At 44.4% G+C, this 70572-nt stretch overlaps 3 protein-coding genes across 8 annotated transcripts; 1 reads left to right on the plus strand and 2 right to left on the minus strand.

Annotated features, from left to right (window-relative positions):
* Positions 1–239: 239 nt before the first annotated feature.
* Positions 240–5554, minus strand: mier1a (mesoderm induction early response 1a, transcriptional regulator). Of its 2 annotated transcripts, none has more exons than XM_029000984.1 (13): positions 5457–5554; positions 4640–4667; positions 3982–4130; positions 3730–3888; positions 3516–3633; positions 3241–3302; positions 3087–3159; positions 2830–2981; positions 2658–2739; positions 2155–2249; positions 1901–1947; positions 1432–1559; positions 240–1346 (listed from the first exon to the last, which is right to left on the minus strand). In XM_029000984.1, the coding sequence occupies exons 1-13, from the start codon at positions 5463–5465 to the stop codon at positions 1126–1128; spliced, it is 1323 nt and encodes a 440-aa protein (XP_028856817.1). In that variant the 5' UTR covers positions 5466–5554; the 3' UTR covers positions 240–1125. The 2 variants fall into 2 exon arrangements, with proteins under 2 accessions (XP_028856817.1, XP_028856816.1); XM_029000983.1 differs by having other exon boundaries at positions 1901–2028.
* A 318-nt stretch (positions 5555–5872) lies between these two features.
* On the minus strand, positions 5873–13483 carry slc35d1a (solute carrier family 35 member D1a). Of its 2 annotated transcripts, XM_029000985.1 has the most exons (13): positions 13271–13483; positions 12931–12964; positions 12427–12513; positions 12084–12151; positions 11885–11956; positions 11702–11770; positions 10915–11017; positions 10484–10552; positions 9503–9595; positions 8662–8729; positions 8380–8458; positions 8209–8291; positions 5873–7385 (listed from the first exon to the last, which is right to left on the minus strand). In XM_029000985.1, the coding sequence occupies exons 1-13, from the start codon at positions 13378–13380 to the stop codon at positions 7268–7270; spliced, it is 1053 nt and encodes a 350-aa protein (XP_028856818.1). In that variant the 5' UTR covers positions 13381–13483; the 3' UTR covers positions 5873–7267. The 2 variants fall into 2 exon arrangements, with proteins under 2 accessions (XP_028856818.1, XP_028856819.1); XM_029000986.1 differs by lacking the exon at positions 10484–10552 and having other exon boundaries at positions 13271–13482.
* Positions 13484–14441: 958 nt separating this feature from the next.
* On the plus strand, positions 14442–47249 carry opa1 (OPA1 mitochondrial dynamin like GTPase). Of its 4 annotated transcripts, XM_029001101.1 has the most exons (31): positions 14442–14632; positions 15541–15859; positions 16689–16785; positions 17154–17261; positions 18222–18275; positions 19764–19852; positions 21669–21803; positions 23319–23372; positions 23456–23560; positions 23741–23827; positions 23936–24049; positions 24630–24710; positions 24787–24861; positions 25022–25093; positions 25300–25399; positions 25504–25634; positions 25875–25947; positions 26037–26109; positions 26226–26341; positions 27422–27486; positions 27581–27657; positions 28319–28484; positions 28594–28746; positions 29098–29206; positions 29507–29586; positions 29695–29835; positions 29937–30053; positions 30134–30227; positions 30411–30521; positions 45467–45539; positions 45633–47249. In XM_029001101.1, the coding sequence occupies exons 1-30, from the start codon at positions 14604–14606 to the stop codon at positions 45529–45531; spliced, it is 3090 nt and encodes a 1029-aa protein (XP_028856934.1). In that variant the 5' UTR covers positions 14442–14603; the 3' UTR covers positions 45532–45539; positions 45633–47249. The 4 variants fall into 4 exon arrangements, with proteins under 4 accessions (XP_028856934.1, XP_028856936.1, XP_028856935.1 ...); XM_029001103.1 differs by lacking the exon at positions 21669–21803; XM_029001102.1 differs by lacking the exon at positions 18222–18275.
* The last annotated feature ends 23323 nt before the right edge of the window (positions 47250–70572 follow it).

Here is a 70572-nt window from a genome sequence, read left to right on the forward strand (position 1 = left end):
AACACCTCGTCTTTTACTACGGCTGCATAGCAAAGTCTATTGGGAAAGAAAAGGGTAATAATTTTAATGCCGAAAATTTAAATTACAGGATATTTACATAACCTTTGCCACATGCAAAATGTATTCTTTTTATTACTTTAATGAATGTTGCCTTTTGGGGTTTTTTCTATCCCTGGACCAATACCGCCACCTACTGGCTGGAAAACGAAATCAACATAATTTCTACACCACACATTTGAGAATAAATCTTTTATAGAAAGAATATTTTAACACAGCAGCGTTCAAGGCTACGTGGAGACATCATAACACCACACACAATAGTGGCTTTTAATGTTTCTTCTTACGTCACTGAAGACGAGTTCAGAAGATGTAGGTATACAGAAGTTAAAGCTACTGACCATTTAAATTCATTTCTTTTGCCATGTACATAAGAACTAGTCCAAGACACCATATTTCTAAATTGCAGGAATGAGGGAAAAACTAAATTTATTTGGCTACACATCACAAACCCAAGAGAAAAACACTGATATCCTGACTATAATTTAAATCCATTTTAGTAAAAAAAAAAAAAAAAAAACTATATAACTATAACCCTTAAAAAAAACATTTGTTGTATACAAACATATGCCAGGAAACATGTTGACTAAATACATATATATTAGAAAGAGAAATACATATTCACTACAAAACTATGAAAAAACAGGACTTAAAATTAACTGCCCGATAGTTGGTTATTTAACAGACATCATTGATGTCAATTCATTTGAACAAACCGCAAGGACAGGCCTTTGGTTCATTTTTTTCAGGAAAAAAAAAAAAACGAGGCTTAAAAGGAGTCTACAGACCAATTACACCCATTCTGAAACCATGATATACAGACAGAGCCTAAAGTGCAATATTTAGTGCCATTTCAGTGTCCCCATAAATCAGGTACAGATGAGAATTTGTTTTTACAAGCACATTCCTAAATCAGTCACAAAATATAAATAACTATCGTATAGAAAAATACAGACATTTTTCATACAAATGACTTTACAATGTGAGAGAGAAGAAAAAAAAAAAAAAAAAGAAAAAGTTGGTGCCGCTGTAGGACCCACAGCAGTGGTCTGAGAAGTTTCAGGGTGTTCAGTCTTCCCTCTGCTCCGCCTCAGCCTCGGGTCCAGATTCGGTCCTCAGCTTCTTCACGGACCTCTCAGAACCAGCCTTCTCCTCTGCATCCTGACTCCTCTTGCCCTGGCTACTTTCTGGGGAGGATCGGCTTGAGTTGCTGACAGAGTTGCTCAGGGCGTGGTGGGAAACCCCTTCACTTGTAACATCATTGGCACCTTCAACAGCTGACTGAGGACCTAGACGTTACCAAAGTTAAGTTCACTTTATGTATTTAGGAGAAAACAATATCATGTTAATACATAAAGGCGAAGAGAAACAGACCGTTGTGAGTGCTGCTGTCGTCCCTCTCTGATTGGCTGGTGCTGCTGTTGGAGGTAGTTGGAGGGGGAGAGTCTGCACGGCTGGATGCTGCACTTTCTGTTTCATCCAGCAATCGGTCCACATAATCACTGGCCAAAACACAAAACACATTGTACACTCATAAATAATGAACAAGATCAAAGTAGTTTTTTTCCCCTCTTTAACAGCATTGAGTGTTTGTTAAAATGCCTGGCCAATGCCTTGGTGCATACATCACTGTATAATACATCACTGTATAAGCAGAAAAAACAACAACAAGATAATCAGCTTATAATGTGTGTTTTATTCTGCCACCTTAGAAAAACAATGACACGGAGCAAAGACAAATCAGTCAATGTTCACTGCTGCCATTACAACAGTTGAACACTTCAGAGCTAAATTATACTTTTATAAGTGTTTGCATTTGGTGTCACTTCTGAAAATGACTTACGTGGTGCCAGGATGGAGGCTGTATTTCCTTTTCCCAAGCCTGGTTTGCTGTGCAAAGAAATCATAACGCTCAGATTTCTTCCACATGTAATAAAAGGCCACACATTCTCCTACAGATCTAGTTCTCACCTGAAAAAATTTAATTCATCACAATAATTATCTACAAAAGAAAACAATGTTAACAGAGTAAAACACAGAACTGACAACATGAAAAAACATCATCACTGAGAGAAATCATTAAAAGTATCTCCTCACCTTGTTGGCTTGTATTAAATGAAAGTCTTTTCCATAAGCCTTAAGTCCTTGTTCAAAACCTCGACGTTCATCCTCAGTCCATGCTGAGATTTCTTCTGTAGGGATAAAGTTAATAGTCAGCCATGTATAATGTGAGAAAAGCATTGTGGGGGGTGGGTGCGCTCCTCAGACCTCAGTCCTACAGCGCTACCAACTTGTTTTTTTTCCCTCACATTGTAAATTATTTAAAGCATTGATCCTAAAGTCCTGTCTGAAGCAGAGAATTCTAAAGTGAGAATAGCTTTCACTCCTTTACAGTGGTAAATCGGGAAAAAAAAAAAAAAAAAAAAAAAAAAAAACTACCTTAAAACCTAAAGGTATATCGGAATCAGAATCTCTGTCATTGTAACAAGCAGAATGAAATTAGGGGCAGTCCCCAAAGTATCTTAAATACTGTGTGAGGAAAAAAAATAAAAAAACACATATACTAATATAATACAAAATATGATACAAGGTATACATACCTCTAGCAGCCTTGACATTGAAATGGAGTCTTCTTAAAGCTTCTTCAGTATTAAAATTGCACTTTACTAGTTCATAAAGAGCCTGAAAGGAAAAGTCATGAACAGTAAGGACCGTATGTTAAGATGGCAACGTATCCTGTTGTCCACTGGGAGTAGGGGGGTGAATGGTGACCTGCTCATTGTCTTTGATATGACACCCCTCAGGGATGCTGTCCACTCCAGTCTCCTCTCCTGTTCGTTTTGAGGCCTCAGTCAGAAACTCCACCACCTCATTTTCAGGGAGAAACTCTGGGTTCCACAAAAGCTGGTCATCGTTTTCATACACTAATGAGAAAAACGATGAGAGAAACGATTACCAAGAGCAGGACTAGTAAAAATCAACACCGATAAAGACTTTTATATATTACAGAATAAACAGTAGAAAATGACCTTTTTCATTTTCTTTATACTTGCAGAGTCCGGACGGGGTTTCAGCTTGATACAGAGAACCAACCATTATCTCCTGCAGGTTTACGTAAATAGAGTCAATATTAAAAAGTATAAAAAAAAAACAATTAAGTCACTTTGTGTAAAATAATTTTACCTTCTTCCAATCCTCTGATGGAATGTAATCATAGTCATCATCTTCAGACTCATCTTCATCATCTGTAATATAATTACATTATCAGCCTCTGAATGTACAATTAAACTGCAAGTTCCACCAGCACAAGAAAATTATTTAATCACTTAATTTGGTAAGATCTTTTTGGATGACATAATTTCTGCCTAAATGACACACATGCTCTCTACTTTTTGTATGTGGCTGTAACAAAACGACGGTTTACTGTGTTGTGTACTCTATTTTCAATTGCAACGCACTTTCAAAGTACTTGCAAGGCCGTGGACGGATCAGATCTGCTCTGGTGTGTGTAGCAGGGTCTTCGGCAGAGGACTGTGTTTCTTCATCTTGACAAAAGGAATCTTTCTTGGTGTCCCCCTAACACAAGAACAATCGCCCCATTAAAACCACATCAAGCCAATACATGAACCACACACAACGATACACAAACCACACACACACACACACACACACCGTAGAGCTTTTGGTTTCATCAATGCCTGTACTGCTCTCATCATTTTCCCCATCTTCTACAAATTCTTCCTCAGCCTGTCCATCCTCCTCTTCTTCAAGGGATCGAGCGTTCCCATAACCATACATACGCAAGAGCTCTTGAATGGGCATTTCACTTTCCTATTAAAAAAAAAAGCCCAAACCAATCAACATTATACGCATTAAATGATCATCTGGTGACTTTATGCAGACCTACCAATGCCGGACACTCACCTTTTCAAGCTCGTCGATCTCTGCGCTGAAATTGGTTTCTCCATCCAGCATCTCCTCCTCCTCCAGAGTTTGTTCATCATCATAGTCATGCACGAGCATCTCAGCAGACGGGTCAAAATCACAGTCATCCGAGGCCGAAGCTCCGCCTTCTAAGTACAGGGTGAACGGAGTAAGAAAATCCCTAAATTATCCTATTGGTAGAATACAGATTGCCATCGCTGTAAAATGAATGAGATGGCGAAGCCTGCTTATTATTTAGTGGCAAAATAATTTGCTCATTAGATTTACAGCATTTATCAGACGCCCTTATCCAGAGCGACTTACAATCAGTAGTTACATGGAAAGTCCCCCCCTGGAGACACTCAGGGACACAATAATAGTTTATAAGTTGTATTTGTACCTGGGTCTTCTGGTTTATATGCGAGTGTCTAACCCACTAGGCTACTACCACCCAAACGCTCATGAGGTTACAAATCAATAATTAAGTGGCGTGCCTTCATTTGAAATGAAACATTAGAAAAACTCAAACTGAGTAAATTCGATCTTTGCCTTGTCTACGTACAGGGTGCTGTACCAAGATCGCCACGCGTGTGGCGTGGCGATCCAACAACTCTGACGGCGGTATGTATTAAAAAGTAGTTTAAAAGGACGTTCTTACCTGGAGAAGCAGCGTTTCCGAGGGACGTCTGGAAATAAAGCAGTAAAACATACTTTACACTTGATCTGGGGTTTTCATTTTATACAAACTCGGAAAATGGCGAGGGCGGCATAAAAGTAGAAGTAAAATTAAGATCACTATATGAAGAGCCATGAAGGCGCCGGCGGAAAAGCCCGCCAAATGTCCCGAGGCGCATTGTTCTCCGTTTCCACGTCGCTTCTGACCCTGTGACTGTTCATTAACACATTCGAAGTTCGTAGAAAATGAATCGGCGTGTTTTGTACATGGGGCTGCAGCGAAGACGCAAAACGGCGATAGACGGTGAATTCCTTGCGATCTACTAGAAATTAAAACATGAATAGAGCGAATCTGCAAAAAAGCAAATAAAACTAAAAATAAATATGATATATACATATATACGTGCATACATATAGACCCATCTGCACACGACGTTCAGATTTAATCCACTAAATCAGATTAAACCCGTCTCGAGTTGCTCGAGTGTTCCGTGTACTTGATCGTAGGTTAAATAAAACGCCTTTAAAGCGCACAGTTTATGAAAGTTGGTAGAGAGTTGGGATCGTGAGAAGTTACCCCGCGTCGCCGGGACGCGGAGCAACAAGTTTCTAAAACTGATATCGCGGCCCAAGAGGCACCAGCGCAGGAACGACGACGACGGAAAACAACGGGGCTTCAAATGTCCGGCGCTCGGGAGAAACAAACAGCAATCTAGCGGCTCTCGAAACCACCGAGCGCAGACTTTCTACCAACTTCAATTTAAAAATCTATATTAATTACGAGTCCTCTCCGCTCTCACCTCAGACATATTTGCTGTGTGGATTTGCTAACAAGCGTCATAACGAAGAACCCGGATGAACTCCCGATTTCTTCTTCTGTTCAGAAAGGTTGAAACTGAGGCGCTGCAGCTCGCTGCTGCCACCACCCGCACACGTCCCGCCATCGCACCAAACGATGACCTGCGAGGTACAGGTCCCCCAGCACATGGAGGTGATTAATTGCCGTATGCGACACACAGCGGCACAGCACCTAGTGAAATGTGGTCTCTGCACTTAACCCATCCCCCGTGGGAGCGGTGGGCAGCCGTGAAATGGCGCCTGGGGGGGTTTGAACTTTTGGATTACAGGTCCGCTTCCTTACTCGCTAGGCCACCCCTGCCCCTATGAATTAGGTGGATTACCAAACATGATTAAGGTCACCAAATTACACAGGCTGTGAAGATGAGGTATTTTAATGCAAGACTGTACACGTTCCAATAAGGAGCTGTTCTGCTGGTTCAACATAGTAATTGGATGTCACATCATTTGTATATTGTGAAAAACACAATGCAGCATCTTTGTTCCAAGTAACAGTTATTATAAAAAGATCTCTGTACAAACATCTCTTAAAAAAGAATAAATAAACCCTCACTTCACATATAAAATCTTGCATTTGCGGAATCAATGCAAACATGACGTCATCAAGCCAACATATCCGCACATGCTCTGCTTGGCTGAAGTCAACCACGGGTCAACATGGAGTCTGATCTGAAACAAATGCATTTCCATGGTGTCGATGGAACAAGTGCACACAATGAGATTACTGCCCATGTACCACACAATGACCGGACCCCTGCTCAATATATCTTTTGCTGCTACTCATTAAGGCAAATCTACATATACATCTGTTAACCCTTTCCCCACACAAACATAAAAAAAAGGGTTAGTTCACCTAAAAAATGGCATTTGTTCACTCTTGTGCATGGAATAAAACTTAGACAAGCTGTATAAGATGGCTCATGGCAGGGTGAAAAGATAACAAAAGTTCCATTAGGTGGCAAATTTTGGGACTAAAACTTTAGAGCGTGCATGAACACCGCCCAACATTCCGGTCCAACATGTCCCCACAACAACCAGCCCAGATGACTTTATTAAAACCCTATACAGCATTCTGGGACATGTACATCTCTACAACAGAACCTTGGGTGCTACTGAACTAAACATAAAACAATGACTACGATCATTTAAAGTATAACTTTATATCCCTCTTACTGCATGTTATTGACCCCTTTGACATTTAAGGAACTGTTGCACTCCGAAAGAGACAGACACACACTCTTAATACTGAGAAATACTTCAGACATCCCAATGTAACATTCTTCGTACAGAAAAGACCAACGTACCCTTAAAACACAGTATTGCATACAAATTCAGGGCTTAACGAAAATTTCAGAAAAGAATTCATTCAAGTCCTGTAGTAAAAGTTCACCATGAGTATAGTGTTAGGACACAGCACAGTTATCCCTTTAAACGCATGTTCAAGTAAAACACACAATAAAAATCACTGCCTGAGACTATTATAAGTAACAGACGACCAAAGCTGTTCTCTGACAACATGCCCCGAGGGAATTTGCTGAGAACAGTGTTCCAATTTTTGTCTTATCAGTAAATAAAAAATAAATAAAAAAAAAGTTCTGAACCGTTGCTCGGCCACTGGCAGTAACAGACCAGGAGGGAGCGTCGTGAATTCTCCCATGCTGCACGCTGCTCTCAGCCCTGGGGGGGGCAGCAGCCACCCCAAGATAAATAGAAGGGGAAATGCAAACACTGAGCCACTGGAGCCCGGCGAGCGTCATACTGCCTGCCGCCCCCTCGCCTCCAGCTTGAGGCCGCCGACGCCGCCGTCGCTCTGCCGGCTGCTCTGCTCCTCTGTGAAGGTAATGTACGAGTACACCAGGCTGCCTGCAACGCTGCAAATACACACAAGGGAAAGTAAACTCGCACCGCATTCAGAGCCTTTCACTACATTAACATTACAGTGCAGTGAAACATTTTAGGAATTAGTCATTCTAAGCAGCTTCTTGCTTGGGGAGTAATCTTTATAGTTAATAATGAACTTAATAATTAATAGCTTACACTTGGTGGTGCTCATGGTGGATTCAGTTTCATTTTTTGGGGAGAATACAACAAGAACTGACTTGAATTGCCCAGCAGGCAGTGAATTCAAACAAAATCCACAAAGAGGTAGGTGATGTGTGCATTTACATCAAGATACTGATGTTCGTAGTACATAGCCATAGCCTTATTAGGCTTGGAATCCAGGTCTTGTACAGTTATTGATAATCAGAAGATCTTCCTAATGATTATACAGGGTGGGCCATTTATATGGATACACCTTAATAAAATGGGAATGGTTGGTGACATTGAATACATTTTATAAGTGGTCAGAAACTTGTAAATAACTAATGAAAGAATAAAGTTACGTTAAAACCAAGCACACCATTGTTTTTCTTGTGAAATAACCAATAAATTTGATGTAAACTGCATAAATCCAGGGATGTTTACAGTCATACAGTCCATATTTTCCATCATATTATAAAATGATTATTAGACAGTGACGCATGATCAAGCTTGTTTGATTCTGAATTGCTGATTGACTGTTTCACTGCCAACTAGTCAAACAGCAAGGTTATTAAGGTGTGTAATACTGAAAATTCCTGAGCCACTCTGAGGGCCAGTTCCTCCACATCTACTAGCATTTTTTTGGTGCTGTGTGTGAGGCAAGTTCAGTACCTGATGTTGAGGCCAATGAAGTTCGCCCATGAGAAAATGTAGTCCCCTCCAAAAACCATCCCGATATAAGTCACTAATATGTTCTGTATTAGTAAGTAGAAAACTGTTAAAAGCATAAAGTATGAACATGATAATGTTGAAAAATAGATCTGGAATATTAATATGGCTTACTTTAATGCAACCAACTATGGTGGTTGTTAGTGCAGAGTTGTACTGTGTGCATAGCACTGTAGAATACATTAGAATAAAGCTGGAAATGAGGAAATGAAAGTAATTACTGGTCTGAAAACAAGTTTGACAAGATTTTTCTGTTGCTGTGAACATGACATTGTGACATACCGTTCTGGTCACAGTGTTGTTAACAAAAGGCTCAAAATACAATGATGTGGGATATGTTCAGTAATGTAGGTAGTATGTACAAATATACATGCAAAAGTGCAGGCACAAACTCACCCCATGACACAAGAAAGAAAGAACTGGCCAACGAAGAACATATCAGACCAGCCCTCGTAGTTCAGAGCCTGGGAAGAGAATGAGAGCCACTTCATATCCAAATAGATTCTTTTATTAAGCAACGAGGCATCAATTGTAAAATTCACAACTGGTACTAATACGAGAACTTAAATTAAAAAAAAAAAAAAAAAATCCTTGATATCCTTTTGTGCAAGGATGACTAAATTTCACTCTGAATATTGATTATGCGTGTCGATAATTATTGGGAAAATTAGTCATCAAAACCACTAGGCTACAAATTAAAGCAGAATTAAGGCCCAAGTAAAACGACTCGAGTTAAATGCAGAAACTCGGAGCCGCTGGGGCTCCAAACTCCCGTTTGCTGGCATAATGGTGTCTTTGTACTAGACTCTGCCTCCTGTACGCTTGCCTTCCTTGCCAAGGAGCTGGGGCCTATCCCTCCACAGCGCCCGTCCCAGTCACCTAACGCGATAAATCAAGAGGGTTCGACGACCCAAGCACAGTCAAGTTATTAATACAGCTGAACAAACAGATCAGCTTTCCTGCCTACAAATGAATCCTTGTTGAGGGACATGTTAGACAGTCGCAGACAGATGAGGAGAGACTCCACGGCGGGGCGGGGCCTGCCCACTACACACTCGGACCTTTATATTGCCAGATACCACAGCAGCAAGCCGGGGAAGGAGTTTCCACAAGCCCGAGTTCTGCCATACGTAATGTCAAACAAATCCCGGGCACCCGCTCCGGAATGGCGCGCTCGGAACGAGCAGCGGACGAGCGAGAGCCTTTGAAGGCGGTGTAAACAACAGCCTTGTCTTACCTTGTCGACGTCTCCCAGGACCTGAGCCAGAAGCAGGGTCGGGACGATCATAAATAAGGCATTGTAAAAAAGCAAGCCGTACTTCCCCAACTCCTGCGGGGAGGGAAGAGGTTGGGAGAGAACAGGAAACAGCAGCGGAGTTATTTATGAGGACGCGGCCTGGTACCATTCCACCCAGACCCTGCACACAGCTGCCGGCGCTTCATACGAGCTGGCTTGGTGATATTTACTTCCTACTGATGAGGGACGGGGTCCTAGTTTCAGTTATAGGATTGTCACAATACTGAAATTGCTAAATCGATACTATTTTTGATACAACGGGAGAAAAAAAAAAAAAAGATTGAAAAATTTTTAGTACTAAAGATTTAGGGACCGATTAGTAAGTGCAGAAAAGCATTTGCTAACGGCACAAGAAGCGCTGACCAAACCTAAGCCCAAGTCGGTCAACGTCCCATCTCCTCCCTTTGCCAGTTATAATAATTCTGCTCAACTAAACATTCCGTTAGATTGTCAGAGGAATCATTACAAATCAGACGTCGTCCGGAAGGTTTCATTCACCGTGACCGTACCTTTCTGTGCTTTAGAAAATGAACTTTTCTTTCTGTTTGTCCAGCACTCAGGCCTAAAGTCCAAGGCATCCACCAAACATTCTGGAACAGCTAAAGAAGCAGACTCATACCTGAAGGGCCGTGGGTTGAAATGCCTGGGTGCCACTGAGCATCACAATGACTTTCACTTTCACTCTAGATCTTCTACTCTAATGGATGGTGGTCAGATGTTGTATCTGTGATCTGCAAACTGTGATTCTTTCTAATACCATGTAATCATGGTCGGTTATAGTAAACTGCAACCAGCATATACCATACTGTAACTACCCAGCCAATTTATAGGAATCATTATCACAAATAAATGGATTGTGTATAAAGAGCGGGTAAAAGTGACGTGTGTTACGACACAGTATGCTTCTACCCGTCTTCCTACCTGTGTTCCTCTCGGTTTTGTGTGTGTCTGTCCAGGTGGGAGAAGCTGCTGAACTACCGGCTCTGCCTCCTGTGCGATGAGATGTGATGCTGGAGATGTTTAAGGAGACCTCAGACTGGGTTCGGGATGTCTGTTGGGTTCTAGTTGTGTTATTTAGTTGTGTTTAGGTTACTTTTGTGTACTCAGGTGTTTGTTAGTTGTTCCCTAAACCCCCCCTCCTTTGTTAGGTCTCTGTATTGTGTGTTTTGTGATGAATGTCTTGTTGGTTACTTGCATGTAGTCTCACTGTAAATAAATGCACTCTTGTATCGTTTGTTGCCCTTCGTGCCTCTCCCAAATCCATCCTGGTCACGTTCATCTACACCACTAGACAAGGATGCGACCAACGCTTTAAAAAATATACGACAAAGCTAAGAATATTACAAACTGACCTTCGAATCAAGCTTCTGTTTCACAAATGCTCCGTTGGCTGCTGTAAAAATGTCATTCATGAGAATGAACACGTATCCTTGCACGTCAAATGACAGATCCGCACTGTAGAGCAAAGACAATCGAGTGAGAGAGAGGAAAGAAAGAAAAGAAAAAAAAAACATGTTATTAGTACCTTAAAAAGGTCCCCTGAACATGAATATTTAGTTTTTGCTTTTTCCCCCTAACACTGTATCTGAAGATTTACAGCCACTTTGTCGTTTTTGGTTAAATGCAAATGAGGAGGAAAGCGGCCTATAGAGGTGGAGGGGGGGGGGGGGGGCTTTCGTGGGAATGACGTCAACACCACTCACCAACCTGAATGTTTGGCACAGACAGGAAGTCGGCCTTTTTTCCCCAGAAAAAAAATAAAATGAGCCCACTGGTTCTTCAGAGTCTCGCGTAAGTAAAGAAATACATTTGTGCTCATTTTTACATCCAATCACCGAGCAACTGCAATTCGTCACTTGTTTGCGAGCCATGATGGTCGGTGGAGTTACTTTTTTAGGGGAGGGATGGGAAATGGGAGGTAACATTTCCCCTTATGACGTCATAAGGGGCAAAATTTCAGGTCTGCCACTCTCTAAACAGCGAAGCAGAAGGCCAAAGAACACTTTACACATATCGCCACTTCTAGGGGAACTAATATTAATGTCCAATGATCTCACAAAGTGACATTTTCACGATAGGCTTAATATTTTTCAGACATTTGTATACAAATGTGTTAAATGGCAAAATGCGAGACCCCACCTTGCAGCCACAAAAGCCCCAAGGATCATTGTAAATACGGTGAGCTGCACTTGGCGTGAAAACGTCTTTCTGCAAAGGAATGGATGAGACTGGTTAGACGGGTTATAAATCAGATACACGTTTTTTGGGAGAAGACGGGAAAAACAAGCCATCACTGTCTGTGCATGTTTGCTGGCAGCTTACTTTAAAAGAAATCCCTCTGCAAGCATCGTGAAAAGAATGGAAAACCTCCTTAGCACTGTAAACATGGGCAGGCTGTGGGGGAGACAGTCAAGGCCAGGCCTTCAGACCATTTGTATACACAAATTCGAAGGATTACATTTCCCAACACACACACACACACACACACACACACACAGCAAAAAAAAATAAAAAATCTTACTTTAGCCTTTTTGTTCCAAACAGTCCAGTTATTTGATTCCCGACATAGAGGAGAGGTAGAGGAAATGTCTGCGAGAACAACAACAAAAAAAAGAAACATTACTGACACGTGGACATTCCAATAAACTCCTTCCCAAGGCTGTGACCCATCGCACACCGGATGAGGAGGGAAGATCCTGGATCAGACACTGTTTGTGCATCACTATGGTGTGGAAGGCACCTGGGAGTTTAGCTGCTAAGCTCGAGCCGGATGCTGCTTGTGATACCAAGACGGGTGGACGTCCCCTCATATCAGAGCTGTTAGTAGGAAAAGACGCGGTCCCATTAGAAGCACTAACGGATACCTTTCGTGGGACGTTTCGGTCGAAATCGGGGAAGCTGATCAGCCGCAGGGCCTTTCCCAGCCACAGCACCAGCACTGTGGCCAGCATCTACAAAGCAAACACACATTTTATTCAGAACACGTGGAGCCTTCGCTGATTTTATTAGAGGCGGTGAGCAACAACCGGGGACTTCTGTTCCAAATGAAACCTACGCAGGGCCGTGGTGGCCTAGCCGGTAAGGAGGCGGACCCGTAATCGGAAGGTTGGCGGTTCGAGTCCCGAGCACCACCGAGCAAAGTGTGTCATCACGACGATCATTTCACTTCACTTGCAAGTGTGCATTTTTAAATAAAAAGCATTTATTTAACCAAACCAGACTATTAAAAATGCAAACACGCAAATGGGCAAAGTCACAACTCACAACTTAGTAGTTTTTGCCCTTGATTACAGTGTAACTTGCTCTGCCATTTCTCTAAATCAACATTTTAATATGAGGCAAAACTTGTTAAGCAATGGTGCACTTACTTGACCGATCCCAACGCATATCGAGGAAGGGAACCTGAGGAGGAAAAAATAAACCAAAAGTGCAGCTTTTGAGTGAAACGACTTCTGGACACAGCGGGATTATTACAGCTCCAGCGCAAATCAAGTTAGATAATAATAAAGAAAATAATATTAAAATTGCAATAAAAAAACAACAACAACGACATTGCCAGCCAAATGGCCGAGCTGCGCTAAACCGGAGACTGAGCGGCACCTCTGACGACCCGAACCTCGCACCGCAGACCCCCGCAGAGTCAGAACCGCGACGAGGAGCGAGTCGTGGGGTCGTGGACGGAGCGACGGGAGCCACGAAACGGCGCACCTGTAATTCGTCAGCACGCTTTTGTTGACGACGACGATGAGGAAGGAGCTGAGGCCGTAGAATCCGGCGGAGGAGAGCTTGAGGAAGACCCGGCGCGCGTCGTCCGCCATCCCGCACGACTCATCTCGCCACTCGGGCCGCTCCGCTCACGGCTTCTTTTTTTTTTCCCTCCGGCCCGCGCTGACGTCCGCGAACTTCCGCCGAACTGGCGCGCGGACTCGGGCGACGCGGCGACCCGCAGTGGCGCAAGGCGCAGTGGCGCCGCCTGGCGGGGATCCTGTGTACGTCAACACGACGTACCGAAGGCTGTTGGATTTTGACAGACGCGTTTGGAGAATTATTATTTTGGCCAGAGATTTACTGAAAATTGTAATTACTTGACTTTTACTACATGTTCTGTAATCCCAGCCCAACTTGTTCTAATCCATTATCATAAATTCAGACAGTCGTTTTGGTCTAGAAGATTAGGTTTTCTTAAGTATTCCACAAACAAGTTTTTGTATTTGCTGATTTGTAAACTTAAAGTGGATTGCATAGGAAGACTTTTAGAAAGAGAAACAATTTCTTCAAACTCTACCTAAATTCTGAATTTACATTTACAGCATTTATCAGACGCCCTTATCCAGAGCGACTTACAATCAGTAGTTACAGGGACAGTCCCCCCCTGGAGCAATTTAGGGTTAAATGTCTTGCTCAGGGACACGATTAAAGTGAAGTGATTGTCACATGTGATACACAGCACACGGTGCACACAGTGAAATTTGTCCTCTGCATTTAACCCATCACCCTGAGTGAGCAGTGGGCAGCCATGACAGGCGCCCGGGGAGCAGTGTGTGGGGACGGTGCTTTGCTCAGTGGCACCTCAGTGGTACCTTGGCGGATCGGGATTCGAACCGGCAACCTTCTGATTACCGCTGATTACCGCCTTAACCGCTAGGCCACTACTGCCCCATGGTAGTAAGTAGGATTTTAACCTGGGTCTTATGGTTCATAGGCGAGGTGTTACCCACTAGGCAACTTCCACTCTGTTTAAATGAGCATTGAATTGATTTGTTTACATACTAACGTTACTAATTCTTGTATTAAAAGTTACTTTTTAATTTCATTTGGACAAACAGCGGAACTCTATGCGCTTTGACGTTGTTTCCGCCCGAGTTTATTTAGTGTTGGATTTACTCACCGGAAGTGGTGCTGTCATTGGCGTCGCTCACCGGCCGTGTCCTTGCTAGCTTGGGAGCGGACTAATGTCCACTCTCTGGAAACATGAACTGACTCGCACCTCATCGGCAACACCAGCACACCGACGCGTTTGCTTTTAGTTGCTCACAGCGCGATGCTACGAGCCGGAGACGCGGTGGCCTGGTAAGTTCGCCTCGCTCGAAGTAGCCTGCGGCCAGTGTAGCTCATGGTCTCCACGGGGAGCGCAGTCCGTGGCCCTCCTGCTCGGCGCGTTCCGAGTTGGTCGTGCTCCGACCACTGGCCGCGCAACACATCATTCCTGTCACGTTGATGCCGGTCATTCGCCATTTAAACCGCGACCGCGCTGTTTACCCGTCACTACATGGCTAGCATGGCTAGCTGCCTCGCTGACAGCATTGCTAATTGTAATTCCTGGCCACTGACAGCTGTCATTTCTAATCAGATTCACGCTCTCGGATTTTTTGGTTCCTGTAGTCCTTCCTGAAAAAAAAAAGTAAACGCTTTGTTGCAGTTTTGTCTGATTCTAAGGGGGGAAAGATCACTCATAGGGAGGACTTCAGTAAATAATATCAGGGCTGGTGTGCTTTTAATGATTCGATTTAAATATACTCTTCTAATCTGTGCTTATTTTATATTGCCATCATGTCACTGTAGCCTCATAGCATTCCAACAATTGTACCATTTTATGGTAGTAGCTTATTGGGTAACACACCTATGAACCAGAAGACCCAGGTTCAAATCCCCAAGTGTCTTCGGGGGGAGGGGCGGTCCCTGTAACTACTGATTGTAAGTCGCTCTGTATAAGGATGTCTGATAAATGCTGTGAATATAAATGTGAAATTTTATTCCAGCATTAAGCAATCAGTGCCTTACAAAAAGGTGAGCTGACCAATTTAGTCAAACTTTCTCTCACAGCGTCAGCAGTGTGTTTGCATGAGCAAAGCATATAAACATTGTTATATATATATATATGCATATGTGTACACACATAGTTTATTATAAACATGTACTTGCTTTTGAACTGAAGATCCATTTACATTTTTATTTTTTTTAATTTTTGCCCTGTGCAGCCTGGCATGCAGGAACCTGCTGTTCACCAGAATGGGGGTGCGGTTTGGCATGCCCATCCAGAAACTGCATCCCTTGTCCCGTGCCATCCACCATAGGTACTCTGGAAATGCCAACAGTCAGCGACCCCCACACTGCACAGCAGCTCGCCATTTCACCTCACTCTCCAGGCTCCCTATGAAACCCCCAAAGTTTCGGGCAGGAGGCCATGGGTACCAGCAGCACCGTACGTTTTGGGTCGTGCGTTTGGCTGCGAGGCTGCTGAAGTTGAGGTATCTGCTGCTGGGAACTGCAGTTGGAGGTGGTTACACAGCTAAAAAGGTAAGGTCAAATGAAGCTGTTGGGTTTGTAAATGAATTTTTTTGTTTTGTATTTAAAAGGTCTGCTGACATGAATATTTCGTTTTTGCTTCTATATCGGTCTTAATGGTCCTCTAACACTGAATTACAGCCACTTTTAGCCAATCCCACAATGACAGTTCCCCAGGATGCACCGTTTCTGTGTGTGTCGCTTTAAATGATAATGAGAGTGGCCAATAGAAGTGAGTGAGCATTTGCAGGAATTATGTCATCAACACCATTCACCAACCACAATGTTTGACGCAACCATGAAATCGTGTAACCTTTCACTTTATGACGACATAAGGGGCCAAATTCCAGATCCAGATCCGACCATCGGAGCTGCCACTCTGTGAACACTGAAACAGAATGGCCAAAGCACTCTTTAGACCTGACCTAATTTCGAGCCACTGCAGGACCATAGACAGGCCGGGGGAACTCGTCTCACAAAGTGAAATTTTCATGATGGGGAAATTCCCAGATTTACTACCATTTACTTCCATTTACTTCACTTACTACCATTGTGTCCCTGAGCAAGATGCTTAACCCTAAATTGCTCCAGGGGGACTGTCCCTGTAACTACTGATTGTAAGTCGCTCTGGATAAGGCGTCTGATAAATGCTGTAAATTTAAATAAACTAATGAACTATGATTGCTTGGTTTGCTGTTTGAGACAGTTTGATCATATTATTAATTGTGATAATTTAGTATTGATCATAACTGGACTGAGCCTATTATTGCCACTCTTTGTGTGCAGATCTAGATAATTATTAAGAAGGTTAACAAATATTTCCTCTTTCTGTTCCTGTCAGACTTATGAGGAGTGGAAGGACATGCTACCTGATCTTAGCGAATACACATGGATAGTGCCTGATTTCATCTGGGAGCTCAATGAGCACATTGACTTAGGTGAGAATGTGTGTTTACTCTGATATGTCTTTTTGGTGAAATTGGGTGCCTTGGGGCAGTGGTGGCCTAAGGAAGTGGCCCCGTAATCAGAAAGTTGCCGGTTCGAATCCCGATCTACCAAGGTGCCACTGAGGTACCACTGAGCAAAGCACCGTCCCCGTTCAGTGGCCATCTGTCATGGCTGCCCACTGCTCTCCAAGGGTGATGGATGCAGAGGACACATTTCACTGTGTGCACCATGTGCTGTGCTGCGCTGCTGTGACAATCCCATAACTTTATAAATTAAACATTTTAAACCAGCCTTGAGGCTATGTGTATAACTGTAGTGCTTTGCTTACTGTCACGTGTTTTGTTGTTGCCTCATTCAGAGAAAATTGCCAATGCTCTACCTGATGCAGAGGAGCTGGCCAAACTACTACCAGATCTGGAGAAGATAGGAGAGAATTTTACATTTCTTAAGGGCCTTCTCTCTAGTGGTAAGTTGTTTGTTTGATTGTTTTATTAAGACCAAATTTGTGTTAATTTTCGCTTAAAAGAACAGGATATTTGCACAAAAGCGACATGGCTCAGTTCGGATGGACATTCATTTCATGTTTATCTCTAAACCATCTCCCATTATATTTTTCAAACTGTCTCAAGACAGGAAATGACAATCATGATAAGAGTTCAGAGCTGTTTTGATACATTAATAATTTTAGTTTAATTTTACTGCATACCAAAAAAAAAAATAAAAATTATAGACCAAACATTGGCACCCTTCTTTCACAATTTTTGCAGACAAAAATATAATCTTTGTCATACACCTCTATTGTGCTATAACTGTTGGATAACTACTGGGTAGTTTGTCCAAATGCAGAGGGTGCTCAAAAATCAAAAATAGTCGTCGGCGTAAACATTAGAGATGTGTATAAAATGATCTGTTAAGATAAATCACTGAGCAAAAGCTTACCATTGTGAACTGCTAATCAATAAAAAAATTCTACAATTTGTAATAGTTTAATGTAAACCAGTGTTGTCAGCTGTGTTCTCACGATGAAACATTGCTTTGATCTGATTCCTCTGCATTATGACATATACACGTTAAGTCACACCCGATGGCATTCCTACCATTGCTGGATAAGATGCCGTCCCCCCCTAAACTCAATTTCTTGCACATAGCAAACTGTGCTGTAATTCAGTTGAATATCCGGTACACCAGTAACAGAATGAATGGGGTTCAGAGTTATGACTGTGGGCTTCCTAACCTTTACGCTAGTGCTTGCCACCTTTGAAAATGTACCCCACTGTGGCTGTCGTACGGTACACTTATTCCATTTTGCTGACTGTAGCACCCTGTTGTAACCTGCCATTATCCTTTGATCATGTGCTGCCATCTTTTGATTTTTTTTATTTTATTTTATTTTATTTCCTGTTTCCCCCCTCCACGTTCTTTACAGGTGTGAGTGTGGTTAGTGAAGTTGCAGGAGCTTCTGGTCTGCGTCTGTTGTTAGGTGTGTAAAACCAGTCCCCTTCCTTTCCCGGTGCTGTATGAAAACTGTGCGTTGTTGTGCAGCACACCCTCGGCATTATCCTGATACCATGCAATTTGCAATAAAAAATAATAATTAAACCCCTCCTTTTAGAACCAGATCCAAGGCAAAACATGGACTAATCTAGTTGTCTCTTGTCTTTATCTTGTAGTGGTAGCATTATTTATTTGCACCTTATTTTTCCTTGGATTCATATAAATGCACATATATGCATTAAAATATGTAAATGAGTGATTTAAGAGTTAAAATTAACCAAAAACTTAATGTATTGCTGGCTGTTGCTCTGGTGAGAACTGCTGACCTCTTACAATGCTGTAAGTGTAAAATGGAATGATAACCTTCAACTGAATGATTTTGCATTTCAGCTACATTATAGTATGTGTTGCTTTCAGTTTAACCCTGTTGAATGTCTGCTTATGTGTTTCCTTTCTTAAAGCTTCATCTACAATAGAATTCCTTAGTCTTCTTTCCATCCATTGTTCCTTTTCCTCTGCTTAATTTCTGCTCTAAATTCAAGTGCATATAGATTAGAGATGCCAGCTCTGTACTCTCTCTCACCTAGTTTCATATAGGAGCAGGAAAACCCCTCAAATGAGACACAACTGTCAGTGATCACCATGTGATGATCTCCTGATTCATCGTGTTATGCCTCATAACTGGAGAAGAAGCCCACTAATTTGGATTAAGTGTAAAATCATAATATGTCTGAGCTGTTTTGAAGAAGTATTTATATGCACCTGAGTGTAGATATGCAGTTTGTAAAATCCTCTGTTTCTTATTTTTGTTTTTCCTCCTTTTCTGTAATGAAGGAATAGTTTGGCAGTTATTGACGAGAGTAAAGGTTGTTCTCAGTACGTTCACACTGACAGCTGCCGTTTGGAGCTACAGTGCTGTCAAAAGAAAGGAGAACAATATATGAATCATGTATATGGTGAAAAATGGCTGAACTATTCCTTTAACACTTCAGCTGTCATTTCAGATGCCCTCTGAGAGGTATGAATGTTTGGAAACAAATTCATTTTTTAAATTGTTACTTTTTTTTCATTCATTATTCCTTTTTAATGCAGTTTAATAGATAAATATACAAAACGATTGAAAATGTTCATTGAATTTTACATTTCAAGTACCGTGTTGTGCTTTAATCTAAATTTGAAAATGCCAGAGAAAACTAGACAGCAACAAAATTTCCAAACGTTTTATCCTCTTCAGGGCGTGTAGTAAATCGGGCAGATTGGTGCTTTTACTGTAGGGCTGTCAAACTCTCCTGGTTTGATTTTGTCCCTCATCTTTTAATTATCACTTGAGCTGAACGTGGTGTGGAAGTGTGGGCGTCCCAAAATCGAGTTTTGACTACCATCAGGTCACTTCTCTCCTTAGGTTATTCAGTAGATTAGCTGTGCCGTGTTATTAATGGAATGAAATAAAACAATTGATTGTTCTGTTTCTCAGAATCATCAGGGGATCCAACGATCAGAGCGCCGGAGACCACGACAACGGCGTCCTCTGCAGCCGAGGGTGGAGATAAGCAGTTCAGGAAGGCGAGTATCTCTGCTGCCTTCTACTAGTTTGGCCGCTTCCTTCCTTGTTGAGTCCCATATGCAGTAGCATGAGTTGCTTTCCTACCACTTAAAACCAGTGGTTAATTTATCTGGATTTACCTTCAGGTAGACTTTGCAGGCCTTTCCTCAATTTGCAGCTTTGATGAAGCATGGATTGCTTTAAGATTGCTGTACTGTAGCCCTGTTCTGGGAGGGAAAACCATACACACAGACTCAGGCTACACACATAGGTCCATTAGTTTGTTTAAATAACCAGTCAACCAATCACAGTTAGCATCAGTGGTAATATACATGACCTGTTAGATTTGGGAGTATGTCAATGGTTTTGAGGTAAAATAAAGTGATATATGACACAACATGTCAAAGTTTAGGCAAAGGGGTATAGCTCTTCTGTTTAGTTGTTGATTTGCTTATTTGCATAGTACACTTGTAGATAACTTCGTCATCTCCAGAACACGCTTTCAAGAAGCTCGATGCGTCCCTGTGAAGGCTCCATGTCTTCTCATTTGTGTGAAGCTGAAAGTCCAATGTGTATGAAAGAGTAGGTATATGTGCTGCATATGTGTTCATTGAACATCTTTACGTGTCATATTTTCAACATTTTCTCATTTCATTCCCGCTTTATATTCCTTTCTTACATTCCATTTTGCTTCCAACGGCCTTTGGCGAAAACATGAACGTTGGGTGACAGACCAGTTATCTTCATGTTTGCCTGCTATAAATGCAGTTTCCTCTTTTACTTAATGATGCTTGGCAAACCTGTCATGGATCCATTGACATGGATCCATTTGACATGGATCTTCAGAATATACTGGTGTTCACCACCACCATCAATTGTGGAATCAAAAAAATTGAGGGTCGGGGGTCAAAGGGTCCTGGCCCTGACCTGGACAAGAGGGTGTAGAAAGTGGTTGGATGAATGACTGTCTCCACCCACCCGCCTATAATAAGGACATGGGTCAAGATATAATTTTGTATTAGAGTAATTAGTAAGGTAAGAAACATTACTGGTTGCATAGACCTTTGGTTGGTGGCAACATGAATGTTCATGAAGTGTATTTATGAATAATGTGTGATTGTTCCCCCTGCACATTTATCAGCCATGCAGCAGCTGCTTTCGCTTGCTTTTTATTTACTCATTGTATGTAGTGACAGCACTAAATTTTTTTTTTTTTTTTTTTTTTTTAACAATTCTTAAAAAAATAAACAAATAAATAATAAAATAAAATGATTACAGTTAAATCATTTTTTTTTTTTTTTACTTTTTGTCCTCTGCCTATTGCTCAGACCCTGATAGACCACTCAGGCTTGATCTGCCATTTGCTCCTCCCAGAACTGTTTAGCAGAATAGTATTTTGCACAAAATAGAAACCATTCAGAAGTTTTTTAGTTGACCTGCGCTGTTGAATTTATTTCTTTGGGTCATGCTTTGTGATCCCTTCTGTTATGTATGTAAATTGCAGATATTTCAAGCAGTAAAACATATGGAAATTATTAAATGTAAAAATTGTGTTTGAATTGTCAGTTTGCCACTAGCTGAGAGACGCTGGTTTTGGTATCAGTTGCCTCATCTGCTTAATGGCCAATGGAAAATAGCTTGGATTGTGAATTTTAGGCTTGGACAAGGCTAGTTTCTGAAGCAGTCTTCATTGGCTCTGGTGGCAATACTCTTCCTTCCCAGCTCAGGACCAGCCAGTCATGGTGGGGGAAGCCCTGGCTGGACCAGGCAGTGAGGCTGGCGTGGTTGTTTTGACGACTGTCTCCCCCTCTCTCTCACTGTGACGTCCCCCAGCAGGGTTTGCTTGGCGAGCTCATTCTCATTCAGCAGCAGATCCAGCAGCATGAGGAAGAAGTCCGGCGGGCGGCAGAGGCCGGTAGCACACGGCCCGCGCCCGAGTCCATCCCCAGCCTCTCACAGCACAAGCGTAAGGTGAAGGCCCACCTCCCATCCTCCCTCAGTACCATAGCCTCAGACTGGCCTGCCAGCTTAACCCCATCCTGTCACAGAAGGCGGCAGCACCCCATCTATCTTCACATCCATGCACTTTTAGGCTTTTTTTTTATTTTAATACCTTAGGTTTTAATTCAGGCATTTCATTTTATAATATCATTAATGACAGTTTGCACACCATTTTACCACTGACTATTGTGGTTTTAAAGAAATACAGATGTATTTGCAGGGACTTATGATGGGAAATGTCATTTTTATGCACATTCCTTTGAGTGCGAGTTAATGTCATGTTTGCTAATTAAATAAAAATGGCATTTAAAATTAATTATAGGTAATTGACAAATTGAAAATTTATGTGGATTATATTCTATTAATTTGTCTTTCAAATTCATTATTGGAATTAAAATTGTTAGTTATAAAATGTATATATCTGAAATAAATTGATTTCTTTCCCAGTCAAAATCAGAATTTCATAAGGAAATACGTTCTGTGAGCCAGCATCACTGATATTCTCCCAATATATGGGTGGTATTAGCCTAGTGGGTAACACACTCGCCTGTGAACCAGAAGACCCAGGTTCAAATCCAAATACTATCATTGTATCCCTGAGCACCCCCCCCCATATATATATATATATATATATATATATATATATATATATAGTCATCTCTTCTACAGCAGATCTCTTCCCCCTTCTTGAATGACTTACATCATCCAAGCAGCATGCTCTTAATTCAGAGAGAATAACCTTCACATGACTTAAAAACCACCTGGCCAGTCCTTTATGTAGTGACGTAACATATTTTGCCATAGCTGGGTGCGGTCACCACATATAAGGATAACGGAAGACACTGCATGGAGTGTGCTCAACAGCATGGAGTTTGTGAAAATCGGCTGTGAGGCCTTTGTACGCTGGTCTGATCCCTCAAAGGAGCTTTGGAAAGGCCTAGAGATGGGTGTAGATGGATGTAGTGTTTCTGAGTTACGAATCAGAAGTCAAACGACCTCACATCCTGTCATTCATGTGTGTGAAGCTCTGTTTTCCCCTCATCCTCAATCATTCTCTGGTGTTCCATAAATCTCTCTCTGTCTGTGATGTGTGTCTACCTCTGCAGCACATTGCAGGTACTATGTGATAAATCTTTATTTTGATCAAATACTGCTAATTATCTTCTTCTTTCTGTAGTGACTGATAATTCAGCCATCTCTTGCAGGGCTTTTGACTTCTCTTTTGTGGGCTGCTTGGTTCCACATTTTATGAAAAGCATGAAAGACTGAATGACAGAACAAATTCCATGCTACAATCTGAGGTTTTCTTTGCTCTCACTTGATTCTACTCTGTGTTAATGCTGTGTTGGTTGGATAGTTTTTGCTTGCTTTTTTTTTTTTTTTTTTTTTTCTTTTTTTTTACACAAAGGTATTGGGATGACCCCTTCATCCACAACAGCATGGTATTGCCCTTCTTCCCAAAACCATGTTTCTGTCTGTCCACAGTCATCAGATAAAGAGAAAGTTGACCAGCTTCAGGAGGAGCTTGTCCGAACTCAAGTCAGTGGGTTTGTTTATCATTAGCGTCATCATACGAATTGCGCACAATTTGCCAATTTGCCATGTGTTAATGGTTCTTTCAGATGAAGTATCAGCGCATGCTGGAACGTCTGGAGAAGGAGAACAAGGAGCTGAGGAAAGTTGTGCTGCAAAGGGATGACAAGGGCATTCATCAGAGGAAGATCAAGGTGAGGAGATTGTCCCTTTTTTCTTTACATTTAAAAAAATAAAGTTTATGACAGCTTATATATATATGTGTGTGTGTATATATATATATATATGTGTGTATACACAGACACACACACACACACACACTTAGTTTGAGCATAATGAAATTATTGCTGTTCTCCATCCTGTTTATTGTTCAGAAGTCACTCATTGACATGTACTCTGAAGTACTGGACATTCTCTCTGACTACGACTCCAACTACAACACCCAAGATCACCTGCCACGAGTCAGTCCCAGCCTAAAAAAATCCAATTTACCTTTTAAAAAAAAAATGTTCTAAGTAATGTTCTACTGCTGTCGAAATCTATAATGTTTGCTCTGAATGATTCTAAAGGTGGTGGTGGTTGGTGACCAGAGTGCTGGGAAGACCAGCGTGCTGGAGATGATTGCCCAGGCCAGGATCTTCCCACGTGGCTCAGGCGAAATGATGACCCGGTCTCCTGTGAAGGTGAGCTTATACAGCCAGAGGCCAGGGACCTACTGAGCTCAGTCATGACAAATGCACTCCATTAGCTACTAGTGTACTACAGGGAACCTTCAGACATGGTCCTTGTGGTCATTCTGATACCTGGAGAGACCCGATTAGTTCTGTTATATTTTGTGGCATATCTACTGGTGGGACATGTTAAACTGCACTGCCCGGCCTGAAAACAGTGGTGGACCCAGAGATCTAAATTGTAGTCGCTTAGTGGTCTTCTGGTTCACACTTGCCTATGAACCAGAAGACCACAAAAACATAGGTTGAAACCCCACTTACAACCCCCACTAATTACCATTGTGTCCCTCTGCAAGACACTTAACCCTGAGTGTCTCCAGAGGCACTGTCCCTGTAAGTACTGATTGTAAGTCGCTCTGAATAAAGGCATCTAATAAAGTTGAACATGTTTACTGCTGATGTAAATGCTCTGTCAGTCATGTATGTGCTTAATAAATATGAGTTTCTAGCCTTTATTCTCCTGTACGCTTATTTAAGCTTTGATTTGCCAGATGTCTTGTATACTGTACATATAGCTACTGTGTTTCCATAGGTCACTCTTAGTGAGGGCCCCCACCATGTGGCCATGTTTAAGGACAGCACCCGTGAGTTTGATCTTGGCAAAGAAGAAGATGTGAGTAACAAATAATAAGTGATAAGTATGAATAAATGTTGATAACTGATAACTCTCTTTTACACATCTGTTCTAGCTGGCGGCCCTCAGGAACGAGATCGAGATCAGGATGAGGAAGAGTGTCAAGGAGGGTCAGACTGTAAGCCCAGAGGTACCAGAGTACACTGCTATTACAGTTACCACTTAGGATCTAGAATTAGATTTTGTACTTTACTGATTTCATCCCTGCCTTCAGACCTCAGTTTGCATGTATATGTGTATATAAACTATTTATCTTGACAATGACTGTGTATTTAACATCTTTTCTGTAGACAATCTCTCTGAGTGTCAAAGGCCCGGGAATCCAGAGGATGGTGCTGGTTGATCTGCCCGGAGTCATCAGTGTGAGTAACACGACCTCCATTTTCTTTTTTTTTTCTTTTTTTTGCTTTTCATAGACTTCTGGGTTGGTCAACTTTACTGTCAGATGTAATCTTAGTCACAAAGCATGTATAAATGGTCAGAACAAACATTGCTGTTCTGTAACTGCACTATTGTGGGAAAAGTATTCTTCTCTAAATCACTAAGTGGTGTGTTGGTTTTTGAACAGACTGTGACCGCTGGCATGGCTGCGGACACTAAGGAGACCATCTTCAGCATCAGTAAAGCCTATATGCAGAACCCTAATGCCATCATCCTGTGCATTCAGGGTAGGTTGTCTTATCACTTCATAATTCTCCTCATATTTATTTATTTATTTAATTTGGCTAGTGTCTTCATTTGTTCACAAAACATTGTTTTTTTTCTTTTCCAGATGGGTCAGTGGATGCTGAACGAAGTATTGTAACTGACCTAGTCAGCCAAATGGATCCTCAAGGCAAGAGGACGATCTTTGTCCTTACCAAAGTAGACCTGGCCGAGAAGAATCTGGCTAGTCCCAGCAGAGTGAGAAACAGATGACTATCTCTATTTAAACCATAGCTGATATAGGAGGCATGCAAGCAGTGGTGGTTTGTCCAGCAGAGGGAGCACTCACTTTATCTATTGGGACTAGTATGCAATACTATTTACCTCTACTGTTTCAAAACTGCGCAATATTTTACTAACAGATTCATGTACTGATCCCCAAACTGCTCTGGATTTGCTCTGTATATTTATTTATTTTATTTTTTTCATCCGCTGTAGATTCAGCAAATTGTAGAAGGCAAGCTTTTTCCTATGAAGGCTTTGGGATACTTTGCTGTTGTGACTGGCAAAGGTAAAATATATCACTGTTGTTTCCACAAGTGAACTGTAATGCTATGGTGAGAAACTTCCGCTGTCAGTAAGCATTTATTTTATTTGCAGGTAGCAGCAACGAAAGCATTGATTCCATTAAGGATTATGAGGAGGATTTTTTCCAGAGCTCACGATTGTTAAGGTGTGATATTTACAATTGAATATCTGAATAATAGGGCTATTTCCTGCTTACCAGAAATGAAGTATTATTATTTTGACACCTGTTTAGTTGAGTTTAGTTTTTTCTTTCATTTTTAGGGATGGTATGCTGAAGGCACATCAGGTGACCACTAAGAACCTGAGTCTTGCTGTGTCTGACTGCTTCTGGAAGATGGTGCGGGAGTCAGTCGAGCAACAAGCTGATGCTTTTAAAGGTGTGTTGCTAAATGCTCTGTGTGAGCAACCACTGGCCTGCAAGGTTTAAAGCTGACCCTATTAATATTTAATTAACATTAAAATCAAGAGAACGTGTTCAAAGTGAATATTAACATGCTTAATATGTGCATTGTCAGGGGATACAAGCTTTTAAACCGCAAGAAACATTGTAGTGTGAAATGTGAAAACAGTCTAAATAAGCTCAGTACATTTTGTACATAAATATATTTTCTTTTTAATCAGTTGTTCTTAAATGAAATACGTGTCTTAGATATTTTATTAGCAAAAATAATATCTAGATCACCCAGATTTTATACTTTGGACAACGTAATCTTAGGTTTTTGCCTGTTTCTTTTCTATCCACTCAATATTCCAAGTTCTCTCCTCTTTTCCCTTGGCCTCCTACCATCTATGCCAGGGATGACTAGTTCTTTTTCATGTGATTTAAGGTACATGCGGTCGAATCCAGAACGAATTCAGTTCATGTGTTCATTCTCATGTTTGTGTGATCAGCTCCGTGTACCTGAGTGATTGAAAGTGGCTTCCCGTATGGAACTCTCCGCTTTAACTATTGATGCACTCATCTCATGCTTAACCCACAACTCTGGACTCGCCGCTGTGAGAGTGCACCTGACGCACGGTGCGCCGTCCCCCACCACCAATTACCCACACTTCCGAGCTTCCGCTCCGTTAACTACATCAGTGCAGATTTATGACCAGGCGGCAAATGCTCCTTATCCCATTGTGTGGGATATTGATCCGCAGCACTGTGCCAAGTCTGGACCAATAACCGGAGCAATTAGCGTCAGTTTGCCTGTGCGAGCGCATGGGGCCAGACTGCAGGCCCCCCCATGTGAGGGGAGTGTCGCAAAGCCCGGAGAGGCGTTCATCAAATCCGCACACTCCACTCTCGCCACATCGATCCAGGCCGTGGCGCCAACTCTGGGGTCTCCCAAGAGGGTTTTTAAAGCCATGGCATGGAGAGAGAGTGAGAGAAACACAGACTGGGAGGGATGGTAGAAAGTTATGAGGCTCTTGAAGTGTCCCTCTTTCTCACCACTTCGCTTCCTTCCCAACAGCTTCTCGTTTTAACTTGGAGACGGAATGGAAGAACAACTACCCACGCTTGCGCGAACTGGATCGGGTAAGACTGGGCTCCTGATTGATTTTTTTACATTTTCATTTTTAGCATGTGCCAGTGTGCGTTTCGCTTACCCGTGTGTGCTTCTCTTCTCCAGAACGAACTCTTTGAAAAGGCGAAGAATGAAATCTTGGATGAAGTGATAAGCATGAGTCAGGTCACTCCAAAACATTGGCAAGTACTGAGCACAGTATAGGAGCACATTCATCACAGTCGTTACCCTGCGTCTTTCAGCCCCCTTCCCCCTGAGTTGCACCAACCAATTAATCCACCGCCTCTCCCTCGCTCTGCGCCCGTAAGGCTGCTCCGACCACTCTCGGCAGGGCCAGCGGCGCGCTACCAGCCGAAATAGACTAGGCGAGAAGCGAGCCGGAGCCCCAGCGAGCTCCATCAGGCTCGCGATCAATGGCGTGATGAATGGTGGGGAGGCTCCGGCGGCCCGCGGTAGTTGGTGGTATTGGAGATTCGCGTATTGATACACGGAGGCAGAACAAAGCGACGAGGAAACTGAAATATGAGCGAGCGCTTGTGATAAATGAGCACGGCCCTCCTTTCGCTGCCTCTGGGAGTTGGTCCGATTGTCGTGGTGCTCCCGGTCCCAGCAGTCCCTCTATGTATATCATCCGAGTTTTAATATCCATCTTAATTATGTGAAGCAGCCTTTTCCTCACTAGATTGAACGATCTTCTAGAGGATCAGACGGTTGTAGCTCCTGTGACTCCTCTGAATTGTGTCTTGGGACACAAAAGGTCAAACAGGGTGAATACCACCTGAGCTGGTGGCATAATTAGCTAAACTAAATATTTTTTCTTTCTTTTGACCTCCTGACCTGCAGGGAGTCCATTCTGCAGAAGAAGCTGTGGGAGAGAGTCTCCACTCACGTCATTGAGAACATCTATCTCCCCGCAGCCCAGACTATGGACTCAGGAACCTTTAACACGACTGTGGACATTAAGCTCAAGCAGTGGACTGATAAGCAGTTGCCCCACAAAGCTCTGGAGGTAGTTTACTGCAGCACTGTTTAATTTCTGCAATCTTTCTTCAACAAAGTGACCATGCAAGACTTTCTGATTCATACGTTGTCTGTATTGCCTTGTTCACACGTCACAGGTTGCCTGGGAGACATTGCAGGAAGAATTTGCACGGTTCATGGCAGAGTACAAAGGGAAGGACCAGGATGACATCTTTGATAAGTTGAAGGAGGCCGTTAAGGAGGAGAGCATCAAACGTCACAAGTGGAATGAGCGTGCTATGGACAGCCTGGTATAGAGCTTCTTGCTGGTGTCTCCTGATCTTATCATTACATAACATTTAGTGTTTTTTTTTTAAAGCAGTGTCATTTTTATTTTGGGATATGGGATAGTTCTGATAACAGAGACAGGACAGGACCTTTCAATCAAGTGTTTTGAATTGAACTTTGAATTTAATATTTCAGGAAAAATTGCTTGTCAAGTTCTTATTTAGGAATGTTAAGTAGTCACACAGATAGTTTTGGCATTTTTTTGGTACCATTCAACCATTGTAGCTTGGGCTACACTTGTGCATGCCAAATTGAGGATAATGAATATGGGTGCATGAATGTGTAGGTTGAAACCTTTCTTTGTGTTGCTGCAGAGGGTAATTCAGCACAATGCCCTGGAGGACCGCTCCATCACAGACAAGCCCCAATGGGACGCTGCCATCCAGTTCATGGAAGAGACTCTGCAATCTCGACTCAAAGACAGTAAGGCTGTCATTTACATTTACAGCATTTTTCACACGCCTTTATCCAGAGAGGCTTACAATCTGTAGTTACAGGGACAGTCCCCCCTGGAGACACTCAGGGTTAAGTGTCTTGCTCAGGGACACAATTCTAGTTAGTGAGTTTTAAACCTGTGACTTTGTGTCTTCTGACACAGGCAAGTCTTTTTCCCACTAGGCTACTGCTCATGAATAGGAGATTCACCCTACACCTTTGGTGGTGTGATGGTATCATTTCAGTTCTGCAATCAAATTCCTTATGATTGACTTTGTCCTCTGTCAGCTGAGTCCGTTATTCATGACATGGTGGGTCCAGACTGGAAGCAGCGGTGGACGAGCTGGACGAACCGATCTCCAGATCAGGTGTGGAATACTATAAATCATGTAAAGCTGTAATTTATATTACGTTGTTGTATTATGTTATTTTCTTTTTTTCCAACTGTGACATATCTGGTGTCTTGCTTCTTACAGCATGTTCGAAATGAAACCAAAAACGAGCTTGAACGGCTGCTTAAGCTTCATGAGGACCACACCGCCTACCTAGCCAATGACGAGGTCACCACAGTCCGTAAAAACCTGGAGGCACGTGGAGTTGAGGTGGACCCTGTCCTGGTAGGACCTATTAACTTTACAACTATTACACTACCAATCTTTCTGCAGTATGGTGCCTGGGTACCTGGCTCTCATGTGCTGTTCCTCAACTCCTGTCGCAGATCAAGGACACTTGGCACCAGCTGTACCGGAGACACTTCCTTCAAAAGGCTTTGTTCCACTGTAACCTCTGCCGCCGAGGCTTCTACTACTACCAGAGGCACTTTGTGGATTCCGAGGTAGACGGTCTACCTGTTCCTGTTGGTTGAGTTCCAGTCGCAGATTGCAGTGCGCTTAAGTGCACGTGTTTGTCCTGCAGTTGGAGTGTAATGACGTTGTGCTGTTCTGGAGGATTCAGCGCATGCTGGGAATCACTGCAAACACACTTAGACAGCAGCTCACCAACACAGAAGGTACGTCACTGCGGCACCTCAACATCATGTAGACACGCAGCGTCTCACTGCAGTGTTTGCTGTGGTGCTGGCAGACTGCACACTGAGATCAGACACATGTGCTGTAGCCGCCACTGACTGGAACCATTTAGGAATACCGATAGCATCATTTCCTCTGTCTGTGTGTGTGTCTGTGTGATGCAGTTCGGCGTCTGGAGAAGAACGTGAAGGAGGTTCTGGAAGATTTTGGAGAGGACAATGAGAGAAAGACGCAGCTGATCACAGGGCGCAGAGTTCAGCTGGCGGAGGACCTCAGTAAGTCTGCTGTAGTTCAACTCGCTTGCATCATAGGGGTCTAAAACAAACTCCTGCCAAGAGAACAAAAACGAACCACTCAGCCAGAAACTTCATTTTCTTTTTGAAGTTGCTTCATAATTTAAGATATATATAGCTTAATATAATATAGATATAAATGTCTTAATTTACAAAGCAACTTCAAAAAGAAATACAATTTCTGACTGAGTGGTTAGTATATTTGTTTTAGATACATAAAGCATTAAGTTTGTACTGTTTCATGTGAAATCTACATTTTTAATGACTAATGTTTAGAGTTTAGTGCATTCTGAGTAAATAACCTTATAGGTTGAGTTTAATCCTCCTTAATCAGTATTTTGGCAAATTATAATCCCTGAACCATTTTTAATTGCCTGGACATTAATGCAGCGTTTGATGTCACTTTGCCCACTAGATGTCAGTACTGTTATGGAAAAGCGTAGCATGTTGAAGTTACACCATGTTGGGTTCTTGCATTTCCGCTCAATTTTATGTTCATTTCATTACTTATATTTATTATGTTACTTCCATTTTTTCCTGTAACAGCCCATTTAGAAAACATCTGTTCATGAGCTGTATATTTAAAAAGTTAAATGTACCTAATAACCTTACAAGTCATATCAACTTTCATTCACTAATTGCTGCTTTAGTCCCCGATAGTGGGTTAAGTGGGGGTGTCTGAAGATTTCATACATTTATGTGCAATTGTAGCCATGTATTTTCGATCATTAGGCTACTGCCAGCATTTATTTAATTTGTTTTGGACAGTCTACTTGATAAACTTTTTTGAATGGTGAATCACATCTGAGTGTTGTTTTCCACACTGAACTGAATTGTTTCAGCCAAATTTTCAGGGCTGAGTGTGATGTCACCACCTTCAGCAGCTTGTGTCAGGGTACCTCCTGATAAGGTTTATTTCTGATTCCAGACAGCTGTGCGTGCTGTTGAATCTCTCTATCCTCTTATTTTAGGCTGGGGCCGGACACTTTAATTGGTGCTCGCTGTGGAGGAGGTGTTGGGGGTTGTAGTGCAGAGGTGGGGGTTCTGTGGGAGCTCCTGGCTGCGCTCTGCTTGAGGCCTGTCATGTCCACTGCCTTGGTAACTGTTAAACAGCCGTTTTATTAAGGCAGCAATTTGTGGAGGCTAGGCAGGCCCAGACCTGAGCTCTCAGTATGAAACACACACACACACGAGAAATGAGGAGAAACCTAACAAGGCCTCTGCCCTTAATGAGCATTTCTGTTCTATGCTTTAGGCAAACTGCCTCCTTCTTTTTTTTTCTTTTTGCCCCACCAGTGAAGAGTGACGCTCTCAGACAGCTTTGAGGGCCTGTTGATGTTATCAAGGAGGCTCTGTCTCACTCATCAGGTCACCTAAGTGTCCGCAAAGTAGCCTGTAGAGCAAGTGGAATTCTGACCACAGATCAGTACATGTAAAAAAAATAAAAACTTTGGTGTGTACCTGCATCTTAGACATCCACAGACCTGTACAGTTCATGTTTTTGATATCACATCATGTGATTTACTATTATGCACCAGAGAAAGGGCATGGTATTTTCTTTCTTTAAATTCTATGACATGATCCTGACTACTGGCCACATGCACTAGTCTGTTTAAGTGTACGTGATTTCTGAATCATATTGAAGTAAGAAGCGCACCATGCTCATCCACCATCCTCATCTCTAATACATATGTAATCATACTCCAGTAGCCAGTCAGTTTGTTCTGTAGACAAATGAAGCAAATCTTTGCTAATGGGGATGTGCGTCACAAAGGAAAGCAGGTGGCTGAGATGGCGCCATGTGGGACATAAAGGGCCTGTGTTGCCCACACACTGTTCGTTTGGGTCAGTCAGGGGTAAGGTGCCCTTTACTTTGGGGACACAGTTGGAGGCGGGACCCTGCTGTTCACTCCGCAGGTTTCCAAATTCTGCGCAGCAATGGATTCCTCAGCCGTTGGCCACAACGCGCCTGAGCAAACAGCCAACTGCGGACAGCACAAAGAACGGGGGTGACCTCTCGACCGGTGGCCACTGTGCCAATAATGACAAGCCTGGACATGTGTGTCTCTGCAGGGCTGCCCAGCCTGTTGCTAGCACACAGAAAACACTCCAGAGCGCTCGCCACCGGTTATTGATGTTTAGAGAGTGAGTGAGCGGAGAACAGACCATCAAAGGAGGCAGAAAGAAATAGCTGATGCGCAGCGTGAGGGCTGCTAAGTGCTCTAACATAATTGAGGGAGCATGAAGGAGAGATGCTGCCAAACACACACACATGCAGTACTGATGGGCGCCTGTATAAAAAAAAAATCTTCTCGATTCACATCTCACTTCTGTGTGAGTCAAAAACAGCAACATTTCCTTGCCTCGGCTCAGATATTGTGCCATGTGACCCTGAAGGTTAAGGAATTTCACCAGTCGCGGGTCGAGTTTAAACACTCAAAATCAAACCATCACATTTAAAGACAGGGGCAAAAATAATGTCCTGCAGTTGTTTCAGTTTAGAAACAGTTATAACTTGGCCCAGTTGGGCCAACCAAAAAAAGTTAATGGTGAATTGCACAGCTTTACTCTCACTCACACGCTACTTTACTTTACTTTACTTGACGGACGCTTTTATCCAAAGCGACTTACACCAGCAATTCCATAGCTTGTCAGTTACAAAACTGACAAGAGCCCTGATAAGGCCTAACTTGTCAAGAATAGAATATGTTAGGAAATTGTTAGATGCTAGACACACACAGACGTGTGTGTGTGTGTGCGTATTAGACTCTTTTTGAAATACCTTTTAAACAAGTGAGGTGGTGGTAGTCTCGGCTAGTCGAATGGAGCAGGGCAAGTCATTCCACCAGCCAGGGACAACAAAGGAGAATAGATTCGATTGGGATCGGAGACCCCTTGAAGAGGGGTTTTATTTTATTTTTAGTCTCATTTCATTTGCAGATCTGAGAGGGCGTGCAGGAGTGTAGTTAACTAATAACACTTTCCATATCCGCTGCCGGAACCCGTCCCATCAACAGTTTACAGGGCTCTAGACTATCTTTTTGCACTGGTATACATAACTTTTTTCTTAGGTGCAATAACACAGAGTTGGGTGCATCAAATTTTGGGTGCATGAAAATAAAACAGACAGTTTTACAGGTTCATTTTTTTTCTTTCTTTTTAAATAATTGTGCATATTGACTTGTAAATGATTAACTAACAATCTTGTTAACATAAAGTTCTTTATTTGAAGCACATTTCGACAAGAAAAGGTAACTTACTGAAAATGTGTTGGTGCTTAAAGTGCTTCACTGAGCTGAAATTAAAACAAGATAAATGACTATGAAAACTGATATTCAAAATGACTAGTAACACATGCGAAACCTGTTAGTACAGTCATGTTGGTTGGCAGCCGCCTCCACAATAATGTCTGGTTCAGGCTTTTAAAAAGAAGTACTTGTCTGGCCCAGGAATATCACCAAGTGCACTTTATATAGATATATTTTTATGGCTCGTCAGTATGACGCACAAACTACATATCCCATAATGCAGTGCACACTTCATTGACAAACCAATGGTGGTTTGGTGGCTGAAGCATGAAAAAAGAATTACGGGCTGCTTCACATCACATTTGCCGTAGATGTGAAAACTGCTCCTGTACAGATTCAGCTTCAGTTTAAAGAGTGCATTCAGCAAGGCAACTGAAGCACTGCATTAAGGGATCTGTAGTTTGTGTGTTATCAGCACTTCATATTGTTTGTGTGTTATCAGCACTTCATAATAATAGATCTATATAGAGTGATCTTGCCAGATGTGGCACCCAGGCTCGAGTTTGATGCCCCTGCTCTGTGGTTGCATCCACTCCATCTGACTGGTCCAGGCTACTCTCCCCTCTCTGTCTGACTGCCACACGCACACTTTCAGGAATATCTGAGGCACGGCCAATCATAGGCGAACCCCGTCCGTCATGGTCTCTGATTGGCTTAGAATATGTTATGGGCATTCAGAGTTTTTTCCCCCTAAGGACTGGGCGCACCATTGAGAAATTAGGTGACACTCTAGAGCCCTGATCTTGTTCAGTACTTTTTCCGGTCATATGTACTGATTGTAAACCTTACCTTTAAAAAAATCACGCCCTCAATGGTAGGTAAAATGTTTTCTTAATTACAGCCATTAACAATGTTAAAGGATATTTAAATTGTCACCACGATTCCTGTTGCCAAATCCAAAAAGCCTGAGTTTTTCAATTGCTGTTAAAAAAATGGTTTATCGCACCATATTTTATAATGTTAATAAACTGTAATGTTAAGAATGATTTTGTCTAATTTGAAACATCTAATTTGGCCAGTGTTTCTTGTTGAGCTGTTTGTGTGAAACTCAGCAGCTCCCAGACGTCCGGGCAGCGCCCAGCACTGACATCTCGGCCGCCAGACCCTGATCGAGGAGCTTGCTTCACCTCCTCTTCCCCTGGGTCGAGTGCTCATGCATCCCCTCGGGGGAGGAAGACAGTAGGGAGGGAGGGAAAAGAGATAGACGGAGGGAGGCAGCCGCCTGTCAGAAGCAGAGCCAGGACTCCTCTTTATTATTTATTCATTTTTTTGGAAACAACGCAGGCAGGAATTCCTCAGCCCTGCCTGGTCTTGTGTCTTTTTTTTTTTTTTTTTTTCTGCGAGGGTTGGCATTGTGCTCGGCGCGCTCGCGCTGCGTTTGAAGTGCAATGAGAGAACGTCTGCTGCAGCTCGCTGAGACCACCCTACCAGCGGCCGCGCCCTGTCCGACCCGCTGCAGCAGGATTTATGGTAGCCCATGAACAAATTCTGATTTTCCAGCTAATCCCACTGAGAGGGAATATTAATTATGAGGCCGGTTCCGGCCAAGAAGGTGGGGTTGCATGCTTAAGTGCAGACGCCGGATGATAGAATGTTTTTTTTTTTTTTTTTTTTTTTTTTTTTTTGGGGAAACCCAAATTTCCGAACCCTCCCTTGCATTGGCACCAAAAAGGGCATCTGGTCCAGGCTTGTGCCGATCAACATTCCTGCGAGGTACTCTGTACGGAAGTGGGAAAGGGGAGCTGCACGTGTCTTATGGGGGATTTCTGCGGGGTGTGATGAACTCGGCGAAGTGCTGCCTGACCGCCGGGCTGTCACTCAAACTACTTTATGGAAACTACTCATGACTGCGGCTGAATCCCCAGCTTTTGATTGGCTCATGATATGCCTGGCAATTTAGTGAATGCGGTGAGTTTGAGCTCTTTCTGAACGCGGCCCGCTGCTCTCTGACTTCACACTTCGTTGGACCGAAGACGGCGAGGTCCGAATTCGGGGTGCTTTTCACCTCGCCTGGCAGATTGTGGAAACGTGGTGTGCTATCCCCCACCCCCGCAAGACCGAACAGGAGGCACCCAAGCTCGAGTTTGATGCCCCTGCTCTAATCTGTGGCTACAACCACTCCATCTGACTGGTCCAGGCCACTCACCCCTCTCTGTCCGACTGCCAGGAATATCTGAGGCACGGCCAATCATAGGCGAACCCCGTCCTTCATGATCTCTGATTGGCTTAGAATATGTTATGGGCATTCAGAGTTTTCCCCCTAAGGACTGGGCGCACCATTGAGAAATTAGGTGACACTCTAGAGCCCTGATCTTGTTCAGTACTTTTTCCTGTCATATGTACTGATTGTAAACCTTACCTTTAAAAAAAACATGTCCTCAATGGTGGGTAAAAATCTTTCTTAATTACAGTTAACAGTGTTACAAGATGTTTACTCAACCTACTCACTCAAACTACTCATGACTGCGGCTGAATCCCCAGCTTTTGATTGGCTCATGGTAGACCAGGCAATTTAGAGTATGCGGTGAGTTTGAGCTCTTTCTGAACGCGGCCCGCTGCTCTCTGACTTCACACTTCGTTGGACCGAAGACGGCGAGGTCCGAATTCGGGGTGCTTTTCACCTCCCCTCAGATTTATCTCTGCACAGATGTTCTGGCAGGGCCTGGCAGATAGTGGAAACGTGCGCTGCCCACCTTGCAAGACCGAACAGGAGAAGATTCCTAATCAGAGCGGAGAGAGGGTGGAGTTTCCAAAAGGGGATCGCTGAGAGCACCTTCCTCAGCACTCTCTCTTTTCTCCCACTCCTCCTTTACCTTCCCCTCTGGGGAGAGCTGTATTGATTTCAGGAGAGGGCTGGCGGCAGGCTGGGAGTTGACCTCCGGGTCAGGTGGTTAAAGCCCCGGGCTGTGAGGTTTACTGGTCCCGCAGGTGTGTGTGTGTGTGTGTGTGTGTGAGTGTGACCTGCTCCTCACCTGTCTGCCTGCTCGGGAAGGCTAACTGGTGCACTTCCCCCTGACAAAGGCAAACGCTCCCCCTCGGGCTGAGTGTGGGGGTGAGTCTGGAGTCGAGCGTGATTTGCCCCTACTCGCAAGCCGGCATAGTTCTGCTCTGGTTGCGGCGTGTTTGAGGTGGGCGGCTGTGGGCGTACGTGCAGGGCTGCGTTCAGGCCTGCCGCTACTGCGCTCCATCTGTGGACCAAGTTCAGTGTGTGTGTGTGTGTGTGTGTGTGTGTGTGTGAGAGAGAGAGAGAGAAGCGTGTTAAGCGCGAGGGGAACCGTGTGCCAGAACAGCTGCATGGCTCCGTTCCTGCGCTGGAGCGCGGCCCGCCGTTAATGTGCGACTGCAGGCGCGTCAGGAGGCGGCCGAATGGGCGCTGCTTTCCTTTACCTAACAGGCTCCATTCAGCGAGGGCAGCTGAACGCCAGCGGCTGCCGTCCCCGCCTCCGCCAGCCTTGTGACAGAGGGACTGTTGTTACCGCGCGTTCTCAGGGTGTGTTTTATGTCGGAAAATTACTGCGTAAACTGCCGCAGTGATTATCTTTTTCCAGCTCGTTGCGGTCATTTGGGGTCCGTCCAAACGGTCTTACAGCGCAACTTTTTCTAATTTATTTCCACTCAAGCTTTGTGGCAAACTCTTTTTTTTTTTTTTTTTTTGGGGTGGCACTAGCAGTTTACCCAAAAAATGCCAGTGATACCGCACCGTTCTGCACTCCACTTTACCGTAACCTACCTGGACTGAGCCCAGTGGACCCTGGTCAGGAGCCGTTTTACCACTGAAGGGAACCTGACTACATTTACATTTATGTCATTTACCAGACGCCCTTATCCAAAGCGACTTACAATCAGGGACAGTCCCCCTGGACTTACAGTCAGTAGTGACAGGGACAGTCCCCCTGGAGACACTCTTGTTCAGGGATGCAATGGTAGAAAGTGGGGCGAGTGGGGCGAGTGTGTTACCCCACTAGGCTACTACCACCACACTGCCGGTAAACGTAGTTTGAAAAATGTGTCTGTACGCAGATTTTAGATGTCCTCCTCACTGACTGTGTTCTTGAAGATGACTTCTCCTCTTCAAATCACCAAAATTTTTTTTTATTTTTGCACCATTGTGACACTTTTGTTGGTGGTTCCAAAATGTTGCATCATAAGGCTGAGAAGGGTTTAGAACAAATAGAACACTCTATATATATACGGGGAAACTCTCTATATATATATATATATATGAGTTTCCCCGTAAGAGAACCCCAGGAGTTAATGATGTTTTAATGATGTTTTTCTGAACAAAACGTAAGAAGGGAGGAGCCCGTTGGGATGACCAACAGCTCTCACACATCCTACTTCCTATTTAAGCCCCCTCCTGTCAATATGACATGTGCTTTATCAACTCTTTATACTGTGCGAGTTTAGGACTAATCTCTTGTGGACAGTCAGTTTTGATAGTCTTGTTTTTTTTTTTTTTTTTTTTTTTGGACTGATGGATTTTGTCCGCTCCTAGATCATGAGGGGTTTGCTCCCTGTGGTCTGCGGTCAGGAGGTGTGCTTTCCAGTCCGGTTCTCACCCTTTCGTTTGTGGGCTTCCCACGCTCCTTTCATCCCCTCTTTCCTTCCTTCCCCTAAAAAAAGGTTCGCAAATACTCCCTCGCTTCCTCTGGCCTCGCTGGTGATGGATACTGTATTAGCGTGGCTCAGTGTTTAAACTGGGCGTGGGGCAGGCGCTATAGCCTGTGAGACAGGCCGCCTTTAAATGCATAGGCTGCTCTGATTATGATACGAATCATTATACTACTAATTTACTCTGTATACTACTAATTTACTCTGTATTGTGCGTTATCAACCAGTTTAAACATGGATGACCAATGCAATTTGAAGTAAGCACCGCTCATAAAATTGGGGCAGTGGTGGCTTAGCGGTTTAAGGAAGCGGCCCCGTAATCAGAAGGTTGCCGTTTAGAATCCCGATCCGCCAAAGTGCCACCAAGGTGCCACTGAGCAAAGCACCGTCCCCACACACTGCTCCCCGGGCGCCTGTCATGGCTGCCCACTGCTCACTCAGGGTGATGGGTTAAATGCAGAGGACAAATTTCACTGTGTGTGCACCGGGTGCAGTGCTGCTGTGTATCACATGTGACAATCACTTCACTTCAAATAAAAACTTTTAAAAAGGACTTTCACAAGCTCCACCGAAGCATGTAAATTACTTCATATACACCAGTAAAAACTCCATGTCACCACTAATCTTTCCTGGTGCTTTAAGATATCAATTGAGAGTCAAACCATCCAAAATATAGAAATAACAACAGCGACTTCAGATCTTCAGAACCATTATTATTCAGTTATTACGTATACCTAATACAGTACTGACAGACTTGTTCCTTCAGACTAGCAGGAATATTATTATTTTTTAAAAATATATTGCTATTGTAGGAGGGATCATTTAAGGCAAAATAAAACCATTAAGTACGTATATTCATAACAACAATGACTGGTCTCTGTCTGTTTTAAAAGCCTGTCACAAGAACATCAGTTAGACAGTGGAAATAACCTGATGCTAAACGGAAGATAACTCATCCGGATCTCTTCAGAGAATTTTTTTTTTTTGGGGGGGTTCCAAAGACAGGGACTCATTAGAAACAGATTTGGTTCCAATTTCTGCCATCAGCCGTGCGGTGGGAGACGTCCAGTCCCGTTGCAGGTCCGCTTTCATCTGTGGCCAAGTCTCCTTCCCTCACAGCCCTTTACATCACTCTCCCTTGTCCCCTCTCCTGCTCCCTCACACATGTTCCCGCCCCACACAGGGCTCCCCGTGGCTCTGATGGTAAAAGCACATGTCGGCCGTGTGACAGAAAGATGTTTATGTCGCTCCCCGACAGGGGCGGAGGAAACGGCTTCCGTCCGTTAAACAGCTGGAGCAGCGCTCCATCCTGCACCAATCCCCACACCCACCCAAACGGTCTGGCGGCCTACTGCAGACTCGCCTCTCCCCCATAAATCTCTCAGCGCCGGCCCGACACACCTCCCCAGAAACCCACGCGCAGCTGGAAACCATAGAAACAGAGGGGTGTGGTGACGCATGGCGGGGAGCAGCCGTGGGTGTTTGTGTCCCACTGTCCGTTCTCACCGTTCGGCAGCCCCCTGAGGGCTCATTTCCACGGGCTCCAGCTGTCAATCAGGCTCTCAGCTCCGGCCCTGCCCTGTGACAACAGGAAGAAACACGGTTCCTCCCTCGCACGGCAAAAATAGGGCCGCCGTCTCCAGACGTCAGCGGAGCAGCAAGGGGCTGTTATTCTCGAAGCTTTTCAAGGCCGTGCGTGTGCGTGTGTGTGTGTGTGTGTGTGTGTGTGTGTGTGCGCGCGTGCGTGCATACATGCATGTGTTCATATCATAATGTGGGAAACAGGCCATTTTTTTAAGGAATGATGGGACAGATTTTTCTGGTCCCCACAAGAAAAGTTTATTTACAAAAGCTAGAAATTTGTGTGATTGGATTCTTAAGTGAACTTTAAAACTCTGGTTGTGTTTAGGCAGAGAAAAGTCTTGTTACACGGAGGTGCTTGAATGTCTATAATGTGTATATTGCACATTGATTACCTACAGGCACCCACATAATGTATAATAAGCACGGGACGTTGGGACTGAAAGGGCATCTGGTGTCTGCTGATGATGGAGTGTTAAGGAATGGTCCTGCTCAGCCAGGGGAACGTTTCTGCAGCCATTGCAGCTGGACTCTTGTTTGTTGTAACTGTGAAACGGGGGGAGTTGTGTGTGTGTGTGTGTGTGTGTGTGTGTGTGTGTGTGTTTGTGAAGGCCGTTCGGGGTCACCGCTGTGGTCTGATAAGACTGACACAGGGTTATTAGAGCAAGCTCTGGCATAAACAGGCTCATTCATACACACCTCTTTCTGAGGAATTCACGCTGACCCTCAGTCTCTTTCTCACACCCTTTGTTACGAACACACACACACTCGTGCAAAGGCTGAGGCAGGCATGACCTACACTTAGTGTTTAATTACAGGGCAGACATGTGTGGCACTGCACAGGCAAGTCCCAGTGCAAAAACGCCCGCAGGACAATACAGATAGAGAAAGTCTGTTTCTGTGTGTGTGTGTGTGTGTGTGTGTGTGTGAGTGTGTGAGTGCAGGGTGGTCTACACACCTGGATTGGTGTAGGTTGGGCTCGGCTCTCCTCAGTACCCTGCGGCGGGCTGGATTTATGGACCTGTGTGTGTGAATAGGGGCATCGTTGCAGATTTTGTAGCTTTGGGCTGGTGGCCAGTGATGAGGTCACGGCACTCGAAATCGTTTATCAGGAGTCCGGTGGCACTTCGTCACCAAAAGGACCCCCCCCCCATTCTTCCCGGTACCCAGTCCAGGGGTCTTGCATCGCCCTTTCTTTGCAGCTTGTCGGCACCTTCTCCCTCGATTTCTTCTGACGTCTCGGATAAATGCTCTGAGGTCATGTTCCCGTTTGTGCTGAGTGCCTGTTCAGTTTAATAACCTCTGGCAGTGCTGATGTCTTATCCTTGAGTGTTTTGACCAAAGAAAAATCCCCACATCTTTGGGCTCTTTCTGTACCTCCCTCCCTCTCTCAGTCTCTCTGTCTTATATTTCATTTGAGCCTCTGGTTGAACCCGGGCCTGGTCGTCTGCTGAGCGGCAGCCCACTCTCAGGCATCTGGTTTTGAGATACGCCCGAAGGGCTGATTTGTGGGATGGTGGCTTGAGCCATGTTGTCTTGTTGACATGCAGTTTTTATGTGGCACCTCTGCTCTGCCTCCCGTGTGCTTTTATAGGGTGTTCTGCAGGATGGATTTAAACACGGATCACAGCGCCATCGGGGGGTTTTCTGCTGATTACATTAAAAAGGCCAGGAGCTCTACATGTTTGGTAGAACTGCTACCCTTAACAGTGCATGTGACCTGTCCCAGGTCAAGAGAGGCACGGAGAAGATGAAAATTTACATTTAGAGCATTTATCAGACGCCCTTATCCAGAGCGACTTACAATCATTAGTTACAGGGACGGTCCCTTGCTCAGGGACACAATGGTAGTTAGTGGGATTTGAACCTGGGTCTTCTGGTTCATAGGCGAGTGTGTTACCCACTAGGCTACTACCAAACACACACACACATAATGAGATTATGCGCTGCACTACATTTATTTGTCCATCGGAGCGCCTGAAATAAAACTGTTGTGTTTTGGGTGGGTGGTAATTGTCCTGAGACATCTAGCCTGATGCCAATGGAGAATGAAGGAGGTGGGTGCAACCTATTGACAGCAGTGGGTTTCTATAGTCTAGAAATCCAAGGTCTGTGTGATGGCACTATGTGTCATAGTTACAACTTTTTAGTGTATAAATATGTATTTCTCTTCCTGACACAAATAAGATGACTTATGTCTTTTTTTCCAGAGCTTGCAGTACTTTGCAGATGGTCCCTTAGCTTGGACTGTGGCTCTGCTCCACCGTAATTGTTGCAATTAAAACATATAACACACTGTTTATTGCTGACGAAAGACTGATGAGTGTAAGAACGTAACCAGCGACTTTTGGAAGCCCCCGTTCAGCTCAGCGCCCCCAGGCAAAGACGGCCCTGGGTGCATTCCGACCTACGGCGGCGTGCACTGCTGTCCCGTGCCCCGCTGCTTTATTAATGCCATGTGCAGCGCCGCAGACAGCGACGAGGCCAGTCGTCTCTGCAGCGGGGAGTTTCCCGCCGCGCTCGTGACCAGCTCATGAACTCGAGGCAGCGGAGGTGGGAGATCACTCAGATGCCAGCCGTTTACAATCTCTCCTCTGCCACTTTTTTCATTTCTCTGCCGCCTTTTCTTCTGATCTCTGGCCCACGGTCCCAACAGGAACCGCGAGAGGGGAAAACTGAGGCGTGATCTTCACCCGTCGCCGCTGACCGGCCGCTCGGCTTCACGTTTCTAATTAGACGCCGTTTAGAGGCTTTCACCCCCTACCCGCCCCAGCCTTCTGCTGCCACTGCTCCAGAGGCTTAGGGCTCTGCAGATGAGCGGTGAAAGAGATATCATTTCATGTGGAGGTCTGCCGAAGGTTCTTTCAAAGAGGGGATTGAGGGGGCTTCCTGAATGGAGAGAAAAGTCCCCTGTAAGAGAGAGAGAGACAGTGGGGGCTTCTGGGATGGGGGCCAAAGGGATTATGGGAATATTCATGACCAGATAACGGAGGGAGAGGGGCTCATGAATGAATGTGTCCAGGGGCTCATCTCTTAGGTAAACAGGATGGTAAATGGAGTTTGGGTCGCTTTCCCGCCTCGCCCTCGGCAGCAGAGGCAGAAGACACATGGCCTTTTTTCTTCACTGCTTCTCCACCACGGTGAAAAAGAAAGGCCTTGTTTCAGCCTTTAATTCAGCTGCGCAGCGCATTCTTCCTTGAAGGACAAACAGATGGTTGAGTAGAGCAGATATGAGTTTCTCACAATATCTGAGCCCTTCGGTATTTTGCCATTCAGTGTCTGAATGTGGGCCAGTGACTGAAATACATTGATTAGAACTCTGATCAAATCACAGTTCTTAATGTCTTAGTGTGTTAATATATGTAGATGAAAGTAGTCTATAATTTTTTTTATGCTACACGTGTCCAGATGCTGCCCATGTTGGCCATGCCTGAACCCACCACCTCTTTAACTTTATACTTCAGGACCATGGCCACTGCCAAATCAAACATGGACTAGAGAATGTAATTCAGGACCCACCAATACTTCACCTGTAATTATTATAGGTCTTGTTGAGTGGTGATGAGATAACAATTTCACAAATTTTATTATTTTTCTTTAGTGATTTCAGTACTAAGAGGGGCAGTACTTAAGCATTGGGTATTGATAATAAATCATATAATGCAGATTTGGTCATTTAAATGTTCCAATTGAACATTTAATAGTGTTGTCTTTTATGTTATCATTTCTTATCATTTTATTTTTGACTGCTTGCATATTGTAGAACAAGTTAACGGACGTCAGCCCCCACCATCTATAGAGCATCAGTCCATATGCGGTCCTGCACTTTGTTAATATGACACCTTGTTTTTCTTATCTACTTTGAACTTTTGGAAGATGTTTTTCTCTGGTTTAGTTTGTGGCCTGTCTTGGTTTGGGTTTCCCCCCTCACACCTGCTACCTTCTCCCAGGCCTCCATTAGTGCAGTAATCTCCTCCACCGCTGGCTATTATGCCCCAGCGTGTTAACGGCGTATCAAAGGCGGGGGAATTTCTGCTACCTGCCAGGGGAGACTGGGCAAGTGTGTATGCATTGCGTGTGTGTGTGTGCGCGTGAGGGCCTTCAGTGTTGTGTTTCAGGACTCAGAGATGACAGTATATCCACAAAGCCAGCCGTTCATCTTTCATCCCTTAGCCTTCAGCGTCTGAAGCAGCTCAGGATGGATAACCCCCGACACGAACACTTGAGACTGAGCCTCGTCGGTGTATCCAGTTACGTCCCCCCTGCTCTGACGCTGCCACCGCTGCCGCTGCCTGCAGCCTTGGCCCCCTCTGTGGGAATTTAAAACACTTGATGTGCTTTCTAATGATCAAACATTACCCTTCTATCACCCCCATCAAGTCACCTCTATCCTGCCTTCCGCAATCACCGTATCTTCATTCACGGAGCCTGAGCGGCACAATGACACGTTGTAGGTCACACACACCATGTCTGCACCGAACAAGGGAACAGCTAACAGACGGACGCAGTCCGTGCCGCGCCTCCAGCGGAGAGTGCCAAGGCGCTCGTCCGTCTGTGTGTTTGGGTGTGAATGAGTTAGAGAGTGAGTTATAATTCTCTTTCTTTGTTGTGTCACACTTTCTCTCCATGGCTTGCGTTCTCTCTTTGGCTGTAAATACCCATTTGTTTTGGGCCTGAAGGGACGGGCTTTGATGTGGTTCAGGCAGGAGTGCAACGGAACACCAGCACTTCTTCTCTGCTAGCATGGCTTCTGCCTTTTCAATGTGAGGCTTATCGATGGAGACCATCTGCTCCGCGTGTAATGGAGAGGTGGTCCATAAACCGCAGCGCACAAGTCTGTTGTTCTGCTGCAAGGAATGCCAAGTATTTGATGTATAGTCTATACCTGACAGCCTTTCTTCTCCTTGTCACACGCTGAAAGCAATACTATTACCATTCTTTTGCCGTAATGGGCTTCCGTTATGGAATGGGAGCAAAACAAGTCATATCTATTAGGACATTATTGTAATTAAATAATTGTATTAATAAATTGTTCAGATTGAGTTCATTATGTCACTATGAGAATATTTAAACTGTAATAGGTACAGTTATATGATTAGTGAAAATTAGTGAAAGTGAAGTGATTGTCATTGCCAAATGCTGTAAATGTAATTGTGAAACACTGCAGCACATCACACTGTGCACACAATGAAATGCACAATGAAGTGGGCAGCCATCACCTTGCTCAGTGGCATCTTGCTCAGTGGCACCCTCCTGATGACGGCTCTGTTCCCTGCCCCTGTTTTTAATAGTGAACTTTTTATTTGAATTAAATTTCCATGTCAGTCAAACAAATTGTAATTGAAGAGAATGGGGATATGGGTCCGACCAGTGAGTGCAGTGAGACTGCAAGCTTCTTCTAAACTTTTGTTGTTCTTCCCATCACAGAAAAAGTTCGTGAAATCCAAGAGAAACTTGAAGCTTTCATTGAAGCTCTTCACAAAGAGAAGTAGACATGCAGGTAAACGGACACTGCAGCACTTTAACCGTTAGGAACTTTCAATGTTTTGAATGCTGGTAACATTTTGAAAATACCCCATGTTCTTCTGTCCAGGCCCTTTGGAAGGACTTTCACAGAACAGAAGATGCACTGATCAGAGAAGAGCAATCGTGTTGGCCTATTGTACACGACTACTGTCCCTGCCTCATCACACACCCCATTTTAAAGTCATCAGCTTTAACATTGTCCCCCTCCCCTTGTCAAATGTACACACACATCTGTAGGGGACCTTCTAGAAGCATGTTCTATAAAAACAAGCCAAGTGAATGGCAAGCCTTTAGCTCAAAGTGCATTCTCACACTGCATGGGAAGGAGCACTTAGCAGGCTGAAAGAAGGGTCCTTACAGTCAGGAGACATTTCTTTCTTTCTTTTTTTTGGTTTTGATGTCAGAGGTTTAAAAGCACTTTGTTTTTAGCAGATACGTTGCCTGCACACAGGAATCCAGCAAAGAGGAGGGGGAAGAAAAGTCCTGTTTGCGTTCTGCTCCTCTCCTCCCTCGTTTCTGATGTACAGGTCTCTCTCTTCTCTCCCCCCTGACTCACCGCTGAGCATTTACATCTGAAGAACATCTGACATGGGGTGGGCGGAGAGAGACTGAGGCCAGAGGCATGCTGGGAAATGCCTGATGCCATCACCCTCGTCCTCCGTTCCTGTCACTTCATGGCATTTAATGTTCTCTCCTCGTCCTCCCAACTCTGCTATATGGTAATCACTAGGAGCTAGGTTCATTATTAAATAATCCTCTGATTGGTTAATAATGAGGGAAATATGTGTATTCATTATTTAATTAGTCATCATTACCTTTTATTGAACGTATCATATCAGGGATGATTCTCCTGAATCTGACATGGGGGGATCAGATCCACGTGCGTTACACTTGTAGCGGTTGGCGCATCGCCGGATGCTGAGGCTGGAGGGGTCAGGAAGCAGCTGGACTCCATACGCGTTTGGCTCAGAGGATCCGCTTCCGCCACTTTCTCTTACTCCCAGTGGCCCGGAGCGTTCCTCCTTTCTTCCGAGGAGGGGCGAGGGCGGGGCACATGCGCTGCTCCATCCGAAGGCGCATTACGTTTTTTTGTTTTTTTTTTATGTAGCTTCCATTCCCATCACGCTGCCGATCCAACAAAATAAATGTTCTCACTCTTACTAAATTACCCCCTTTTTTGCACTTATGACGCTTTGTTACTCAGAAACTGCTTGTGAATCCAGACCACTCATACAGTCTGTGTAAGTGGGTGTGTGTGTGTATATATATTATTGTTCAGTTAACGGTAAGATCAGTGAGCGGGGAAATGTCCACACGATGCTTGTAAGAGTATATTGTAGGCTTCTTCTTTTTCTTTTGTAGATTGTACCATTTGCATGTTGTACATCCAGATGTGGTTTATTTATTAAATTGGTGTTAAAGAAGAATTTCAAAGAAAATTGATGTTAATAAAAGGACACATTTCCTAGTGGACAGTGCTGGGGTTGTCCACGTCCTCTGGATCTCGTCATCCAGCCCACCGCCCTCTGTGGACGAGGTTCTGTATAAACTGCACCTTGAATTAGCATCTGGAACGAAACGATCGAGCGTAAGTGGTCTTGCTGGCCGCCGTTGTATCAAATCTCATCAAGCACTTTGTTTACTTTGTGTTTGTGTTAATACATGTGTTTTGCTTCTGTTTAAATGCGAGGATTTGATTTTTTCGTGTGTGTGTGTGTGTGTGTGTGTGTGTGTCATGTCCTGAAGCGAGCTGTTCACAGTTCCGTTGACCCCTGCCGAGCACGTAAGTGGCCTTTGCCCGGCATCTCGCAGCTCTCCGCTTCCCACCGCAGCCCCGCGCCCGAGCCGCGTCTGCTGTCAGGACCCGCACCCCGGGGCAGCGTGGGGGAGGCGGGGGCCCTCCTCCTGCATGCCTCGCCCCGGCCTGATGAATAACACTGGGGCTAAGGGTCTCTAACTGCTGGGCATCCTCTCGCTTTACACAAGGAGTCCGATTGTTGCTGGCATCTCAGCCTCGCCGGCGGGGGTGAGCGGGACGGGGAGGGTTGACAAAAGGGAAGACGAAGTAGAGGAGGAGGTGGAGGCGGCGGTGCCCGGTCGCTGTCAGCACCTGAGGGCCGCATACGCTGCCTGTTAACTCCTCTCAGACACTGAATATGCCGCCTGTTTGTTAAAGGGTGGGGGGAGAGAGAGAAAGAAGATGCAAGGGGATGGGGGAGGCGCAGGAGCTTGAAGCTAGTGCCTCCGCATCGCCTCTCAATAGATGAGCAAGAAAGTCAACCACCAGCCGAATGCCTTTGTGCTATCAGATAACTGTGCGGCGGATGGGGGAGGACACACTATATGGCCATTAGCATCTCCAAAGGCCGTCACGTTGACTAATAGTCCGGCCACAGAGGCACAGTGGCTCAGTCTGTGTTTTCGCCTATTATGTGGGTGACACAAAAGGAGCAGAAGACTGGTAAAGACCTGTCAAAAGTGGCACCGCAGCAGACGGCAACAATGCTCTTTTCCCCTCCTCTCCCCAAAGGCCGCGCTTGTTCTTTTTTTTGGAAGGGAGTTTCCAGTCTTTTTTGGGGGACTCCACTGATGGGCTTGCACTGTGAATGAGAGCTTTTTTTGGGGGGGGAATGGAAATAAATTCCATGATTCAGAGGGTGGGCAGTTTGGGCCGTGTTACCATTTGTTCACAGGCTTGTCGGAGGGACGGGACAGGACGAGACAGTCTTGTGCTGGGCCTCCGTCAGGCGATGCAGCATGAATGAACCTCCCACCCAGATCAGAGAGACCTGAATAGAGGTTAATGATTAAATCTCCCCTGTAAAGATCCTATCTTTATCATCCTAGGATCACTCACTGTACTGAAAAAATCCGCATGCATCTCCAGAAAATTAGGATTTCATGGGAAAAGGTGATTTGTTTTCATAATTAAATTAAAATGACTTCATCTTCAACCCTTAACCCCCTACAATCCCAAACAAAGACTGAAGATGTAATATAAGGTAGGACATTTATGTCATGGGCATCCTTTTTTTTTTTTTTTATATATATATTGGATGCATTAATAGTTGACCTTTTTTAATTAAATTTGAGATGCACTCATAGACAAATAACATTTGGTCTTTACTTCACTAGTTACATAAAAAACAAATAAATGTTTCTCCCACTGTACTAAATGATCTTGTCTTGATAATTAGTGGCACCTCGGTTCGGGAACAGATTTAGGCCTTAGCATTGCATATATGGACACGTACCTCAACGTTCATCACAAACCTCAACACGATCCCTCCATTTTTCACAATCCAAACTCCTCCAGACAAAAGGACTACATTTGAGTCCATTTAGGACTAAAATTTGTTGATTAGTTGATTGACTTAATTGATTAGTTTTTGATTTCTATGCCAGTTTCTTTTGCTTTAATGATGAGTTTTTTTGGCTGAAGATGTAAAATGCTTTATAAATAAAATGTACTGATATTACCATGAAATATAAGATATATAAATATATACACACACACACACACACACACACCTTAGCAGTTAAAAGTTCGGACGCACCTACTCTGTGGTGGTTATAGAGACTAAGAATCCAATGTAAGAAATACGTTTGGTATTTTAGTCGCTCCTTTTTACCTTCATGGCTGTCATCAAAAGCCACTTCATGAGATGCTCGTTAATATGAGTGAAGGAGTTAAAGAGTTCAGCATAAACCTTCAGTACGGTTGGAAAACCATCCCCTTTTTTTAATTACAGAACCTCTGTTGTGTTATTTCATAGTCCTGTGCTTTCAGTTTTTTTTTATTAATGTATAAAATGCAAGACCCACAAATGAATAGCTGCGTCCAAACTTAGACTGGTAGTGTATATTTGCTATAAATGGACTTTTTTTTTTTTTTTTTACTGCAGTGTGTTTTTTGATTTTCTTCACTATAAGAGCCCTTAAAGGCTGTGCTGTTGCATGCTTTAAACCAGAATCTCCGTGAGATGCAGATTGATTATTGCTGGTTATCTCGCTCCGCTCAGGAAGCCACAGACAGGGAGCTGGCATCCTCTCCCCATCACATGTTACTGTCCCTCGGGCGCGGGGCTTTATGTGCCGGGGGGGGAGAAAAGGAGAGAAGGTAGCACAATTGACTATTGTGTGCATTATGTTGGAGGCATCTTCCCTCTGACCTGTGAGGTCCATTCCGGCGCTGAATTAGGCCTGTGGGGATTTCGGACGTGTCACAGGGGTCATTGATCCTCCTCTGTCCCTTGCCCCCTCCCCCCCAGTGATCAACCCTTCAGGCTTTCTTGCGTTGGCCGCTATAAATTACGGTATCTCTTCAGCCGCCTTAATGACTAAGTCCTGGAGTTCAGAGGAGCCGTGGGTGCCGTTTCTCATGAAGCAGCGCCTCACACAGTGGCAGCAGCCCGGCCCAGGCTGGTGCATCGCCCGACGTCTTTTCCCACGATTCAGCCCAAGTAGAGACACGGGGCGGGGGGGGGGGAATCAATATGATGACCTCATCGCCTCACACAACCCAGAATGCCATAAATGAATTAGTCTTTTGTGAGGGAATGGGGCCGTTTAATGGATTCCTGATGACAAATCTATATTTCTGCTCTAATCTCCTCGGCCGCTGCTTTCAGTGCACAGGACAAAACAAGCCTGCCTCTTTCTTCCCATGAAAGAGCCACTAAGGCGTACTGTTAAGAATTCAATCTGCGTGCCACCCGTTGTCTTGCAGGGGAGGTAAACGTGAGGCCCAGAAAAAAAAAAAAAAAAAAAACCTTCCAGGAACTGTGTGGATAGTAGGGGGGTTGGCACAGGAAGGAGCCTTTGGAGGCTTGCCTCGTTTTTTATGTGAAGATAAGGGGGTTGCCATGGCTAGTGGCCCACTCTTTGGGGAGGTTCGTGGGACGGCTGCTTGGCTTTGGCGCGTTTGCATGGACTTAGGGGGGGGATTATACATGCATTCATGGCTGCCCATGGTTCAGCAGGTGAGGTCTGGGCTCATCTGCCTCATCCTTTAGGTAAACACTGCCATGTAGGAAGAGAAAAGTGCTGGTGCGGTCGGTTGCCAGGATGAAAGTGTATCCACAGCATGGCTGATCCCTTCCTTAGTGGAGTAGCTCTTTTGCGGGGCCACCACTTGTCCAGGGATAGGGGACACTGAAGGCCGCTTTCACGCTGTAAGTGGCATAGTGTGTCCAGACCTAAAAGGGTCTGGTGACATTACTTGACTGGCAAGAATGGTATCTTAGCAGGCTCTAAAACCCTTCGCAAATACGGATGAGGCGTTTGCATTAATGTATAGGCTCAGTACGAATAGGAAGGCTTATTTACGCGGCCTCCATACCGTAGCAGCAGCTAGGCAATCCAAAAGAGTGGATAATGTATGTTTTGTCAACTGGAACGGCCTTAAAAGTTTTATTACAAACACCCAGGCAGAACTTTTGACACAAATGTTCATTTCTTTGTTGGACTACTTAAAAAAAAAACTATGACATTTGAAAAATGTAATGGATTCATATTTCTTCTAGAATTTTCTCAACTAAGAAAACATGGATGGTTTTCCAACTTTCCTAAAAGATTTGCTATGGTGAGAACCTGTTTGCTGCTTTTCCTTCATGCTTGGGAATGACCGTCTCATTGCTTACGTTTGCCAGTCAGGGAAGTAAAGCGATGCGACTCTGTTGAATATGATTCATGAAATGTACTTACTGTTTTAAGCTGAATATGTTTTCTGTATCCTGCCATCTTAGTCTCCATAACCTCCATTGAGCAGATGTGTCAACTTTTGACTGGTGGTGTGCACACAATTACGTGTTCATGTGTTGGTTTTTCTATAAAGGTATCTTGATATGTATTAATCAATAATAAGTACAATTACACAAATTGTTCACTATTTTAAGCACTGCAGAGATGACGGACTAACAAAATCTTTTCTCTTTCCCTAAAAATATGAATGACAAAAGCTTATTTTACAGTGAAAAAAGTGGAAACGAAGTGAAGCTCTTTCATTGTGCGGATCTTTCTGGCTCTTAATGTTTGTTCTTTGGACAAATCTATGTACACAGCCAGTTCTGCACACTACCCACACTCTGGTCCAGAGAGGCGTGTGAGGAGATGCGTGGTGTGGCTGAGCCCGCACGAGATGACATGTTCCTCACGTGACGCGAAGCGCGTAGTGCCCAGCGTTCCCCCCAACCTCAGGTCGAATCCACCATCGCCACTTTGTTTACTCACCTGCCCAGCAGACCCACGCAGTCCGCTGTGGGGTCGGAAAAGGTCCTCGTCTGCCCCCTGCGTGCCCCGCCTGTGGTCAACACACCCAAGAGCTTCCTCAAATATTGAGACAGGGCCCTAGTGACGGCTGTTACGATGCCTGAAGCCTTTGACAGTTAACGGCTAAAGGGCTTTGTCTCTATTGTGCCGGTTGGGTACACTGCCCTTCTAGACCAGGTCCTGCCCTCTGCAACCAGGGAAGCGAATGTGTTTGTGGAAGTGGTGTGTGTGTGTGTGTGTGTGTTTGAGTGTGTATGGCTGTGTGGGTAGTCAGGGGGCTCTGGGAGACTGTCTCCCATCGCTGTGATCCTGTGCTCAGGAATGTTTGCTCTGCCAATACAGAGCAACTGTAGTCATTCGCCTCTCCAGGCTCAACTCAAACAGCACTTGCCGAGCGAGAGGCTCTTCTTTATCCACTGGACGTGTCCCTCTCTTAAGGGGAAGAAGGTAAATAATTACAGGGCTTTAATAGGTGGATAATGTGCTCCCCGGGCGCTGCGCTTCTCCCCTGAGCAAACAGGCCCATCCAGCGGCCTCTCAGCTCAGCACGTTCTCCTGCACAGCTCAGTTTAAATGACACGGCCAGCCAAGGAGCTGACTTATCAAAATCACAACTCAATTAACATTCGGGCCTTGGTTCGATCTTCTCGTGTGATGTTGAGCATCATTATGTCGGCCCATAAAACAGGATAATACAATACATACATTTTACACTAGTTAAGTATATCAGTAACGTAAACTTACATTACCAAGTAAAAAATTAATGTACGGGGGTATTTCAGATTTTACGTTTTGGAAATGCTTATTTAAGAATTATTATTTAAGTCTTCTTATTATGACAGACAAGCCCACAGAGGGACATATTTTACATTACATGTGCAACCTGTATGGTACGCTGCCTGACAGGATGAGCTTTCCCGTCTGGAGCGGGAAAACTGAAGTATGTGAGTGCTAAGAGGTCTTCCATTTAAACAGATATCAACACCAGCCGGGTCAGAAATGAAACTTTCTCATCAAATTGCCCTTTTGTTGCTCAGAGGCAGAATCCCCACATCTGAGGTTTCATGCACATGCTTCTTTTTTTGCATTAAGCATGTATTCAATTGAGAGCTCCTTATGGAACAGTGCAATATTCAGCTTATTTACATTCTTATTGATTGCTTCACTGGGTGGACAAGTTTGCGCGTGGGGGAAATGCTTTTAATAGAAGATACTGGATCTGAGGGCTCATAAGAATGCATTGTTTGAATAGCCATCTTCTTTTCCCTATGGGATATTTATGAGAGATGCATATTTGACCCCTGTGATCTTTGCTCCAAGGCTTAAGATGGGAATGTTCTTCTCGACACTGTATTTCTGACTCGTCAGGCCTGTGCAGGCTTTGACTTGGGTGGTTAACGACCCGAGAGAGCCCCGCTCTTAACTGTGGTGACGGGCAGAGCGGGGCAATGTGACAGTATTTATTACTCCCCTTTCAGGCCAGGGTCCGCCAGCTGCACGTACAGCCTTTTCTCACACACAAACTCGCACACTCTCACACACTGGGGGCATTCCTGCCTTTGACAGCCCCTTCCGCTTTTCTTCCACTCGTCCTGGTGCAGCTGCAGCCTCTCTCCTGTTAATGAAATTATCCCCCGCGCTGTGATGGCTCTCCTCTGAGCTAATGGCGGAGTAATGTCAACACACTGGCAGGAATGGATAAGGAGGTGCTGTGCCGGCATGCGGGAGACACGGTTGATGTGGGTAGATGGGTCGTGAGGGGAGACATCAGCTGCTGATAGGGGTTAGAGCAGTTAGAATGTTTAATAATGGTTTAATTACCGACTTCCACATTGTTATTGTTAATATGCAGGAGGATTCAGCTCTAAATAGTTCGGATCTGATCTTTCCTTTGGGTAAGGATAGGGGAACTGTCCCTCCCCGTCATTTTGCTGGTCCTTCAGCACTCCTGACCTGGTTTAATTCACCTAATAGAATTCAACTGTCCCATGGTCAATAAGTCTTGCCATTCAACTACATTTAGCTAAAATAAAACATCTTGAATCTTGACACTGACTATAATAAAAAAAGCACACGGTGCACAAAATGAAATGTGTCCTCTGCTTTTAACCCGTCCATTAGTGAGAAGTGGCAGCCATGACAGGTGTGGGGACGGTGCTTTTGCTCAGTGGCACTTGGCGGATCGGGATTCGAACCGGCAACCTTCTGATTGCGGGGACGCTTCCTTAACCGCTAGGCTACCACTGCCCCACCACTTGCTGGGGTTCTTATTATTCTAACAACACCATGGATTCGTATTTTGAGGCTAATTCTAATTCTCATGATGTGTAAATCTACTAATGCCAGTTTCAGAGTTTGCATAACACAGACACAAAATACTTTAGTTATTGTTGCTATAGTTACCAAGTATACAAATCAATAGTCAATAGAAAGCACTGGTCCCAGAATACTTTAACCAATACAGTTAACCTAAAGGATAAGAGACATTTTATAAGAAATGCAGAAAAATGTCAAGAAATACTGAAATAATAGGTTAAAAATTGTATGCTTTATTAACATTATTTTACAGTTAAATTCAGAATGAAGCAAAGTCTGACTTTTATGATGTAATAAAAATAAGGTTAGAAAAATAATGATTGCTTTACTTTTTAGAAATTCCTCTTGGTGTGAACTGTGACAAAAATATGGAAAAGTTTTGTTTTTCTTGTTTTTGTCCCATTCACCCATTCTGTTAGGGTCCTGTCCACCATGCCATATATTAATATACTATCATATATACCACTGAATATTTTCAAAGTTACATTTCTGTAATTCCCTCAACTACTATTATAATGTAAGTCAGGTAATTGCTTTGTTACAAGAGCTAGTTTCCTTGACAAAAATAATAAACCATAAGAAATCAATTAAAATTATTTGACAATGTGAAAAAAAAATGACATTGTAGAATTACGAATGTTTTCTGTTCAAACTTTTCCTGCAGGCCTTATTTTCCTGTCATTTTGACCTCTTGACATCGTTTGGTCCCTCAGGTCCTTGTTCTGGTCTGTTTCATGTCTGTCAATACTTGCCACCCCCAGCCCTCCATCACTCACACCCCTGAAACACACATACGGCAAGGCCCAGGTCTCCACAGGTCTCCACAGGTCCACAGGGATCAATTATGAGCGTCTACCTGCCCAGGGCCACACTCTCCCTGGCCCTTTTTCTGGCCTCTGACACACGACCCCTTTGCTGAATGAGCGCACACAGCAGGGTCAGAGCCGGACCAGCAGCCCAGCACAAATGAATGAATGGGCCATTGGACAGGGACCTTCAAGGAGAGGAAGCATTGTCTGCCTGAAACGTAAAAAAATGTATGATTATTATTGTATTTTCTATTCATATATAAACACAGATTTTATGAGGAGGTGAGCTTTGACTAAATTGACAGTTGTGTATGGTTGTATTTGTTAATGTTAAAAATGTAAAAAGATATTATATTTCATTCAGATATATAGATACAGTCCACAAATTCACATTCCAAAAACTATTTTTTAAAAACCAAAGTAATCAGTACACAATCCTGGCTTCTTATCATGGCAGTGTTATTTATGCTAATTCATGTTTAATATGCCATTTTATGAATGTCATCTGTGTTGTTAATAAACAGCGTAAACATTTTCTCTCTGGTTAATTCCTGTTTTTAAGTCCTTTTCTGTCAGTGTCTGAAGACATCAAATAATAAAGTTCTTAGGTGAAGACGTTGAAAGACGAGAAAAGCCCAGCTTAACTTGCAAAACAAATGGAAAAGCAAGCTCGAATAGTGATACGGGATGATCCCTGCTGTAATTCGGCCCACAAAAACACCGGTGATGGGGGTTAGGGGGTGGGAGGGGACTCCATTTGCTGGCCAGGTCACCATGTCAACCCTTCTGTAGTGCCCGTCCATACGCCAGGGTGGCCGCATTGGTCTGGTGTCCTCTGCCCCTTTCATCCCTCCCGTATGCTAATCCGCCTGATTAGCGTTGGGTATGCTTTGTGTGTGGACGTGTCCAAACATGGCGGGGGTCCTGGGGTCACTCTGGCCACTGACCTTGGCCCAGTGGTCCCTGGTGGCCTGTATGCGGTCTCCCAGGGGCACTGGAGAAGAGATGCTCCACTCCCTAATCAGCTCAGGGTCCACTGTGAGCTGCCGATGGCTTTGTGCGTCAGTCTGACAAAGGCCACATGCTGAATCAAGTGAAGAAGTGAAAGGTCAGACTGGCCCCAGCGGAACGCCGTCTTTGAAATTTCACACAGACCACTCTGCAGACTCGCCAGCCTCCCCACCCAATGAAATTTGGGACAGCGACAACTAAACAATTTATCTCAAACACGATTCTTAACGAACATCATATGATGCCCGGCGGTTCATTTGCAAAATGCTGATAAAAGATGATCGTTATATTCCTGTTTGAAGGCTGCGAAGGTCCATTGCCACACTGATGCCACAGTGTCCAGTCCAGTGACAACACTGCCCTCACCAGAGTGACTCAGCGTGTTGACACAGAGCTCAATTAGGGCCAATAAATGTCGGGGCCAAGTACGTTGAGCACTGTAGCTAATGCGGTTAGCATCCCCCTCAGAGGCTTCAAAAGTCACTAATTCAGTTTGAGCTGTCTGCACCGCAGCGCTCTGTAATTTCATCTAAGGTCCAGCATGCAGCTAAACGTTACTCACATATCTGCTGAGCAGTGGACCAGACTTTCCCGGTTACATGGGGAGTATCACGTGTAGACGTTTGGCAGCAGGAAAAGAGCAGCGCTTCAATCTACGTGAGCCTACAAAGTGGAATCAAACGGCATCAATTCCACGATGTCCTTCCTGAAAGAATGTATTTCATTTCAGACCAGAGGAATGTTCGATCGTCTTACCTACTGTGATCGTGGTGAGCCATGGCCCCGTAAGATGAAAACTGACGTTAGATATGTATCGTGATTAACCTGAACAGAAATGGACAGTGACTGATGCATTGTCATATGTTCATCTTCTCAACAATATTTTCTTAAAAGTCTGATGTACGGGTACAGTATGAGGACCACAAGTGACCCCCATCTCTGCTGTAATGGGATTACGTGAGGGATGCCTCAGCCAGGAGTTGCTAAGTGGATCTGCCAACGGAAGTTTTTCAGGTCACAACAAAGCGGAGAGCAATTAAATCAAATTGGAGCCTTTGGTGAAGATGGGGCCCCAAAGGACCTGGCCGGACGTTTAATCATGAAGTGACCTACTTGTGCTGCTTGATAAATAGCTGTGGGGTGTGAAATGTGTGGCCAGTCATTAATCTGCGGCAGATCTAGTGAGGGCAGGGCAACCATACTGTGTTAATTGACCAGTAGTTTTCAGGTGAGGTTAGAGGATAGGGTGAGTTACATATTCAATACATATTTTAGCCCCAAAAGCACTAAAACTGGGTGATGCCAGGAAATAATACTTTTTCAGATTCTTTTTTTTCTTTACCATCCCTCTCCTTCACTTGAGTTTAAATAATTTGGTGCTTCAGTACATTTTAAAGAGAAAATGCTTTCTTGGATTCTTTCTTATTCTGCCACCGTCCCTTGGAAGTAGTAAAAATAATAATTAATGCTTTAATCTTTAAGTACATCAATGTTAATTTAACATTTGCTTTAGTCAGTTTTTGCTTTATGACAGGTTGGTACAACGCTGGTCAATGCCCCAGGACGTGCATGTGATTTCATATTTAGTTCTAGAATATACCAACTAACTAGGGGACATTGAGAACTACATTGGACTAATTTAATTTGGTTGGATTTGATTTTGCGTTTGGTTACGATGTAGAAAGTGTGTGGGCAGTCTGTTTTCCAGCTGTAGGTTTATGCCCGGGGGTGGTGGTGGTTTTTGGAGGGTCGAGGTGAATGGAAGGATGTCACCGGGCCTGCCGAGTGCTTGATGGATGGGACCAGGCTGGAGGGTCAGTCCTGGAGTGATAAGGCCTATCTTTACTAAGGCTTCCTTAAACGTTCGAGAGCGGTCAAACACTGTCAGGCAGGATGGATGCGAGAAGGATTGATGGAGGACTGACGGGGAGGTACACCCCCTGGCTGCTCTTATCAGGTAGCCATTTCTCCCCCACAACACTGGCCATGACAAAGGAGAAGCACTGAGGCCTCATGTCATACCCCTTATCTACCCCACTCGGAGGAAACGAGCGGAGTGATGTGAAATAAACAGGAAGGATGCCATCCATTGTGGAGGCTCATCTGTAGGGATGATGGAGACCAGGTGATGGATCACAGAGCAGGCCATGTGCTAATGTGAGATGAGCGTCATTCGTGATTTATTTATTTTTATTCCATTTTGTTTCCTTATTCATGGCACCCATATGTTACTTTTATATTCCTTTCTAAACAATGGATGCTAATCAAGAATGGAAGAGCATGAAAAAAAAGTAGTTACTGTTCTGTTGTCTTTCTTTAAACCCAAGAATATGTGCATATAAATTAGCATGGTATGCAGTTAAAAATTAAATATGAATTACTGATGTTTAGAATGTATTAATGAGGGTTGCACTGCCCATCTCCGTGTTAAAGTAGCCAGCCAACACATTGGAGTCGAGTCCCTGAGCTCCTGACCCTGTGGAGCCTGGCCTGGATTGACCAGCCTTTTCCGTGGGTGGTCAACTCACAGCCGCCTGAGACGGATTTCCACAGGACCGGTCAGCAGTGACCCACTGAAAGACGGGCAGAGAGGACGGGGTCAAGCCAGGTGTCAAGAACCTGAGGTGAGGCTTCTATCCCCCCGTCTGTTCATGTGACTGGCCCCCTGCGGGCACTGCCTCCAGCTCTTGTGAGGTCATTGTGTGTGCCACTGACCATCGACAAAAGGCCCTCAGGGGCCGGTGGTCCGTTTGAGCAGCCGAAGAAGCCAAAGCCTGAGGTCCGTGCTCCCTGCTGCTCTGGTCTAATTTGGAGGGATGCTGGCTGTCCATTTTCAGAATCAACAGTAACAATAAGAAGACTACTTTAGAATAGTGTTTGCGTAGAGCTCTACTGCAGCCAATTCAGCTTTCGTAAGGCCCATCTGTTGGCAAGGAGCATCCAGTCAGCCGTTTCTAGATCTGCTTCAGTGCTTTGAAGAGTAGCTCCCTTCACTAGAAAATGAGCTGTACATCTGCTGCATCGCGGGCCTCAGCAGCGGAAAGGAAAATACAGCCAAGCAAGTTTCAGTAGTTCAGATATTCATTAGCAGTTCCACAAAAAAACTCTTAAATGAGAGAAGCTCTGCTCTGATGTGGAACAGGCTATGACCTCTGCGCTTCAGATGAGGACTTTAACATGATACAGATGTGCCGGGCAATAGCCAAAGCTCTGAGTTACTGAACTCAAGGGATGACAGGTATTTTGTGCATTGCTGAATATACTAAATATAACATGAAATGGCCTACTTTTTAAAAAAATGCATCATGCTTTATGATGAACAATACAATGTACTATTTTACAAGCTATATTCTGCATTTTTACACTGTCAGAACCCTAAAGACACTTAAACATGAAGATTGGGTAAAGGAACATTGTTCACAGTGGGATTAAATGCTTTTTTTCCGTGAGTGTTGTTAGCGCCGCTCTGTTAGAAACGAGCGAGCGTGTGTCCGGCCCTGTTAATGAATGGCTGAGAACGGAGGAGAGCGAGCACAGTGTGCAGCGTCCGCTCGCCCAGCGCCAGGGCAGGATGTTGGGATTGTTTCTGGCCTCCGAGCCCTGTGGCTGCACTGCCTGTGGGAGGGCAGGATGCGGCGAGGCGTGGGCTGTGACCCCTGGGTAATGAGGCAGCCCAGGGGGGAATTCCTGCAGGCCGTCCGGCGCGTTCCTCGCACACTGCCCCACTGCGCCTGGCTGATTTACGGCCATGCCTGGAGCCCCGTGGCCACGCCTGCACAAAGCTGACCTGTGGGAACCGGAACGCCGGCCGCCTTCATCGTTACCACATTCCACTTCCAGCACCAACGGCTGGGTGGGCCTCGATTCGCCCTTATTGCTGGGAAGTACTGGTTCCTGTGTGACTGTGCATTAGCGCTAATTCAGTAGTTCATTTCTTTAATTCAATGCATTTGTCTGCTACCTATGGCCGAGGTCTGAAGCTGGTCAGGGTCCGAGGATTGAGGCCTGGTGCCACCTTCCGCCGGCCTCAACTGCTTGTTAAGGGATGCCATTGTTGCCGCCGCTCTCCACTGACAAGTCACTGCTGGCCTGGATATCAGACAGGAGACTAATGAGGGCTAATTCATGAGCTGCCATGAAAGGTCCGCGGGGCGGCCCGCCAGGTTCCCAGGATACCTCCATCCCACTTGAGATGTAGAGAGAAGAGGGAGAGGGGGAAAGGAGAGAGGAACGTCCCCAAAAAAAAAAAAAGAGGGGGTGGAAGTGAGGTAGGGAAGCATGGCAAAGTCAGACAGGGACACATTCTGATCCCATGCAGGTAGTCTCACTAAAGGGCCCAATTTGTTATAAGTGACACCGAGGCATTCATCTGGGACAGGATGTCGTCTGCTGGAGCCCCGTCCCCTTTCTCTCCGCGCCGCCTGCGGAGGGCTGGGCCGTCTGCCTTTTGTTGACACAGTGCTAAAGCGCTTTTGGAATGTCAAATGCCACTTTTTTGTGTTATTTGGGGGAAACCGCTGAAAACATTTAGGGGCAAATCTAGTTAGTGAACGTCAAAATACAAAGGCACTGCCAAGTGGCAGAAAAGGCTTTCAATTTAACATGGAAATTTGCCCTAATTTATGCCAGCCTTGCTCTGTTGTCTCGTACTTCACAGATGTCGGATCCAACTGCAGTAGAATAGTCAGTCTGAAGAACAAGGACTCAAATACGGAACAAGGATATTCAGCGGCCTGCCTCGGGGCAGACGGGTTTTCTGCAATCCAGTCCTCCCACAGCCCGGTTGAACAGTAAACGGAGCCGATTCGTCCTTGTCTACTATCAGAGACAAGTCACATTTTATTACAATGGACATGTGGCTCATCTTCCATTTGCACACATTTTCATGTCCGCAATATGTTCTTCCATATAGAGAAATCATCAGGTCAGGTTCTTTTAGCCTGTCTGATTTGTTCACTAATCTATGAGTCCAAATTCAAACAGGAATTTTACTCTCTGAGCTCGTGCTGAGTCAGTTGTATCAACTTGGCTGATGTCAGTGGCAATCATCAAAACCATTCCATTTTTCACATGCGTAGTTACACACTGCATTGCGTAAATGAACCACTGTCTGGGACATAATGGAAGGAGTAAGAAGAAGAAATACAAACAGTTTACTTAGTACAAACTGTAGGAGTTGGTGATAAGTGGTAATGAGTGTAAAGATCCACTTGAGCCGCTTCAGATTCTCCGTCCTTCCAAAGGATAATTCCTCAAAATCTTTCTGATTTTTCTCAGCTATTCATCTCGGTTGGTGTGAAATATGACCAGACTGCAGAGCAACACAGTTTGGGTGGTACCCTGCTCTTTTCTCCGTCTCTGTCCCATGACTCCCACTGGATAAACTTGTGGTTGTGGTTTATGATGGTCCTCCTGAATTATACTTTAGACCTTCTTCTCTACAGGCCATCAAACAGGCATATTTCACCTCTGACACCCCCCATTACAGAAACATAGTTTGTTCTCCCCAAGTTTGTATTTCAAAGCACAGGTGGCGACAGAAGCAGCTTGGTTGTAGGTATGCTGCAAGTAACATACAAAATCCACAAAAGATTAATTTATGTCACCCGAATGTATGCCAGGAAAGGGAGCCGGGGAGCGGAGGAAATAAAATTGCCATGACAACAAGGACAAAAACATGTACTTCCCCCATGCAAAAGCCCTGTATAGTGGGGCATTCAGCTATGGAAGAGTTCACAATACCTTTAATGTCATAGCCCAGCAAGCTTGCTTTGTGGCAGAGACCACGGGCTGTGACTTATACAAAAACTCAAAGACCAAATGGATTAGAATATCATTGAAAAGATGACTGACTCAAGACCACTGGATTGGGGAGATTATCTGGGAAGGTGGGGGAAGCTTTAAACAGAAATGACACAGTAATTGCTTTCAATTTGTTTCAAAGCTGAGTTATATTTGAAGGCTTTTTTTTCCCTCTCGGAGGAAAAGTTCCAAACATATGCGTGCAATTTGCCCCAAACTTTGATTACTGTTATTTTGTTTTAAACCATACTTTACTATACTACAATTTCTTTAGAGGAACTGTGCTGACACAAAAATGATTTGGATGTTGTAGTAATAAGGAATTTCTCTTACATATCAGGTGTTGTTGCTAAGGAAGGTCAGCCAGGCTGCAGTCAGACAGGTAGCAGAGGCTTGTCACTTTACGCTGAAATAAGCTCGACTTAAACTTTTATCAGCTTTGATCAGTTTTCATTTCACAAATACTTATAAATGAATCTGGACAAGAATTAGAACAAAACTAACATTTGCTTGGACAAAGGGAGTAACACTTGGACAGTCCTGAGAAGGATCTTAAGGTTGCGTGAAAGGTAGCATTAACTCTTTGATGGTTTTGTTTTTATTGTCTGCACATCTGTGGACAAGCACTTTGAGGACCACTACACTCACGAAGCCTTTGAGATATCTGTTGCCTGCTGTAGCTGCCAACGCTTTGCCCAGAGTCTTTCAGAGAGATGTCTGGGCTGCGTATTTGTTTAGTTTGTTCACCATTCGAGGCTTCCAATTACCGCAAGGCCCACAGGAAAGGGAGCCGAGCGAGGACAAAAGAGGTGTCTGCAAATAAAAGCAGCAAGAAAAACATCCAAAGTAAGCCGATAAACACAAAAACTTGCCATTGTTTTAAAGAGCCCTCCTGACATCTTAAGAGCCAGTGCTGCAGGGTATAGTCTTTTTTTTTTTTTTTTTTTTTTTTTATTGAGGCCGGGAAACGGTCTCTCTGGTGACCTGCGTTATTTCTCATCACATGACCGCTCCCCGCCCCCTCCCGCCCCCCATTCACGCCTCCCCTTCTCCGCCGTGTAAAAACAAAGAGCGCGTCTCAAAGGGCTCTGAGGTAGGTAAATGTATTCAGTGACACTGGCCGGATGATTCTATTCTGCGCCATCCCTGTAACATTTGTTTCCAGCCTTGTCTGAGGGCTGGGACGCCGTGTTGGGCCCTTTGTCCCACGTGCTCTCCGCACAGCCCTGCAGTTAATGGTGGCCTTGTCCGGACCCACTGGAGCAGAAACTTTAGCCGGCGAGAGTAGGGAGGTGGGACGTGAAGCACTGCGAGGGGGAGCTCTGCCGGGCCACCTTAGAGGTTGCTATGGGAAGACGGCGTTCGGGAAAAAAAAGACTCTCAAAGGAAGTTGCGCGGGACAACAAGGAGACCCTCTCTCAGACGTTCGTGCGGCAGGATCCACACCCCTCCTTCGCTCCGCCTCTGTCTTCTGTCCTTCACTCTGCGCACATCTGGTCTACATGCTTCAGAGGCTTTATTAACAGCCCTAGATGCCTCCTTTATTCGCTCCTCTAATTACGGCTGCCTGTCCGAATTCGGCCTGCCTTTTCCTGCCTCCTTTGCCATAATGGTGCACGGGAAGAACGGGGCACAATGTGTGAGAAGCCGCTTGGTCTCAGGACCAGGTGCTGCTGAAGAGGATCTGCTCTGGTGGCTCTGTACTCGGCCTCTTGGAGCTGGAGTGGCCATCTTCAGCGTTTGTCTGCCTCTCTCGTGCCTCGGCTTTGCTTTTCAGTCAGTACTCATTGCCAGGCCATGGGCCTGTACCCCAATGCTGAATGACTTTTCTTATGCTTCGCAGGGCTTCAGGGCTGCTAACCTTGTTGTAAAGTAAATTAATATGTGCTTGAGAAATAAATCAAATACATTGAAAATGAATTAATCAGCAAATATTATTCTAAGGAAAATTATATGATCTGTTACATGACTATATGGTTCTTTCATTTTCAGACTATTTTTACACTTATACAGAAGATTATGTCACAACCTCAATCATTTCTGTCATAATTTTATACTGTTGGCATTCTCACAAAAAGATTAGATAAGAAAAAGGGGCATGGTTTTCCAAACGTTTTTTGCACTCTTTTGGCTGGTTATGATGATGCCATGAGTGTACAAAGCAGTTATGAGACATCAGGCATGAGGAATCAGAAGAATCGGGTTCATAATAAATACTTTACGGAATAAATAAAACAACAGAAGACGGTTAAATGTTCAAAGTGTGTTAAAACATTTTCAGTCGATATTTGCCAGTATTATATGGTATAGTGCAGCCCTTGTGTTTTCTTTTTTCTTTATAGGTCACTAATTTTTACATTCTTCCTTAATGATTTCCTGATTTCCCTCATACCTCATTTACTATGATGGGTCAATTCTATAAAGAAGGACAATAAATAAATTACCCATGAATTGCTCTTCGGGCTCTGTGAGGTTCGAAACCTGCCACCATCACAGGGGGGTTGAGTTGAATTAAAACTGACCTAATCCAAAATGGTCTCTCTCACGCTGCTGTATTCACATGAGGGCGACGCTGGTTGCGGGGATTTTATGGGCTGTGCATTAAAGGATTAGCGAGCCCCCGGCCGAACCCAGAAAGACTCTCACAGCATGGTGGTCAAGATTATGACACGTAGATACTCAACAAATGAGTGAGAGGTGAAGGCAAGATGGAAAAGTGTCCCGGCGAAGATTTAATCTCATCCCCGAAAAATGAATCCGTAATCCTCGACTGAAAGAGCGAAATCTGCCAAAGAGTGTAGAGACAACACATGAAGGGGCAGATTTTCGCCGCCGTTACAATGCAGACAGCGTGCGCCCGAAGACTGCAATAACATTTAAAGGCATGAAAGATTCAAAGCGAAGGAGTAAGGAAGTGAGGCATCTGTGGTGGTCAGTCAGCTCGGAATTTATAATTGAACTGCACTTTGGAGGTCTCCGTCGGTTAAAGGGCCAACTGTGAATGAATGGTGATCGGACCTCTTTCCGTTCTTCTCTTCCTTCGCTGAATCTCCGCGCTCTACCACTTCCGCAGACAAATATGGCTTGCCAAAATGCTGAAATCAGTTTAACCTCCTGAGGTGGTGCTTCGACTGTGTCAACCCACTGCCTGTTTTGTGGCCCAGAGATCAGACCTATAAATGAGAAAAGACAAGGTAAAGAGAGAAAAGGTGGTTCATTTGGGGTAGAATGCAGAAGGTGCTGTTTTCTTTCCTTATCCTAACTCTCAAGGACACGGTGTTGCATAAAAACCCAGGTCTGTTGCATCACAGTCGCTTCCTCAGTGCGGTGAGCTGCTCTTCCCTCCTCGGTTTCACAGGTGAAGGTCCTCTGGGGCTCTTTTGGGAGCTTCATTCAGTGCCTGGGGAGCTCCGGCTCTCATGAGGGAACCCGCAAGGCCCGAGGCTCAGAGCCATTTCCAGATGCCAGCGACTTACTTCAGCTTTGACACAATAGTGATTTTATAAATGGTAAAAAAGATGGAATGAGAATCAGAATGTGACAACATGTTTTATTTTCTACACAGTCCCCATCTATGAAACCTTACTAATAAACCTTGTTTTTAAATTGTATGTTCACATGCTACGACTGGCAGTGTTTTGGATTTAGCTCAATATGAATTATATTAATGCCCATAGATCTAGAAAACAGTTCAGTGGAAACTGAGTCGGGCCATAAACGCTGTATATATTTTAAAGACATGCCCACTCTTTTTAAAGATTTGACATTTCTTCCTGAACGGATCATTTTCATAGTATTTTCCTACAACTAATCCTGTTAGTTTGGGAACAGTAATTTAGAATTTGTTGTCAGCCCTCTGTTGTTATTAAGAAGTGTGTAACTACAACAAAAGCTGAGCTGGGGAGATCCTGAGGCGGGACAGATCCTGCGCGGCTCCCCCATACACCCCCACCCCTCCAGCGCCAGCCCTTCTGAGCTTGTAGTGGGTGGAATTCCTGTGCAGTTCCGTCATGGCATGTATTGTGTGTGTGTGTGTGTGTGTGAGAGAGAGAGAGTGTGTGAATGAATGAACCACGCCTGCAGATGGGACTGCAGTCTTCATGGCAGGTTGGGCTCAGCTTGCACGCCTCCGCAGGGACAGAATCTGAAACTCCTGGATGGTGTGCAGGGCACTGGCAGGCTGGAACCAACGCTGAGCCATCTAGTCTCTGGCTCCAGGGTTCCGTGGAGGAGTCCTGGACGTGAGAGCAGCGAGCGCCGGGCTGCAGCCCACGGGCCTGCCCAGACAGGAGAGCTCAGACCTGCTGATCAGCGCTGTGGTGCAGAACTGGGCTGCCTAATCACCTCTCACTCAGACTACTGCTGCAGGCCTGGCTGGCCATGCTCAACAGGGACCCGCTGCTGCGATGCAGCAATTCCTCCCATTCTTCCCTAGTTTAGGATTCAAAATGACTCATCCTTATCATTTTACAGATTATCTCATGAATGTTTTAAATAAAAGTATATTAAAAATGCGTTTTCAAGCTCTAGTGTGCCGCCACTATTTGCAAGTCTTGACCACAAGAGGGAAGTGTTGGTTCTCAGAGAAGACTTGGCCCTGAATCCACAGAAACCTCTTTTATAACAACAGATTAATCAGCAGTCACGGTTAGGAACTAGAGTCGTAAATTAGAAACAATGCCTCCCAACACCAGTAGTATGTATATATTATTATATGTATATATATATTATATAGACATATACTTTACTTTACTGAAAGTGATTAGTTGTCACATGATAGACAAATAGATAGATGCTGAATATTGCTATTATATCACTAGATCAGGATATATTGCTCAATTATTTTTTTTCCCACCTGTAGTCTTTAAACGATGGAAAATGTAACACATCCAGATTTGGCTTTGTGGGGTGAGAGCTTCTCAAAACTACTTGTAAAGTTGCCCAAGTCTTTATTCTTCCACAGTAACAACTTCACTGGAGACAAACAGAAATGTCTGCGAAGGTGTCTGGTTTCAGCTGGAGACAAAGGGCATCCCCTTGTGTGTTTGTGTATGTGTGTCTGGTGCACGTGTCACCCTGTTGCTTTGTTGAAAACACTCATAGGTGTAGGTGAGTGAGAGACGGTGACAGAGGCAATGGAAGAGCGACACCATGCTTTCACTCTCAAAGTGACAGATTTCATTTACAGCCTGAGGCAATAGATCTCTTCAAATGTGGGTCTGGGCTCTTATTTCGCCTGCCTGCGTGTGTGCATACATAAGTGTACATTCAATTGATACTGTAATATTTGGTTATCTCTTTTCCTTAAAACCACAAATTGGAGTCGAGTATCTAGTAGCATTTTCATTAGTGAGCAGGAAGCAAAAAAAGAAGCAAAAACAATAAACTGCTCTTTTATAAGTGTATTACCAGAAAACATCGAAAATACTTACAGTTTTTTCCTCAGTTGCTTGGTTCTATTCTATTCAATTCTATTCTCAGAATAGAATTGCAGTTCTCAAAACTGCTCATTCAGTTCCACCACTTTTAGTCAGTTGTGCACATCATAACAGCAATGGTGTTTTAGTCATTTTTCAAATAGCTTTGGTTTCCCCAGGCAGATGCTTATGCGCAATTCTCCACTATATCATGCATCAGCCGTTCCTCGAAGAGGTGGCCTGGTAGTAGCCTAGTGGGTAACACACTCGCCTATGAACCAGAAGACCCAGGTTCAAATCCCACTTACTGCCATTGTGTCCCTGAGCAAGACACTTAACCCTAAGTTGCTCCAGGGGGACTGTCCCCTGTAACTACTGATTGTAAGTCACTCTGGATAAGGGCGTCTGATAAATGCCATAAATGTAAAATGTAAATGGCCAACGACCTTATAGCTGACAGTGATGTGTTTGACAATGTCCAGTCTGTCCACATCTCAACTATTGACATACGAATGAGTATGAAGCAGTTATACAATGTACCATTGAAAAGAAAGGTGAAGGAACGTCGGTACCAGTATGTGCAGGTAACATTGAATATGTGCTGTAATACTGTAACTGTGATCTACTGTACAGCAAATAGTACAACATTGTGTACAATGCAGTACAGTTGATTTTTCACCTTGACATTTTTTATTGCTGTGAAAGCAACATGAATGTTAGATCTGACATTATTGTCTCCTAAATGAAAATTAATTTTACATCACTCTTTTTTTCATATTTTTCATATGATTCAGCATATTATGGACCTGGACTCAAATTATCCACCACATATATTTCGATGTACATGGATGAGGCTGGCTTCAACTTTGCCAAAGAAAGAAGACATGGATGTAATCTCATTGGACCGAGCTATTGTTGATGTGCCAGGCCAGCGGGGTGGGAACATCATTATGTGTGCGGCTATTTCGGACAATGGGGTCCACACTCAAATTGCTTGTGGGGCCGTACAGCTCAACGTCTGCTGACCTTTCAGTATGTATATTATGTAGTTTTCATTGTTGTAAATTTTTATTTATTTTTGGCTAGACTGCAAGTGCGGTGCATGGTGTCACCTGTGCGATCAATAAAATGTTCTTCTTGAATCAATCTCTCCCAATTGTTTTGTGCATCAGAAACTGTTTAGATTGTGCCAATTCTATATCAATAACATGACTTTACATTTTGCGGGTCATGCCTGTGGACTTGGCATTTTGATGGCGCTCACATATTCAGTGACGTAAATGAATAGTCCCTCTTCTGACGTTCATCCTAAATCAGTGTGGTGAACACATGACCAATTAGTGCACCAATGGCAATGCAGGAAAACAACGACTGATAGATGAGCTCACCAGAGGTTATTCCAGTCAGATAATTTATTGGTTAATTTCCATATTAACCAATGTATATCTGACAGTTGAAACTAGCCCACCCAAATCTTAGAACAGAACTAAAAACAGGATTTGCTGTTTCAGTGATGATATGTACTGCCCAGTCCAGAACAGAGAATTTTCAGAATAGATGCAACTTTTTCACTCCGGTTCAGGTCAGCATCTCACGCCTAGCCTCAGGCCTTTAGCTTAACTAAGCAGAGATTTACAAAGCTCTAGTAGGGTTCAAGATGGATGAGATCTCATCTGGTCAATAACAGGTCAAATTGGCTCTTTTAATGTGAACCCCCTTTCATCTCCTACAGTAATAATGTACCATGTCGCTTATCCTGAGAATAACTTCAGAAAGCGGTGTGTTGCTGCCTATGTTAAAGATAAGACAAGCACAAGCTAATGAGATCAGAGTCCAGGGTGAGGCTCTTTGAGGGTCTTGTTTCACCGGTTGACCCTTTGGGCCAGTGTTGACTCAGATGCCGACGGTAAACAGGGCCAGACTTGGCTCTGCTGGAACCCCATTCTCATGGGCAGCGCACCCAGTGGATTAGGCTAATGTTGGCCCGCGTGGGGGCGGAACGCCTCGGAATGTCTTGACAGGACATGATGGATTAGAGCTTTGTGAGGGCCGGGATTGTCAGCCAGAGAGACCCAGGCAGAGGGACATGGCCAGGGGGCTGCCCGATCCAGGGATCAGCACCTTGTCGACAGGGGATAATCCCGTTTGTCACAATGCTCCAGGGCTCAGGCCTGGGCAAGACCAGGGATCAGCACAGGAGCCCCTTATATTTCTGGTTCTGGAAGACAGAAGAAAGTCTTGTATGATTAGAAGCACAAATCCAGTATGGGAAAGAAAATATGCATGAATTCCCCTAGCATTACACAGAGCGTTGGGTAAATTGTGAGAAAATGGACGCAGCCCAGAGGGGTCCATGCTCTGCTGGAAAAGAGAGAGCTGTATTCCTGCAATGATTTATTTCTAGGTCTGCTGAGACCACACTCATTCTGTTCTAGCTGTTCTTTGCAGCTCCCAATCCTGACATGTTTACACTTGATGGAAATATATCTTGGATGCTTCTTGCACTGAGGTACTTTCGGAAATTTATAGCGTTTAAAAGGGCATCTCTCAGAGTTTCAGAGCTGTCTATGTCTAACATGCAGCCTTCCGAAATCAGAAGGTTGCCGGTTCGAACCCCGATCTGGCAAGGTGCCACTGAGGTGCCACTGAGCAAAGCACCGTCCCCACACACTGCTCCTCGGGCACCTGTCATGGCTGCCCACTGCTCACCAAAAAATGGTTAAAAGCAGAGGACACATTTCATTGTCACCGTGTGCTGTGCTGCAGTGTATCACAATGACAATCACTTCACTTTCAAATGTGAAAGATAACTGCGGTTCCCTGTTCAAATATGGAACAAGATCCCTATTTTGTTGATTACCATGATGAGAAGACTGATCTTCTCCAAAAAGCTCCACATGGTGCATTAAGTGAAGACTGTAGGTCTATGATTTGAAGCTGTACGGCACAGTCGGTGTTATCATGCCCCCACTGAGACGCAGCCGAGAGGGGGCTGGGAGGGAGCGGCTGTGCTAGGGAGACGGGAACCCGCTGCTCACCGGGAAGTCAGGCAAGGAGCGTGATGAGTGAAATCCCAATAAGCGTGACATGCGACAAGTGCCATGTGGTATGGAGGCACTCACCCGGGTAAGGATTGTCACCTCGCCCCGCTGAGGTGACGAGCCACGTGTGCGTGTGTATGTGTCACGCGTGGGCACCCCCCCGACACTTCTCGGGCCGTCTGGGCTGACGCAGGGCGCCATGTTCCTGAGGAGCGCCCACATAATGACACTGTCTGCCACGCCATCAGGCTCTCCTGGCAAAACCGGCCAGCAGCGATCGCTCTCTTTAATTCCCTCAGATTTCCCGGCGCTCTTGCCTTCCCCAGATCCCGAATCATTAA

Source organism: Denticeps clupeoides, chromosome 13, assembly GCF_900700375.1.
Source record: "Denticeps clupeoides chromosome 13, fDenClu1.1, whole genome shotgun sequence".
NCBI lineage: Eukaryota > Metazoa > Chordata > Actinopteri > Clupeiformes > Denticipitidae > Denticeps > Denticeps clupeoides.

Coding starts and splice junctions, on each gene's coding strand:
- slc35d1a (XM_029000985.1), bottom strand. CDS start 13,380: ATGGCGGACGACGCGCGCCGGGTCTTCCTCAAGCTCTCCTCCGCCGGA. Junction 12,514..12,930: donor TATGCGTTGGGATCGGTCAA/GTAAGTGCACCA, acceptor TTTGCTTTGTAG/ATGCTGGCCACAGTGCTGGT. Junction 8,292..8,379: donor CCATAGTTGGTTGCATTAAA/GTAAGCCATATT, acceptor TTACTAATACAG/AACATATTAGTGACTTATAT.
- mier1a (XM_029000983.1), bottom strand. Junction 3,889..3,981: donor AGATCGACGAGCTTGAAAAG/GTGAGTGTCCGG, acceptor TTTTTTTAATAG/GAAAGTGAAATGCCCATTCA. Junction 1,560..1,900: donor AGCCTCCATCCTGGCACCAC/GTAAGTCATTTT, acceptor TGTTTTGGCCAG/TGATTATGTGGACCGATTGC.
- opa1 (XM_029001101.1), top strand. CDS start 14,604: ATGCTACGAGCCGGAGACGCGGTGGCCTG. Junction 17,262..18,221: donor TAAGGGCCTTCTCTCTAGTG/GTAAGTTGTTTG, acceptor CGTTCTTTACAG/GTGTGAGTGTGGTTAGTGAA. Junction 29,207..29,506: donor GCAATCTCGACTCAAAGACA/GTAAGGCTGTCA, acceptor GTCCTCTGTCAG/CTGAGTCCGTTATTCATGAC.